The 66,147-nt window shown below is 41.2% G+C and overlaps 3 protein-coding genes across 6 annotated transcripts; 2 read left to right on the top strand and 1 right to left on the bottom strand.

Annotated features, from left to right (window-relative positions):
• Positions 1 to 12,994: 12,994 nt before the first annotated feature.
• CHMP4C (charged multivesicular body protein 4C) lies at positions 12,995 to 27,295 on the bottom strand. 2 transcript variants are annotated; one of them, XM_075705870.1, is made up of 5 exons: positions 27,100 to 27,295; positions 19,999 to 20,176; positions 18,932 to 19,046; positions 15,368 to 15,521; positions 12,995 to 13,145 (listed from the first exon to the last, which is right to left on the bottom strand). In XM_075705870.1, the coding sequence occupies exons 1-5, from the start codon at positions 27,293 to 27,295 to the stop codon at positions 13,081 to 13,083; spliced, it is 708 nt and encodes a 235-aa protein (XP_075561985.1). In that variant the 3' UTR covers positions 12,995 to 13,080. The 2 variants fall into 2 exon arrangements, with proteins under 2 accessions (XP_075561985.1, XP_075561986.1); XM_075705871.1 differs by having other exon boundaries at positions 15,413 to 15,521.
• A 1,077-nt stretch (positions 27,296 to 28,372) lies between these two features.
• ZFAND1 (zinc finger AN1-type containing 1) lies at positions 28,373 to 37,932 on the top strand. 2 transcript variants are annotated; one of them, XM_075705624.1, is made up of 8 exons: positions 28,373 to 28,427; positions 29,537 to 29,579; positions 31,548 to 31,587; positions 31,949 to 32,076; positions 32,162 to 32,253; positions 33,071 to 33,195; positions 37,063 to 37,218; positions 37,353 to 37,932. In XM_075705624.1, exons 1-8 carry the CDS (start codon positions 28,373 to 28,375, stop codon positions 37,521 to 37,523), a joined length of 810 nt encoding a protein of 269 aa, XP_075561739.1. In that variant the 3' UTR covers positions 37,524 to 37,932. The 2 variants fall into 2 exon arrangements, with proteins under 2 accessions (XP_075561739.1, XP_075561740.1); XM_075705625.1 differs by having other exon boundaries at positions 33,071 to 33,199; positions 37,085 to 37,218.
• A 3,735-nt stretch (positions 37,933 to 41,667) lies between these two features.
• Positions 41,668 to 53,237, top strand: IMPA1 (inositol monophosphatase 1). Of its 2 annotated transcripts, none has more exons than XM_075704710.1 (10): positions 41,668 to 41,702; positions 42,339 to 42,447; positions 43,505 to 43,586; positions 44,783 to 44,916; positions 46,884 to 46,988; positions 48,320 to 48,365; positions 48,505 to 48,613; positions 49,744 to 49,852; positions 51,324 to 51,475; positions 51,907 to 53,237. In XM_075704710.1, exons 3-10 carry the CDS (start codon positions 43,524 to 43,526, stop codon positions 52,023 to 52,025), a joined length of 837 nt encoding a protein of 278 aa, XP_075560825.1. In that variant the 5' UTR covers positions 41,668 to 41,702; positions 42,339 to 42,447; positions 43,505 to 43,523; the 3' UTR covers positions 52,026 to 53,237. The 2 variants fall into 2 exon arrangements, with proteins under 2 accessions (XP_075560825.1, XP_075560824.1); XM_075704709.1 differs by lacking the exon at positions 41,668 to 41,702 and adding an exon at positions 41,905 to 41,937.
• Positions 53,238 to 66,147: the final 12,910 nt, after the last annotated feature.

Genomic DNA, 66,147 nt, shown 5'->3' with positions numbered 1-66,147 from the left:
ACCCACATCGTTGTTTAATGTTGTCAATATGCAGTGTCTTTGTGCTGGAGTTTTCAAAGGGAGCTTTGTACTTCAGGCTGTGCATACAATGACGTTCATGAAGAACTGTATAAACCTTCCTGGTGAAATAAAACTATGGACAAAACACCTGTCTGCTCTTTTCCATTGTAGAAAAAATGTTCCAATGCCTTGTCTAGTAAAAGAATAAAAATACTATTAGAGACATTTCTTACCTCAGTGATTTCCTACAGTTACTCAAATTTTGGCCTGAGTTCTGTTTGTACCAAAAATTGTCTGCATGAAGATGAACGAGAATTCTGTAATGAGATACCAGAAAACTTACTGTACTTCTGTTGAAGATTAAAATAAAAAAGGAACTAATTGGTTTTTACATATGCTACATGAATCCTCATAGATGTTGAGTGAACTCAATAAAGTTTTGACACCTTACTGAAAATTCATGTAATCATTTGTCAGATGTTACTTACAGGTTGAAATGTATATATTGAAATAGTGTTAGGTTTACGACTATAATTGTTTTAAAAATCTTGAAAGGTGCTTGGGTCGTACATGCTAGGAATTCCTAAAGTACTTCAGGTAATTCTGCAAATCTAGTCACTAAAGAAAGCATTAATATAACTTACAATTTAGTCATGAGAGGGCAAAGGAAAGGAAATTCTTGTGCTCTGTCTTTAAGGTTTATAAGATATTTTGCTAGCCCAAAATGTGTAGTATCACATGAACAGACAGTTTTGTTTAGGGGGACCTTGATTTTTAATTAGACTAAGCTGACAATTGTGAATTTGCTCAGCAGCCATGTGATATCACTTGGCCTGTGTTATTGGTTAATGAATGGTTTACCCCCCCTAAGGGATATGCAAAATTTGAGGTGTACAACCCATGGTGGTCTTGAACATCCTGATCGAGGTGGTTTCCAAGTCTGTCCCATACTGAATTTTTTCTAGTGTGCTTGCTTCCATTCTGGCACTGTTTTCCACCCATTTCCCTCTCATTTCACTCACTGCTGTAATTTTAGTACAGGAGAAGCCAACTTTGAATTATTTCATTCATGAGAATTTGAGAGTGGAATTCTGTGCTCCTCACAATGCGCAGAGGAGTGTTCAAACTGGAATTGTAGCGGAGTGCACTAATGATAAGAACTGCAACCAGTAACACTTTGTCCTTTCTTGTAGTTAAATCATTGCAAAGGTAATGGTCTTAATAGTTCAGCCACTGATTTACAGTGGGGTTTTTTTTCCCCCTTAGTTTTACATTTTAATATATTGTACCCAGCTTAATCTTACTGGCGTGTGGGGGTTTTTTCCCCCTTAGTTTTAGATTTTAATACATTGTACTCAACTTAAACTTACTGGGGTTTTGCGTTTGTTTGTTTGTTTGGTACTACATCTTAAATTTAATAATCCTGCAGCATTTTTTCTCCTCCAAAGCACTTGCAGTCTGCCCATGCCACTTCTCTGCTATTGATTTGTATACTCCTAAATCAATTAAAATGCTGACTAGTCTTGAATCAAGAATGAGTCCATATAAAACTCCCACTTCATACCTTTCCCACTGTGACAACCATTAATTACTGTGACTATAATAGTCCCATTGAACCAGCTCAAGGAAGGGAGCAAATTCACTAACTCATGAAACTGCACCTGATAGTTGTAGGAGTAGCCTATGCAGTGTGTTTTCCAGTAGGCTGCTGTCTGTTAAGTGTCTCTTCGTTGCTCTGGGGGGTCATAGCTGCAGAGAAAAGGGACATGGAAAGCTTTCATTTGAGGTGGTATGTCTGTCCCAAATTGTTTTCGCTCTCTGCATCTCATGAGACCACTAAGTAGCTCGATCTTTCTCTCTGTGGTTTCTATTTCTTCGTTGAAATGTAACTATGAAGCAGCGGGAATTATCCTGCCAGAAATTTGCATTTCTAGAGAACTGATAACAAATTCAACTTTCTATAGGAAGTTTTACGTGGGTTTGTGGAGTTTTTTTTCCCCATTCTACAGCAAGCTCTAATATGCATTGGGGGAGGAATTCTGAAGAGTTATGCTCTGAAGTTGCTGCTGCTGCAATCAGGTTTTTTTAAGAAATGTCAGATAACACAAATAAGATCGTGAATCACCAAGGAAGGGAATAATCCTGGAGGAAACACTCCCTTTATGGAATACCAGGTCTAGGGGTCTTTGTTCCTATCATTCCTTTCTATATTTCAATTAAATCTTTGTCCCAGAGATCAGTACATGCAGATTTCTAGACAGGTCCAACATTCAAATTTAGATATGTACTTTTCCTATGAAATACAGGGCTTCATTTAAGGGATGCTAGGGTAACTGAACTATATCCTCACATCCATGTTTCTTTGCTTGAACTTGGAGTACTGATAATGCAGCTGTCTCCAAAAGATGTCTCTTTTATTTGTATTCTGGGTGAGCAGTCAATGTACTGACCAGTGGAGTTTTTTGTTCTACATTTTGATTTTTTTATCTTCATCACATTTTTAATGCATAGGATCTTAACTTCCTAACTGAAGGAAAAGATGAGAGAGTAAGTGGAAAAGGCAGAGGAGGTAAGAGGGGATTGCCTTGTCCATAGTTTACACTTGAGGATTTTTCCCCTTTGAAAGTAAAAAGTGGTTCAGTCATTTGCTAACCAGAATCACTTTACTAAATGTTAGTTTCTGTGTTGTGAGTGGTTTAGGTTCTGTGTTAACCCCTTCAGGAACTTCCTTCTAGTGTGTCTTCTTCCATAGTGCTGGCGTTTCTTTGCAATCCCCTGTTGTGCTAACCTTTATCCTAGTCTTGTTTCAAAGGACAACCTTTTGTATTCGGTCTTTCTCAGGTTGTGCGTTGTCAGGAAAACAAACTGAGCTAGAGCTGTTGTTAAAAGTTTTCAATCTTCTTCCAAAGTTTGATGTATCTTTTGTTATCTGATGCAGCTGTACAGGTTTGGAAGAGTGGAAAGGTGGGAGAATGCAGTCCTTTATTCTAAACACAAAAAGATTTAACATTCTTATCTTGTAATAGATAGAAATTACAAACTTACGTCATCCCCACTTAAGAGTAATAGTGTCTGTTGGCCATATCTATCCTGCTGTTGCTTCATAGATTATTCTCCACTTGGATAGCTTGAATGTTATACTGGAATAGGAAATGTTTCTCTCTCAATTTCTCCTTGGGTTGATGAATTGAGAACCATTCTGATGGTTGTTCCAGAGTCAGGAGAAGGCTGTCATGAGATGTGTCTAAGCATAACCCCATATGTCACATACAAAGCATCGTTTTTCTTCTGGTGGGCACATTCTAAAGCTCCAAACTGCAGTTTTATCCAGCATCATCAAAATAAACTGATACTAGCATTGAAGGATGCTGTTTAACAAGGGTCAGTCTGAGTTACATTTAGGCTGCCCAGAGCACAGGCTGTGCACAGCCAGGATGTTTCTGAAAGACAGGCATTTTTCACTGTCACTTAGAGGTAACAGGAGCTATGCAAACGGCCAAAGTTACTGAGTCCTCAAATGTAAATCTGTGCAGCTGGATAAATCAGAAAGCCTGCTATATAGACCATTTTGACTTAACAGAGAGTGAAAATTTTTAGCATGAAGTCTTCCTTCAATGGAACAGCACCTGATGCTAAAATTACAATTCAGGAAAGCTAATGATGTTCTAGCTGAACTGGCAAAGGTTCTCTTTCTCTTTTTATACCTTCAACCTCCAACCAACCGGCAGAAAAGTAGTCTGCAGTGCATGTCTCGTGTGTAATCCAGATCCTTACCCTCTGCCTGTCCCTGTTTGTGTGACTTGGCCTTTTCTGTCTCATCAAGGATATCACAGGGGACCAGCCGGGAACCAGCCCAGGCTGGAGTTCTGGTATTGCTTGTCAAGATCCCAAACTGCAAGGAGGTCAGCATGGCTCTGGACAAAGAGGAGACTTGGAAGTGGGAGTGGTAAACTTGAGTAATAATTTCAGTCCAGTCCTCAAAAGTGCTGTCACTGCTAGCCAGAGCTGAACCCTTCGGCTTCGGGAGAGAGGAACACGCATCATCAGAGAAAAGCTCACCCCCCACAGTGCAGAAACCATCAGCATGGGTCTTGCCTGCCAGTGGGCGTTGTGGCTCATCTGATTAAAGCACTGGCCTAATAAATGGGATTCTGGGCTCAACTCCCAGCGCTGGCTGAGTCTCATCTGTCTTAAGGGAAGTTAGCAGATTCTGCACAACCCTTTGGTAAGTCTTCAGGAGTAGTACTCTAACTTCTGTTTTCATGGTTTTCAACACAATCTTCACGGAAACCTTTGCCCCTTTCACCCCTTCTAAGCTATTCATGGAGATCTTAAATGCTCACTGTTTCATACTCAGCACTCCTGTGACTCGAGGATCATCAAGGTGCTCTGCAAATAATGAATTTGTCCCCACTTTGTATCTGAGAGATAAGTATTGTATTTCCTTCTGCTTTGCAAATAGGGAAAATGAGGAGGAAAGCAATTACGTGATTCACCCTAATTGCACAGTAAGTCAGTTGCTATAGTACTAGTGTTACTGCTGAGCCCATAGACTTGTCAGCAGGTTAAAATTAGATGATTTGCTGATCCGGTTAGACTCCTGTCTGTATAATACAGGAACTGTGTCTTGGGATATCTTGACTGGGTTTCAAGTAGGTCTAAATATCCTTTGCTCATTAATTATTAGCTGCTTCTCGATTTTATAATATTCTTTTCTTCTACCAGTTCAAACTGAAAATGCTAGCACATTTGTATTAATGTGGTGGAGAAACAAGCCTCTGCTCTCTGAACTCCCTGTGGATTAATGCTTTTCATCTAGAAGAAACCACAGCTGCCACAGCTGTTTTATGGACATGTTGAGGATGACTATGAAATGCTGCTCATAAGTTTGTTTGGCAGTTAATGTGGGTTTGTCAAGCACTGCTCATCTGGCAAGTGCCTAACAGGAGAAGGTTGCGCATTGACCTTTCAAGATCTCATTACTGCTTTGCATGTTTGAAAAACAGATAGATAGATGGATGATAGATAGATGTAGTTTAGGAAGCAGTTGTAATATGTGGCAAACCTCCTACAGGAACTCTCCTCCTAAATTTCCTGTGGCTCTTTCCTAGATGTTCTCGGCATTTCTGATAACTGGGTTATGGGGTGGGTAGTTTGTGATGTGAAGGAGTCTCCCTTTCCCCCTCATTCTGTAGTATAAATATGCCTGTTACAGGGATAAGCACAGGCATCGGGCAAGAGATCTACCCTATTATGGCAGCTGCTTTGTACATTTAGAGAAAGTCTTGCCCCGAGTAGTTTATTTTTGTGAGTGTTGATGTGCAGTGTTAATTTAGAAATCTTAGAGCATAGCTTGTAGGATAATGTAAACCTAACAAAAACATCATGTGATTCCTCTTAGATGTGAGTTGGGCAAGGGGATAACAACTTGTGTGGGAAGAAGCAGATGAGAAAACTGTCTCATTCTATGTAATCTTTTGAAAAACAATAAATTCAGCCATTCAGTAAGATCCTGATGTGCCTATAGAGGTGTTACTTCTGCTTATGTGTACAAGAAGAGCCCAGATCAGCCAGCTTATTGTGGCAATCACTGCTTTTTCATCTCACACCAGTCAGATCTGACTCAATCATCCCTACTTAAAGAGGCAATTAAAAAAATAAGTTGAGAGTGTTCCAAAATTAATGTGCAGAGTAATGTGTTACGAAGGAGTAATAAACAATGAAAAATTAAGCTCAACCTTGCTGTGAGTTAACCTGAGCAAGAGAACATGTGCAAATAATTACTTTTATCTATCTTTGCTGTCGGCATGCTGTAGTCAACTATTGGCATCCTCTGTGAGACGTGTTTCAGTTATGAATCTAGAAAACCACGGAAAGACCAACATCTTTCACTTCTCAAATGACGCGAGTTACACAAGATTCACAATCATCTAAAGGTCAGAGCACAAGATCTCTTCTCTCAACAAAGAGGCTGCTCTGTTCTGCTCTGGTGAAGCAGCTGTTGGCTTAGATTTCCATTTATTCAGACACAATACGTGCTCTAGACAGATTCTTAGGCTACATAAATTAATGTCTCAACTACTTATCATTTTCCCCCATCATTTTTTTCCTCCTATTGTCTTCTTTGTGAAATAAAACCCTTTGTGTTCAACCACAAGTATCTGATACAACATATAGATAAGATCTGTTGTCAGGTTAATGCTATTACAAACCTTTTCCAGAATTTCTTGGTTCATGAAGGAGGATTTGTTTTCCTAACTCAGGAAACTAAATCGATTAGACACATTTTGCTGACAGAGCTTGCAAAGCATTGGGAGCTGAAGGTTTTAACCTGAAAAGTGTGAGGTGGTCTCTGCTACCTACGTTCAGCTATTAACTTCTGAAACTTTGCATTACAGCAATAGGAAGGTCACTAGTAACATAATCCATTTTACTTGTGCATTTATATGCAGTTTCCACTATATTTGGGTTTTTTTGTTTTTAGCAGAAATTACCTGAGCCAAAGGCAGCATTTTTTTTTTACCTGCTCTTGCAACCAAATTTGGTATTTGCCACTGCCACCATTTCTAGCTTAGCGAAGACACTCTAGCAGCCTCTTGTTGCAGAAGATCTGCAGGGCTTTTTCTCTCAGGCTTTTGCTTGTGCAGTGTAAAAAGTACATTTGCAAAGCACAGTGAAAGAATCAAAGCATTATCTATATGATTTATTCTTCTTGTTCTTGATATTCTCCATGGCTTCCTCTTTCCAGCCTTTTATCTTCCCTGAGGAGGAACATTTTGTAGGGCCTTACTTCAGGTACTCTTACAGTGCCTGAAGGAGGATGGATACACGAGATGCTCCAGAGTATAGCAATACTTCAAGTATGGTAACGCTTTTTCTGGAGAGTTCAGTAAATGACCCTAGTTACACATAGATATTGCACTAGAACAACTAATGGGGCTGCAGAGTTGTTTGTTCTTTAGTGGTCAAAGAGCCCAAACCTAATTCAGGTCTACTGTGTAGCCAGTCCTGAAAATGGGGCCAATCTGCTGATTGTGGCAGTTCAGACTGAACTTCCTTTGACAAATAAGACCTCTCCTTCTTGGTAAAATTACCTCCAAGATCCTCAATAAATCAAAGCAATTAATTCTATACTTGAATGTTCTCAACAGCCTCAAAACCAACAGCTGCAATTTCTATAGGCATGTCCCACGTGTTCCCACCTAACCCAGCATAGCACCGACATTACCACACAGCTGCAGACATGCTCTGAACCCTGTTGCTGGGGCAAGGGCTGAGACACACACACTTGACCGAGAAATCCCTCTTCACAGTTCAGTGTCCTCAATGTGTTGTAATGACACCCAGCGTGCAGCTGGTCACTGCAAAGCACAATAATTCGCTGAACCAGTATTAACGAGGTTAAGTAAGTCCCTTCATCACGCCGGGCTGAACTTCTCTTCAAAAAATGGGTACTTTTAAGTGATTTAATCTTTAAGTCATAGCTCTAGTTTGTCATGGTGTGGGTATTTAAGGAGCGGGCTGGCAAACTTCTGCACAAAGGTCTGCTCCTGAGGTCCTGCTGTCCTGCATGTTTGCACGTCCAGAGCAGGGAACCAAGCTGGGTGCCAAGGTGGCCGCGGACAGGGGAAGAGAAGAGACAGAGGCCAGAAAAGCAGCTGAGAAGGTGGATTAGTATTTAAAAGAGCATTTTAGCTTTGAAAAAGTGGGGATTTGTGGGGAGAGGGAAGGGTGGGAGGGATTTCCCCTGCTCCTTTTTGAGCAGCACTTCCATCCAGCAGGAGCAGTAAGAAAGACTGAAACTGGGATCTGCGTGAAAATCGCAGCCTTCTGAGCCTGCTGGAGTTTCTTACTGTACGCTGAATCCAGAGCTCCTCCTGGAGGCCTGCGGAGTCCAAGCCCTGCTGCTGACGGAGCTCATCGCTGCTGCGTGACACGCAGCAGTGCACCAGCCACTTCAACAACCCTGTATACATATAGGGTATATACAATAGGTAGGTATAAGGTAACATTGTTAACCTACATATGCCTATACATAGGCATGTGCTAGGCAGTCCTAGCTGACTTCAGTTAGTTCAGCAGCTGCACCAAGGTCCCTTTGGTAAGTTGAATCCAATCACAAAAGTAAATATAATGCATCCAAATATCTTTACATATTAAATACATATGAAGACTTACCTTCCTCCTATTGTGCATTTTATTTTTTGTGGAAAGGGTGCTAAACTTGAGGTGGAGGGGGGTCCACATAAATCCTGTTTGAACTCACAAAATACTCCTTGCCCGCTAAGGCAGTACGTCTTTGAAAGCCAATGATGTCATACCAATGAGAGGTATCGAGACTCGGTGCCTACATGGGATAAGACCGCTAGCTCAGACCAATTAGCTTTACACCTACTTTATTAAATTTAGCTCACTTACAAACTGCAGATCCTCAATTTAGACACGCGTTGTCACCGAAGTCTAGGAGAATCAGGTGCCTACTCTTTGAGAATGCCAGCTGAGTGAGTACCTACACAGCCCTGCTGCCTTCATAACAGCCTGGGTAACACCGGCTGGTAAGACAGCACAGGGGGTGTCGGGGTGTTGCGTGAGGGATGCCCAAACTGCCCGAGAGGTCATTTGCCCAAAGCTCATCTTGGTAAAGAGGAAGGCAATGATCAACTGTATTAAACAACAACCGGGGAATTACCAGGAGACTTTTAGTTGAGGGGAGGAAGTCAGCAAAGCAGACATATAACCAAAACATGAAAACACAAGGATGTGTAGTGTGCAGGAGAAGAGGGGAGCAGGGCAGCAGAGGGGCCGGCGTGACCCTGCCAGACACAGCCACCCTAGCTATACAAGGACGTTTAGAAATTTCCAGGCACATATTAACATTTCATAGCTATCTTGTCTAGCTTTATCTGTTGCACTGCAGATATTGATCCCAAGTGTACAGTTCAGCAACGGCCAGTTAATTATGCGTTGATAACAAAACAATAAACCACTTAAACCGTGATTAGTCACATGAACCGGGCAGGCTCTCCCTACACTATACATCTGACTGAACAGTGCTGCATTGGTGGGTCTTGTAACAGTCCCTGCAATGGGGACAGATGTAAGAAAATATGACAGCTGCGTAAGATTAGACTTAGGATATTTGCCATTTCTTAAGCTAGTCCCTGCTGTTAAGTCATTTTTGAGACTAGACCTTGCTCCTTATGTTTCTAAAAAAATGACATCATTAAAATAATTTAGGCTCTACATCATGAAAAACTGAGATTTTTCTCATTGGAAATATCCCCCGTACATGCCCATCCTGTTCTTCCACCCCCCACAGCTGTATACACAGGAGGCATACATACTTACTGGAACAGTTCCTTGCCATTTTGTGATGAAGCCTTTAGGCTTTACAAAGAGGCAAAGACGAGCTGCCCAAGCAATTGAACCCTTTACACACCAGATAATGAATAACAGTCTTAAATCACTGCTCCAACACATTTTACATATGTGTAAATATACGTGTGTGTGTACATAAAATGTGAGATACTATGTAAACACACACTCTTACTTTAAGGAGATTCTAATGAGATGCACAAACAAATACATTATTTTACCTGTTTCAATTCATCCTTACCTATAGTAATTTTTCTTTTTCATGTTTAAAAAACCTGACTATTCTTCCTTTCAGCTAAGTACTGGAAAGTGAAATACACACATTTCTGATACAATGAAGAGATCTTGGGGAGGAAAGGAGGGGAAGGTAGATATTTTGGACACATTAAAATAGAAGAATCTCTTCCAACACAACTGTTAAGTGTGAAGGAATGCAGCCCAAACACCATAGCATACACTGGGGTTTTTGGTTGGTTGGTTAGTTCATTTTTTTTAAACCAAATCACCTTTGAAGAATTCTTGAATTCTAACCTGACGCTGAAAGATTAATACACCAAAAAATGTTTCAAAATATCCTCACATCCTCTAAAAAGCACTGTATCCTAATGACAGTGTAAGGAGAGTACTTGCAGTTTTGCCTGATAGGAAAATAAATTTAATACAACCAGATAACACGAATACGACACCAAAATATTTATTTACAGCATATATATTATTTTTACTTTTTATTAATATATTTTCCCCCTTTTAAAGCTATCCAGATTAAAAATGTCCAAGCCTGTTAAGAGAACAAAACATTCTCAGAATAAATAAGAAACAAGAAAGTCAGTCAGCTACAGTACACCATCTGCTGCCACAGTCCTCTTGTAAAATATGTTCCAGTTAATAGAGAGTACATTTACAACACCACGTTGACACTATGCACTCTCGTCTGCTTACATACCAAACAAATACCATCTTGGCATGAAGAGAGACATATGTTCAAAAAAGGAAGAGCCATTTGTCACAGTGTCATCTGAATTTACACAGGAAAGAGCCACCTCCTCAGCTGAATTAAATCCCTAGAACCCCTTTGCTTTTGAAGAAAACCAGTCATCTACTGTCTCCCAAACAAATATGGCAACAAGCCCTCCAGTTCTGGAGGTCCATACTATATTTTGGTTTGTGTACATGACTACAGTATCTCTGAGTATAGCTTCACCAACCACACATGTCCCAGCCTGTGAACTGGTATGTGACTGTCCTCCAGAGTCACCAGCCACTACACACAAGCTTTTAGAGACGCTCACCCAAATGACCACAGTTTCTTTTCTTCACCCTTCATAAATTTTGCTCCTAAAGTGCCTGGTCTGGTATCAATAAACTGAAGACACCTGAGGCTTCCCAGGACCCACACTTGGCCAAAACATCGCTGGAGGTCAGCAGTCAGATGCTAGCTTGCAAAGGAGAAGACATTCCCTACGATTTCTTCTCCCCTGCAGGGTGTTCACATGGAAAGTTCTTGCACAAAAACAGCAGGTCCACATTTTCCAAAGCAGACTGAAAATCACTTTAGCTTCAAACTGGAAGCTTAGAGACCTAAATATACTAAGTGCTGTGTAAGTGCCAAGTATTGGAAAACTACTAATTCGACCAAGAACAGATGCTAGAAGCCAGCTTTTCCAAGCTAAGCACGGGACTATGTTGGCATGGCCTCGCATTTAGAAATACCAGATGTGTCCACAAGCACATGGCCAGCCTCACACGGCGATGCAATTAGCATATGCTAATACTTTCTGTATCCCATTCAGAGGCTTGCATAGACTGCATACCTTGAAAACAGGATTCCATCCAAAAGGATTTGCAAATGGATTCTAAATAACTCAGAATATTTGTTATTTTATTAAATATGCCTGATTTCAGCTGGCATCTCATCCTGAATTTCAGCAAGCATTAAAACCGAGTAACATTTTGTTAGTGTTTGGTTTCCTACTGAGAGTTCAAAATGTATTTTTAAATTTAAGGCAGTTGGGTTTGGGGTTTTTTTTGGCTTTTAAAACAAAAATTGAATAGTTCCAGGTTTTCTCTACTCTCAACAGAAAGGGACAATTTTCCTGGTACCTCCAAACTTTAGGACAGAATTAACACACTTCATTTTTTCCAGTAGGAAATTTATCCAAAGTAAAGTGGCAAGGCTTGATTCTCCTTTCATATGGATGCAAACCAAAAGTAATTCCTCTACAGAGAATGAAAAAAGTCCTGAAAAACTTAAATTCTCCATAAGGTTTGTAAATGTTGGGTTTCATCCACGGAACTCAACTTGAAAGGTTCCGAGCATGCCAGCATGCCACGCCCAGAAACATACATTAGCTTACGCTTAACCTAAAATCCAATGGGCTGAGGCCTATTGTAGCCTACCGAAGCTAAACACCCAGCAAATCACAAGCTGAAGCCCACAGGAGAAGGGGTCAGTCTTCTGTTGCTATAGATCTACAGAAACCAAGTCTCCCACTGTTCCCCAAGTGGTTCAATCATCAGTAAATTTACATTAATTTGAAAACAAGAAACCTAGATCAACGTGACACTGCTTCCCGCATCCCTAGGGACTCCAGTGTTTCACTGTTTCCTTGTGATTGACAGCAGGCTACTAGCATAGAGCTGAAGTCGTATTTAATAAAATTGGTTAGTACAAAGCAGCCTATTTAATTTTTGTTTTGTATTTGAACAGCGATTTCTCTACATATGTAGTAGTTTAGCACTGAGAGTGGCATTTGTTCCTTAAGCTAAAAAGCTGTCAGTTGGACAATAACACATCAACTTTACAAGTAATTCAGAATCAGCTTTTAACTGGGGTTAAAACTGTATAATTAAAAAAAGGTGTTACTAATTCCTTTGAGGATGGGTATTACCATACAAAGTAAAGACTCACCCTAGAAAGACACGGTAGAGAAGAACACAGGAAGGTCATATCTCTTCTGGATTTTTGACAGGGTTAGTGGAAATCAGTTTTGTTTGGCAGGGATCTGTAAGAACTTGGACATTTTGTTTTCCTCAATCAGTGTAACACTGTTCTTGAACCGAGTTGGAAATAGTTCAAAATACGATTCAAGCTGACCTACAGACATGCATGGGATATTCTGGCCAAAATTTAAAACAAAACAAAAAAATGTATCCCACTTCAAAAAACCTACAGAATAGTCTCCTCTTAATATCTAGGACACCAGAAGTTGCTCCAGGCAGACTGTTTGAATCTCCATGCCCAAATGAATGGCTCTCAGCTCTTGGGCTCAAAGGAACTTGCAAGTCAGGACATGTATAAAACTGTTTTGCTAATATTCAAATAGTCTGCACCAAATAACCCTCTAGGATAGGGCCTTGATGACTTACTGAACTTCTTCATTTCAACAATGAATCCAGCTGTGTGCGTGAGGCACACAGGTTTTACAAATCAGCAAGATATAGCAAGACATTACCTAATAAAAACTGATACTAATAACAAAACAGATCTCTGGCCAAGGCTGAAAATAACTTTGATGCTTGGAGGTTTTGGCAACTATTGCATTTTTTTGTTTTTAAAGTAGTTTTGTAATATGGCAGTAACACCATTCTCTGCAAGATTGGCCATAAAAAAAACCCAGCCTGTATGAAATGCAACCACACTAAATCGGTACAGTTATAAAAGAGCATTACAGCTCTAATGTTCAGTGTTATAAAAAGACCATGTTCTTATGAAGCCCAGGCAGCCAGCTGCTTCATTTCATCTTCATCCTCCGCTCTCTTCCTGGTCGATGCTGCAGAGAAAGAGAGATTAACAATAACTATCAACTAATGTAACAGTCAGAACCATTTTATTTGTTAGCATGAGGACTTGCATAGTGCTTTTCAGTCTGAAGATCTCAGATCATTTTACTGAGTAGCAAGCTAAACATAGGTAATGCAGTAATGAAGCTGATGAGAGATGCGACTATTTTGCCCTACCATTATCTCACATATAACCTGAGGTTAACAATATAGGTCTGATGTAAGTCCTACTGAAAGACTCCCACAGAAAATACATTTAATCTCTAAAAGCTGCCACAGAGAGTTAGCGTCCATAAGAATGCTGCCGGTTCTTTCACTGCCACTCGAGCAGGCACGAGTGACCTACCCCTGGCCAGCTGAGCGTCCCACTGCCTTTCCAAAGAGTGCTGAAGGGTTCTGCATGTGCAGGTCCAGTCTCCAAATGGACTCACCCCACTTTAATAAGAGGTATCATTTATTAAAAGGGAGAAAGAAATTCCTGAACTTACTTTGTTCAGGTGACATCAGTTAACTGCTGTGTTCACCGCAACAGCAATCCCCAACTCCGTACCATGTCCCACGCACACACTTTCTCTCTCTCTCTTTTTTTTTTTTTACCCAATCTCCTATCACACATCTTTCGCATCCGCTGAACTAAAACCTCACCTAAATAGTCTTCATTCACTGACCTACAAACTGGATGTCCTACAGCCCAGGTTCAACCTCAGGCTGTCTCCATCTGTGGGCTGTACACGTCAGGATTTGCATTCTTCCAAATATCAGTGGAACACTGTTACTGGGTGCAATACCCTTCTGTGTGTGTTTACAGCAGCCAGTTGGCTCCCGCCTGTGGCAGCCGTACAGCCGGGAGCCACCATTTTGAGAGGGGCTGCAACTACCACCTTCGGGGACTAAAGGTGGGAGAAGGACATGGGAGACCAGGGGTCCAGTCCCTGCTCTGCAAGTGCCACTGGCTTACTGTGCGACTGGGGAAGGTCACTACGCCTTGCTCCACCTCAGCTTCCTCATCTCTAAAATCAGGAGGGAAACATGCATCTCCAATTAGAAGCATTATAGAACCATCAACTGTTCTTATTTTGCTACTGCTGTGTAACAGTAAGCATCGAGTTTCAGAAAAGATAAGCCGGTTTTGCAAAGCCTTAAACTATATAATTGTAACCAGCTAATTTTGCCTGAAGCAGCCGTACAGACAGATGAAGTAGCAAATTAAGACAGCAAGAAGCACATGGAGATGGCCTGGGTTTAATAAAAATGTCAACTGGCACAGCTGGATCTGGAAAAGGATGTATGAACACACCATAAATGCCGATACTGCAATTTGCACTGGATTTTCCTAAATCCTTTTTTTTTTTTTTTTTAACTAGCTGTTCTGCAACTGACTTCAGTAGATGAGGCCACAATCCCAGTTTGAACATTTTAAACTGCTTCTCAGGATTTAAGTGTCATCTGCCAAAACACACATAAGAGTCTCTGAGCTGAGCTCGTCTAGGTAACCTGTGCTGCAGCAGAATGCACCATAAACAACCTGTGTCATGTTGTGTGCTGTCCTTACCATCAAGTATTTATACTCTTTTACTAGCATCAGTACACAGGAAGTCTTTCAGCTGATGGAGGACAACAGGGACACAGTGAAAGGTGTAGTAAAAGTTGACTGTTCCTGGCTTAATTCAAAATGAACAGGGCAGAACTACAGAAAAATAAAGACTACTGCTTAATACCAGGAATAAGTCTGTTCTGTAGAAAGAAAGCAAAGGAATGACAATATTTCTTTAAATGTGTACTTCCGGCTGCCTCCTTCATTTCTAATTAAAATACCAGTGGTAAATATCAAACCACTACCCTACAAAGCTGGACCTTTGTGACGCAAACATTTTGAATCTAGGTCAGACTCTAATTAAAAAAGACTAAGGATTTAATTGCCAAAAAGGAAGAAAAAAAAAAAAAAAAAGTCTTCCTATTCCTCAGTGATCTCACTACATTTCAGTAGGAGATGCAACAGTATATGTGCAAGGTCAAGTTCCCTGAGTTTGTCTCCCCAAATTTATAGAGAATTTGGTCCTAAATGCTTTCATACAGCAAAAACCAGAATTCCATTCTGCTTTTTCTGATAAACAGATAAAAAAATATAAAAAGGAATCTATAATACTTTAAAAGTTAAAACAGAGTTAAATATGTATCTGGAACTCTCTCTTCCTCTCCTCCTTCTCACAGCATGGGTTAATCATGAGAAATGTAAAATGCCAAGCAGGCAGTTTACCAGGGCGAGAAGGCAGCGATGTGGACGGAACACTCGGCAACCTGACATCTCTCATTCCCTTGTTCAATTCTTCTTGCTCCAGTTCTTCTAATTCTGCCATCAACTCATCCTAAATTCAAGGAGAACATTATTTACAAATTCATTGTCCTGACAGTGATCTCAGGCAAGAGCACATTTAACTACCATGAAGCAAAGCACTACTGAAAAAACAGTTTACACCTGAAAGCAAATATCAAAAACCAGCATATCACAAGTATAATTTCTACTAAATGTAGGCAATAACAATAAACCTCAATTGAAAGTTCAAAGAAGGACAACGGAAGTTAGAAACAGGACAAGGAATAAAATTAGAAAACTGATGGCAGTGTAATACTCATAAAAAAAGGCAAACATAGGGGAAAAAAAAAAAAGGTCCCTCTGCCATCCTCAGGTTTGTTCCAAACCTAGAGCCTGTACTCTTTAACAGATTCTAATTTTAATGTGCAATTTTTCCCATTTTAAAAAGCAAACAGCTTCCACTGGTTATAAGGTAGATTGTCACTAAATATTATGCTTCAGCCCCATCACACAAGTCTAGGATTATACGTGATTTCAAAGCAGCACTGGAATCAGAGCTATCCTCCTGGGTCTGGTTATCCACTCTTGAAGCACGTAACACTCTTGGGCTTTTAGATGCAGAAGATAATTTGGATAGATGATCTAATCCACTTGTAGAATACTAAAAATAAAAAGGCTATACGCCTTTAATAAAGCCACAGACTTATTCCTTGGTTGGAGTTTCCCAAAGAAAGGAAGCTAAATATTACATATTTGTAGAGAAATGGACCTTTGCCACGATGATAAAAAGGTTTAAAAAGAAACAATGGGCAAAAGTGGCTGGGGAAAAAGTGGCTGCAGCAAAGTGAGATCTACTAGGTATTGAAATGGGCTTTGCCTACCCATTTATACCTTCCTTATCACCAACATGGAAGTTAAAATGATAATTACATAGCCACCACAGGCCTTCCTAGACTTACTTTCTCATGTTTTTATATTTTAAGGCCAAAAAAAGGCTACAGTTTGCCTACCTGACCTAGTTCACAGTGCAAATCCTAGGACATCATCTAAAAATTTCAGCATCAGGTCCACACCTGATGATGTTCAATTCACAGCTGATCTCCCAAGGAATGTGCAAGTTGGGGCCCTATGTCTAACTTAGGCATTTAGCTGAGGTGCAAATGTATCTGTACTTTAGGTGCCTCAGCCAGTGCTGTGAATACAGGCTTCTTAAAAAGTTAGTGTCCAAGTTGTTGTAAAGTCAATGGAAACAGGTATTTCTGAAGACCTCTAGATGGTCATCTAACCCTCTCCCACACCAAATTAGCCCTTACCAACCTCTGCTGCACAAGTAAACAATTAAGAGGTAGTGTCAACCACAACAGGCTCTCTTTGAAAAAAGAAAAGAAAGAAAGAAAGAAAGAAGAAGAAAGAAAAAAGAGGTAAAGGAAACCGTGACCATGACCCCTACACATTTCACATAATAATGTAATGGCTAGAACATTTGCTCTTGAAGTGGGGGACTCAAATTTTAAGTTCTTCTCATCCTCAGACATGTATTTAACTTGTATTTCCCACAACTCAGGAATTACTTCACAGCTAGGCTGTGGAGTATTGCAATAGCTATAACAAATCCCCTTTCTCCTCTCGAACCTAGGCCAAAAAGAGAGCAGAGGGAAGATACCACATGAACTTTCAGGTTCCAGGTTTTGTCCACTGGAATGTGTGTATTTCGCATTTGATTATCAGAAACAGGCCTTCAGGCAAGGATCACCCCTCCCAGTGAGCATCCTACTCAGGCAGGACAGAGATTTTTTGCATTCTTCATGACACACACTGTGTCAACCCAAGGAGAAAGAACCCTTATGGTTTTGTGTCTATCTGGGGCAGTAGAAATTACATGCTTCCATGATCTCCTTACACCCATAGCACACAGGTGAAAAAGAAATCCAAGTGTGTGGTCAAAATGTCCTTCAAAAAATAAAATTAAGTATCCTCCTCCAACACAAATCGCCCAGCAATTAAGTCATTGATTCTAGCGCTCTTCAGCTGAAGTGGCCTGCAAACCAAGTTTCCCAGTTACTGGACAAGCACTGTAAGTATTAGGCTCCTATGCAAAGGCAGGTGCTGGTACAATGATGCCCCATGCGACAGTGGCTTATTTTCCAAAAACAGGAAATATGCCCATCAACTTAGACTAGTATCTCTTAGGAGCTTCCAGGTCAATCTACAACATGCTTACTAAGTCTAGACTTCTAAAAGTTAAGCACTGATGAAAAATAAGTGACACCGTATAACTGTTGAAGATGGCAGTATGTTTTTCAGTTGTTTGAAGCTCAGTTTATACAGGCCAAATCCCATTCCTTGTGCCAGTATTGATTAAATGTTTCTTGAAAAGTCTGTTTACCTTCACAGTGGAAAAATAGGAAAGCAGATAATGGGAACAAAATACAAAGCATCATTACTATTTTCAACAAATTATAACTACTGAATGAAGCCTCCCCTCCCTCCCAATCAAGCAAATATGATATAGCATATGATATAGCATTTCTATGTTGTCCATTTGGGCACGTAGGAATTAATTAGTTAGGGAGAGAGTGAATGGTTTGATTCTTTAGGATATTCTTCAAACGATCCCCAGTGCTTGGTCATTTTAAAACATAGTTAAAAACCAAAAACAAACTGGTGGTGATACTGAGCCTGATCCCCAGCTCTGCATTCCACAGATTGCAAGAATTTTGAGTATACTTGACCCTCGAGTCCTCAGCCATGGCTGGATAAGAAGTAAGTAATGCCCTGCTTAGATATACAAAATCAAGTCCAGGGACACTGGATGAAAGCTACTGCAACAAATTTTCAGAAGGTCCTAAGTGTCTTGTGGGGGTTTCAGAAGAAAAGAGCTGAAGGAAGAAACCCTATTGCTTCCAACAGGACTTACTTCTACCTAATGGAACTAATTCTGTAGAAAATCTCAAAAATGAGGAAAGAACCTGCATCTCCAAGCACCAAAAACAACCTTAAAAAATAGTACAAATATTCAGAATTGTGAACAGCAGCCTGTTCATGGCATAGGAACATGCACTTAGTCAAACGGATGTCTATTTGGGGCACAAAAAATTGTACGTTTCAGTGTCCACTTGGAGCAGTACAAATTACATGTTTTAGTGACCTCCTCCTTCCATGGTACAAATGAGAATAACAACTACAGGAGTGCAGTTAAAAATGCCTTTCTTAAAATTTATATATAAATAAAAAGTATTTTTAGATTTTACTTATATAGGTTTTTATTTATTATATATGTTAGTTGTATTTAATTTTTTTATATATATAAAAATTACAAAAATGTCCTATATAGGGTAAGCTAGAACAAAGGAATTTCATAGCCACACCTTTTGAGAAACAAACCACTGGAACAAGTCACCACACAACAAAATAACCATGGAGTCATTTAACAGCTAAAACTCACAGGCCTGAAGTACTAACCTCATCAAACTCATCACCAAAGGCAGCTCGGTTTGAGATAGCATCTGAAATTTCCTGGGCAATATCTTGCTGTTCAGTGATATCTTGCATCAAATCATCAATTTTGTTCAAATCCCTGGCAAGATAACATGGAAACATTTTTTAAAGATATATCATTCAAATCCTACAGAATAGACTCAGAAAAACTTGAACAGAACCTATTTTCTTTTTATGCCCATGGCTGTATAAACAGCAGAACTCACAGGGAATAACTTCCTTCACCTACCTACACCTTAACATTTCCTGGTAAGCTTCTGTGTGTTTTAGCCAGTGCAATTTCTTCCACTTTGGGATTATAACAGAAGTCAAACTGCAGCAGTCTGTGTGTGTCTCCCTCTCTGTGCTTCTCATACCTCTGCTAGCTGACAGTCACATCGCCTGGGCAGATCCCATCTCCTTCCCAAGGTCAGCATCTTTACAGATGGATCTCTTTTGATGTTAAGGTTTCACCAGAACTGGGGGGAACTTAACAGGACTATACACCATTTAAAAGCTTCCCCTTACTGTTAACTTCATAATTGTTTCAGTTCCTGTTTACTTCTCCCAGAACAACCTTTCTGATTTAACTCTGTTTATTCAGGCAGGAAAAGGCCTCATGAAACAATACAGGACATATAAAAACGCTACATGGACAAAAAAATTAATCCCCCTCTTTTATTTGGGTCTAATTAGTACTTTGAATCACAAAGTCCAGCTTATGGACTTTGAGGAAAACAGTCCACTTAATTTCTTTAACTAAGTTTTCTTCTGGAAAAACCAAGGGCAGAGGCCAGTCTCCACTGCCAAGGCAGACTTAAAAAAACAGGTACCACACGGATCTCTCAAGTGGACTTCCTTCTAGACTTGCTGTTAAGAAGAGGTATTTTTCTGCCACATATAACACGACACCGCCAACAGCATTCCTGACATTAAATGCCTGAACCAAATATGAAGTCAAAACTGGCTGACTTGATACAATAGGCTGTAGTGACAAAATAGTTTGAAAGCAGTTAGTAAGCTCAACTTGAAAGCTATTAGAAAGGACTTACATATTTTCATGTACTTTTTTCATAGCTTGTGCAGCATAACCCATATTCTTGAGTATTTCTGTGTTGGTGTGAGAATTTTCCAATGCCTCTCTCTGGAACTCAATGGTTGAAAGTGTCCCATCAATTTGAGTCAACTGTTTCTCATATCTCTTTTTTCTCTTCAGTGCTTGTAAGGCAGCTGGAATGGGAAGAGGCAAAGCACACTGTGTATTTTCATAGCAAAATGTAAGGCCAAGTAGTTCAGCAGCAAGCAGACCTGCAGAATTTATAATTATCACTCTCCTACCTTACTAGTAGGGAGACAAACTTTGACCACACCAGATCAGCAGCCTGTTTATCAGCAACATGCTGTTGCGTGAACATGCTGGGAAGCCTCTTTTAGATTAACTCCTTTTAGCACCACAGGGAAGAGCAGCTTCTTCCTCCACTGCGGGAGATCTTGACCTCCATCCTGTGCACCCAGGCAAAGCAGGGAAGATGGGGAGGAAAAAGAAGAACATCAGAGAGAAGTCAGAAAGGAGGAAACAGGCGAAAGAAAGAAAATAAGAGGTTGCAAAACATAAGTAAAACCCAAGGAAGGCAGCATAAGAAGATCTGTCATGATAACCACACCTCCACCAATGCTGCGTTCCAAACTTCATCTCAGCAGCAGAAAGTGTAAAGTACAATGGAAAGCCCAAATGGCCCAACCAAGCAGGTGGGTTACATCAGAGGAGGACTCACATTTCTCTGGCTTTCAGCTGCATCCATTTCTTACAATCACTTAGGACCATGATCTTTAAACCTTAGAACTTGAAAACATATAGAACTTTGTGGACACAGCCATAGTCAAATCCAGTTACTCCCCATTACCTTTGTAAATCATTGAGATTAGCCTTTTATATTTGCTAAGTTATAAGCAGCATACTTTGCCCACGGTAAATCATTACCAGAATAAATGCACATGACAAGCAGGAGGAAAAAAGGGCTTTCTCTCAGCCTCTGGGTGTGGAACACACACAATCTTGCCACAAAGCATTTGCTGACCACTGTCCTTTCCAAACTGCACATGTGCCAGGCAAAGAAAAAAAAAAAAGCAAAACAAAAAGAGACTGACGTAACCCATTGCTTTTTTAATGCTATTAATACCTATGTCCTTTCCCTTGTCTCTTACATTTAATTTTTAAATCAGGTTCAGAGCCAGAAAGCAACTGCAGCCCCCCAAACTCAAACAACTGATAGCAGCGATTACTGTCGCTGTCCTATTCAAATAATTGCCCACATGCAACAACACTGAACCTTGACATTGGGGTACGGAACTTCTCAAATGAAGTCAGGATCCCTCCAAGGAGGGGGCGTAGACCTACAGTGTGTAACAACACACTAAAAAATTTAGTGCTTTGTTGACAAATGCTTGAATCAACATGGTCAAAATTGCCCATCATTAGCTGCGCAAGGACAAGCATTTACACAGGGTAAGATACACAATGCCTTCTAGCACCTGCAGTAAAATGCTTCAGGACAGCAAACCACAATTGCAACAGCTTAATCACAGTATTCAAATTCAAAATTTTCCCAGGTTATTGGGGATGGTCCGAAGACCATGCATATTCTGGAAAAGATGCGTGAACCCCAGATGATGTCATGCAAATGTAAAATCCTCATTGGCAATTCCAAAATACATCAGTTTGACTTAATGGCAAATAATTTTTACCTGCTTATTATTTCCCTACTTATTTATGCTTATTATTGGTAGCATGAGGACACCAGCCACTCCCTTCCCCAGCTTTAGTTGAATCAAAATTTGATCCTGGATTCAAAGGTTAGGAAGCCAGAGATCCAGGTAAATGTAATGGTCTGAAACTGTGCATAACACTGGCTGTGCCAGAGAAGACTCTAAAGCCCTGTAGACTGAGGAGCACTAACTGGCTGATACAGAAAGGCTTCAGCTGGAGTAAGTAGCTACCACAGGGAAATGCTTCCAATCAGTGTTTTTCAGAAATGGGACTCTCTAATGCTGCTGCTGTTATTGGCTGCTCAGAGAAAAAATGGATTTCCTCAGCTACACACAAAGCAAGTTGTTTTCAAAATCCTGAAAGTTCCTGTATTAAGATTTAATTAAACCACACCCAAATTAAGAAACCACAGAAGAAGCTAGACTCTGTGTGACTTCACCTATTCATAAACAGCTTTTCCTAATTATTGTAGTGCAACATATCATCTTTACTAATTCTCTTTAGTTTTACCAGTGACTTATAGAACGAAGCACTTCACAGGAAATCAATTCATACTCCCTCCTTATCAACCAAGGCGTAATTCCCACATCACACTACATGATCTTTCTTGTTTAATTAAATGAATGCCCTTCATTGCACATTGTTTTGTAATAGCAGCTTCTATACCTAAGATATGAGAATTTCCTTGTTATTTGAAATCTTTTTCTGTTTTACAGATTATCATGAACTTTAAGTGCTTTTCTACTGCGCATACAAGCATTTTAAAACTTGTGTGCAACTCTTACAAGATTTAAATGCTTCACAGAAATGCTACTGCATTATAATAACCAAACTGAAGAAGAACATATCTATCAAAAAATAAAGAAATTGAGAAGAGAACATAAACTTACTTCACTGAAGGTCTATGAATGGCACTGAAAAAGGGCGTTGCCCATTCCAAAGATTTCAAAGAAGGAAGACAGCACAGGGAGGAAGACTCTAAGCAGGGATAAAGTCTGAGGAAGCAAGTGTAATCAATACCAATTCAACCAGGAAGAGGTGGAGGTCTTCTCCAGGAAAAAAAGCAATCTCATACACTGTCTCTTTTGTGCTCCAAGGAAGACGATTCAACTCCTGCATTTCATAATGAAGTGGTAAGCAGTTGGCTGGGCTTCAGCACATTCCCTGTGCTCTACTTCTGAGTCCACCAAGCAGGATACAGCTCATAGATTAGGAACCACTGCTTTTAATCTGAGTTTTTACTTTATTTTCAAGATAAGTGGCTAGAACAACAGCAGACTATTATGTCAATTTAAGTATACATATTAAAGAACTACTGTTATTAACATACAGAAGGACACCTTTCCAGTATCACTACTATGCTGATACTTTGTTAAAGAAGCAGAAATGGCCACCATGAAAATACTGGATCTCATTCTTGGATACAGTTCACAAACCTCCACTTCAGACCTGCAAGGGACTGATGGATTACAACTTCTGTTCTCCCTTACACCAGGGACAACCAAAAGAAATGCTGCTGAGGCCATAAAAATTATACCACCTTATGTAAACTCATTGTCAGCGTTCATAATCCTTAAAACCTTGTGGGGGAAGCCATATACAGTTACAACTGAGGCGCTAATTCAAGAACAATAATGCACTTGACTCATTATAATCACTCCAGTTCATGGCAAGACACTTGAAATGTGATCATGAAGATCAGAGAACAACAGCTCTAACTCACAGAACAAAGACGCACTAAGGGCTTGCTCATACATCCCCGCCAGAAACCCTCAGTCCCAACCTGTCACACACCCTGCCATAGGCATGACGGCCCTGGCCATGTTAACATGCAACTACTACATCATTGTTTGGTTTCAACAGCCTTATGGTTGCACCTAACTCATTGAAAAGGAATGCTACGTAGCTACGTAAGCCCTGCCCAAACGTACCACACAACATAGTTAGCAGCATCTACTTGTAAAAGCCTACCTGTTATTCCAGCTTCCTATATAGGTTTTGCCCTCAGTAGTACTATGTGGCTTTTTATGGTTAAGATTTAATCCTACTCTGGATGGCTTCTTTTAACTTTTTTTTTTTTTCATTTAGCCATTTTTTAGGAACTGTGAAAGATTCCAGGCTGAAACAACACTCATTCATGTGTATGTTATTTTCACAGGCACACTTCAGAAAACACATTTCCTTTTAAACAGAGTTCTCAAATATTCAGTATCATTTTCTGTCCTTTAAATTTTCCTGTATGACCTTCAAAATATTGAAGATGAAAGGCCAATTTGCCGATGGAGTTGGCAGTTGTCCACTGGCTGAAACCGAGATACCCAAAAAAGTACAGCAAGAGATATCGAAAAAAAATAATGAGTTTGTATCTGGAATGGGGAGAGATTAAAAGGCAGTACTAACTGTAAAAAGAAATATTGCTTATCATGACATAACCTCTGCAGGAGGAATTCCAACACACATTGCTGTTCCGAAAACCCTCAAGTGGTCTAGCTGCAGTAAGATATTCCTGGGGAATGCTGGAAATATATCACCCCAAAAGTGTAGCTAATTTCAGATTAGGTACAGGAACTGCAGGGATACTCACTTCATAAAGGAGAAGCCAAAAATATTTAAGTGATGTTTCACGTCTATTTGCATAGCTAACGTGTTACAGCTTTTAAATCAAATTAAGCCTACTGATGTCACATGAACCCATTCAAGAATCATCTGAACTCATGAAAAATTGCTGGTGCTTGAATCTGCTCTCTTGTGTCAGTGTAACTGACTCAAACTCACGCGCCTAAAATTCAAATGAGATCATGCTGATCTGGTACATTTTCCATACCTAGATACATCTTGCTCCAGTCTTGCACACTCCCATTTTAGTTTCCACAGGCTTCTCCACAGATGCAATTAAGAAAAAACAACATTAAAAATTACCTGCGAGGTCCCTTCGAAACATTCACTTTAACAAGCCAATGTAGATTAAAACTTTTATTCTCTCATGTGCGTGTACGTTTACATAATGCTACAATAGATGCTGGTTAGCACAGATTTCCTCTGAACTATATGGTACAGTATACCAGCTAATAAGCTGTTTTATGTAAATCAACAGCAATTAAACTGTAAAGCAATTGACATATCAAATGAAGGGGTATTCTTGGGGATTTAAGTTCACTCACTAGCCTGCTAAATTCAAGCACTTCAGCACAGCAACGTTAGTTTCTCTTGTTTCTCCTCTGACTGTAGTTACACTACCCTGTTTTGGCTTTAGAGACATTTTTGGCATGAAAAAAATCCCACTCTGTACTTCTTGCCCTACTCCTGTCTCTTTACTGTCCTTAACTGTAAGTTCCTGAGCAAACGACAAGATAAAAAGGACTTCTTTTTAATCACCATCAGCTCAACAATCCAGTTTGCAGCATGACTGCACAAACAATGGCACAGATAAAAATTGGGGAATTGCATACTGAGCACAGCAGTGGAAGCAAACACCTGGCAGAAAAGCTTCATATGTCAAATGCTACATGCCTGAAGCACAAGGCCATAGTTTGACGAACACCTGGAACCAACATCAACCAGCTGAGTTAAAGGAGACACAGATCCACCTTCTGCCAACAAGAAGTACTCATTCCTGCCCATGCACCACCCTCTCCTTCACAGGTGCCCAAGCACCTGTGCAGCTGCGAAGTCAACTGGGTAAGTGAAACTTAATGTACCCTGGGCAAAAAAATAACCCAGCCATAAAAAACCATGACATCTTCCAGCTGCATCCAGCTTTCTGAAACACACCCTTCAGGGAGCTCTGCGGAGGAAAGGAAGGGAGCAGCATGGGGGCAGGCATGAGGCAGGAAGCATTGTTTCTTCCTGCAACCATGCCAGCTTAAATTCCAGCCTTGGGATGCAGTTCCACAGCAGTGTGTCTGGATCTAAACAGAAACTGGTACAGTCACAGGAGCAGGCCTGTTTTCTTGCGTCAGACCTGTCACTCAAGCAATGGCACAGTGAAGCAGTCCCAGGAGCTATCTGGTCACTTTGTCCCACAGCAAATTAATTTTCAGCTGGATCACCTTCCTGAACTAGCTCAGCACCAGCACACAGGTGCCAGTGCCTGCACAAGGGGACAAGACTGACACCCCAGCTGAAGCCAGGGGAGCAGAAAAGTATGGGACTGGGACAAGCCTGACAGCTCCTGTACTGCAGAGCAGCAGGCTCAGTTGCTCTGCTGAACTGGCTTTACTCCCTCCAACTGTTTGTGCCTTCGAATCTGTCCAGTCTCGACCTTTCTAAATAACTGCTTTTTGCTAATGATTATTAAATGTTAAAGTATTACAAATACATTAAAGGGCCAACCAAAACACCTTTAACACACAACTCCTCACAGGTTCTAAGTTACGTGGCATTAACTTTCTAAATTATCCAGCAATAGAAAGAGCAGATGAAAGAGCTACTTTCTCATTACATCGCAAATCTTTAATTTGAAATGTTTTGCTTTGTTTTGAAGTATTTAAGGAAAAATAAAGCTCAGAGTAGACAAACAGGACTCCACGTGACTTTAGGAAGTAATTAACTTGTTTCTCAAAGGCCTGTATATCCCCAAGACACCACTGGCCACCATCATTTGCTTCCCAGAGATGACAACATCAGTATAAGCAGGATCCAGACCTTATTATCCTTTAGTATCCTCTCCTTTGCAGCTAACAGCAGCCCAGACCAGTAGTCACTAATGCTGTGAACTATCATTCATTTTTTAGTGATATCACGTACTTCTATGTGATTTGAGGCAAATCATTGAATCACTTTGTTCCTCAGTTGCCAGCAGTATATCCTCCAGCCCTCTGAGTGGGGATAATGCGAATTCATCCATGAATATACAGGAGATCCTCACATGCTTCAGCTCCTCTGCTATCTGCACAACCAATGCTCAACACCCAAGCTACGATCCCCTTCCCAGGCTGAGCAGTACTTCGCAGCACCGTTTATCCAGCTGAGACCTGCTTCGACCGCGGTGCAAAGCAGGAACGAAAGTATCGGATGGAGAACAACAGGCATTAAATTAACTAAGAACAAAGCAGCCTGTTATCAGCCCACCAGAACGAATCCACAGTGCACTGAAGGCTAACAGATGCCACAGACCCAAAGCCACCGCCGTGTCCCCGTGTGCACGCGCCGTGGTGACGCTTTGCTGGGAGCCCACGGCCAAATCACGGCACGCACCGCGTACCCAAGCCAGCCGACCCAGCCTGCGAGACCCCGAGTCCCCCCTCTTCTTAACAGAGGCGCCCGAGCCCCGGGATTTAAAGCCTCGCAAGCACCCGAGCTGCCGCCGGCCCGGCGAGGCGCGCCCAGGCTTCCCCGGCGGCGGGCGGAGGGCAGCGGGGCCCGGCCCCGGCCGCCGAGGACTCACCTCGCTTGTTCTTGGTGCCGTGCTGCCGGGCTACCGCCAGCTCCCGCTCGATCCTCGTCTCCAGGTACTCCTGCTTCTTGCTGAGCATCTCCTCCGTCTCCCGCAGCCGGGCCAGCGCCTCCTGCGGCGAGGGCCCCCCGCGGCCCTTGGAGGCGGCCGAGCCGCCCCCCTTGAAGAACTTGGAAATCTTGCTCATGGCGGCGGCCCCGGCTCGGTACCCGCCGACGGAAGGGTCTGCCCGGCCCGCAGGAGCCTCCCCGCCCGGCACAGGCCGTGACGGCACTTCCTAGGCCCGCGGGCGGCGGCACCGCACCTGGCGGCGGGGCGGGCGCGGACGGGCCCCGGCTGCCCGCCCAGGGGCGGCTCCGAACGGCTGCTGCCCGCCCGGGACCCAGGCGTGTCCCCCGCCGGCGCCGCGGGGAGCGGCGGGAGGTGCGAGGGAGCAGCGGGGGGCAGCCCGCAGCGGTCCCCGGGGCGGAGAGGGCAGAGCCCCGGGCGGGGCGGGGGGCGGCCGAGGCGGGGCAGGCAGGCGTCCCCCCGTTTTCTCTCGGTCTCTCGTACCGCAAGAAGCCGTATGTCGAGGGGGGTGCAGGCTGTGACAGCGCTGGCCGGGGCAGGGCACCCGGCGCCCGGCGGGTGAGGCGGGCGGAGCGGCCGCGGGTATCCGCGGCGTGCGGGGCCGCGGTGGGACAGGCCCGGCCCTTAGTCACGGCCTTTAACGCGCCGCCGGAGGACGCTCAGGCAGGGGGAACGCGCGCGGGTTAGGACTGAGAAAAACACTAAATTCTTAAGAAATGTGGCCTTTTAAAGTATAGGCGCATCGCTAAGGGAACCACAGCGGCGCTCGTAAATCACAAGAGCGCAAGAAGCACCTCGGAAAGCTGCGTTCCCCTTCCCCCCGCGGGGAGCAGGCTCTGTTCGGGGGGCTGACGCGACTAAGGACCAAAATAAGATTTTTTTCCCCCCGTTAACAGCAGCCTGACGCACGAACAGCACCAGCGCCGCGGCCCTGGGCGGAGTGGAAGTCTGGGGCGCTGCCTACGCCGACACGGGCTCGTCGGCGCCGGTTCCCCAGAGCCCGGCGGGGCAGCCAGCACTGCCGGCGGCCGCAGCCGCTCCAAAGGCGGCACAGCAGGGCGCGACCCCCGGGCTGCGCTCCCGCCCCAGCCCCCGAGCGCCGCCGCCCGCCAGGCCCCGCCCGCAGCGTGCAGCCCCGCCCCGCAGTGTCCCGGCAGCCTTTGCGCGCACTGGGCCTGCGGCTTCTCCGCGGAAAATGGCGGAGCTAGAGCTGGGGCAGCACTGCGGGGTGGCGGATTGCCGCCAGCTCGGTAAGGGAGGGCGCGGCGGCTCCCCGGGGAGGTTGGGCCCGGGGCGGTGAGGGGGCCGCGGTGAGGGGGCCGCGAGGTGGTGCCTCCCCCGCGGGGCCTCCTCCGCGCTGCCGCAGCCCTGCACGGCCCGTTGCCAGGGCCTGTCGCATCACTTGTGTCACTAGGCGTTTAATCCCCTGCTTTGCCCGCTCTTCTTAGCCTGTTCTCCCGTTCTTCACCCTTCCTTGCCTTCACTGATCTCAGGAATGATGCTAATGAAAATGTAAGCTTTCGGAAAGAGGCGGCAAAAACACTCGTACCGAAAGCTTTCTGATGGGAGCGCTCGGTCTTATAGATGAATTGACGGAGATGTTCATGACCTGAGCTGTGTAGTCCAGTTGCATGGTGGTCCATTAAGACCAAATCTGAAGGATGGAGAAATGGAGTAATTGCCTGGAGGTGGGTGGGCATTTGCTGCCATTGGTGATGCAGATGAGTTCAGCAGACAGTGAAGTGATACTATCTGTAAAAATCGATGCAGTACATGGGGGATATGTGCAGAGACTTAAGAAGTATGTGCGATTTAAATTACACAAGGACAGTATGTATGATATGAACGATACAGATGAAGGAGCAGGACCATCAGGACTGTCAAATGGAGGAGTTGCTGGCTTTTTGGAAGGGATATCCTCTCCTCCAGCTGGCAATCCGTATAATAAAAATTTAAATTGTCCAGTGCTCCAGCAGTCAGTAAATAGTATTCTGAGTGGTCTCGCAATAAATTCAATTTTTAGCATAACTGGTAAGTTTGATGGCTAGCCAAATATTCTAGTTTCAAAGTTTGATATTGAAAAAAATTGAAATTAAAGCATAATTCCAACTTCTGGAATGTATATAAATATAATTTACCTACTCATATGTTTTTCAGTAATACTAACTAGGGGAGCCAACAGTGTAACTGTGTTACAAAAGCCACTTCTAGGTACTGTGTAGATGCAGTTGCTAAGTGTCCTTGTAAAGATACCTACCCCATGATATAGGTAAGCAAAAGTTAATCATATAAAAAGCTAGAAACTATTAGCAAAGCAACGACTGTGTTGTCTAAATGAAAACCAATTTCTTTGTTTCAGATTTTCTTCCCTTTGTATGTGATGGCTGTTCAGGTGTCTTTTGGTAAGTTCATAGAATTGTAGACTGTCTCAAGTTGGAAGGAACCCATAAGGACCATCAAGTCCAACTCCCTGCTCCTTGCAGGACTACCTAATACTAAACCATATGACTAAGAGCATCATCCAGACACTCCTTGAACTCTTGACGGTGCTGTGACCGCTTCCCTGGGGAGCCTGTTCCGGTGTCTCAGTGAAGAACCTTTTCCTAATGTCCAGTCTGAACTTCCTGTGATGCAGCATCCTTCCATTTCCTGGTGTCCTATTGCTGGTCACCTGAGAGAGGAGATCAGCAGCTCTCCCTCTGCTGCCCTGCCTTGAGGAAGTTGTAGACTGTGATGAGATCACCCCTCAGCCTTCTCTTTTCCAGGCTAAACAAACCAAGTGACCTCAGCCACTCTTCACAAGCCTTCCCCTCCAGACCTTTCACCATCTTGGTCGCCCTCCTCTGGACACACTCTTAATAGTCTGATATCCTTCTTATATTGAGGTGCCCAAAACTGCACACAGTACTTGAGGTGGGGCCACACCAGTGCTGTGTAGGGTGGGACAGTCACCTCCCTCGACCAGCTAGCTGTGCTGTGTTTGATGCACCCCAGGACAGGGTTGGTCCTTTTGGCTGCCAGGGCACACTGTTGACTCGTTCAGCTTGCTATCAACCCAAACCCCCAGCTCTCCGTGGGGCTGCTCTCCAGCCTCTCGTCCCCCAATTTGTATGCATAACCAGGATTACCCAGTCCCAGGTGGAAAATCCAGCACTTGTTCTTGTTAAATTTCATACAGTTGGTGACTGCCCAGCTCTCTAGTCTATCCAGATCTCACTGTAAGGCTTCTCTGCCCTGGAGGGAGGCCACAGCTCCTCCTAGTTCAGTATCATCGGCAAACTTAATGTGCATTTCATTCCTGTGTCCAGATCATTTACAAAAACATTTAACGAGCACTGGCCCTTAAATTGAGCCCAGGGGAACCCTGCTGGTGACTGGCCGCCAGCCTGATATAACCCCATATACTATAACCCTCTGAGCCCGACTAGTCAGCTAATTGCTCACTCAACGTATTATGGGCTTGTCTAGCTGTGTGTTGGAAGTTTTATCCAGAAGGATACTGTGAGGGACAGTATCAAAAGCTTTGCTAAAATCCAAAACCACCACATCAACTCGTTTACCTAGGTCAACTAGGTGGGTGACCTTGTCGTGAAGGGAAATGTAAGTTGGTTTTCCTGTAAGATCTCAGTGTGGCAGTTGTGCTGACCTAAATGTTGTATAAAACATTCTGTGACTCAATTCAGATACATTTAGTTAAAAATAATTGTTTCATTGAACTTGCCACTTTTTTCCCAAGCAGCTGTTGTGGAGCTTTGAAATCAGTGGGATTATCTTTGGAATACAGGTAGATTACTTTGGAAGGCATCTAGTTTAGGCCCTGTTTTGTACTGATTTTTTTGGTGGGGAGCATGGGGGCAGGTATTTTTTCTTTAAGAAAAAGAATTGAAGTTTCTTCCAAAGTTCAAATTAGGGCCTGCACTTTGATTTACACTTCAGATTAGCAGAGGGCAGCTGAGTTGAACTCAGATAGACTGAGGGCAAATTGCACTTTTAACATGTTAGAAGCCTTCAAGGGATTTCTGCTGTTGTGGAAGGTGATTAAAAATCCATTAAAACAGACAAACTCCATTTGCTTTGAGCTGAATTCTTAAGCATGCTAATGTCCTTATTCTCTTGAAATGGTTTGTTATCTTGGGGTGTAGGTTCCAAGAGCTAAATGTTTTACATACTCGGGAAGAATATGATCAATCTATTCAAGGTATGAAATGCATAGGTTAGAACAAATTTTGGAGAAGATTAATTATTTAATTGAAGTGTTCCCATGATAAAACTTGTCAGATCACTGTTTAAACATTTAAATGTTTTCACATGGAGTTTTCTTTTCCTGAGATGTTGATAATAGTGTGATATTTTCTTTTTTTGCCACAAAGCCTTCAGCACAGGAGCCGGGATGCTCATGGGTGTTCTGAGGTAATCTAATAATATATGACTACCTTAAAATTAAAATTCCATGCAACTTAACTGTCTGTTTTCAGATTAGATATGTATATGTAGCGTGTAAGTATGAATTATTTAACTGAGAATGTGACAAGCTTAAAAAAATGAATCTACTCATTTTCTGCCTGTCAGAAGTAAATTGAGTTTGAGTAGGATGATGGTTCTTTTTTTAACTGTGAACTAAACTTAACCAGGACAAAAGTAGGAGAGAATCGCTGGACTAGTTTTGCCCATAGAATGGAGAGCTAGCACAGTTCTTTTGGAAAGCTGGGGTGGTGACTTGTAGCTGTAATATCTGGTTATTTAATGCAAAATATTTTGTACTAATGCCTAGGTGAATATAAGAAACAATTCTGTGAAACCAGATCAGCACAAATCTTACCCATGTTCATACAAGGACTGCAATGGAAAGGAGCTTTTGCCAGTTTTATGTCCCTACTGTGAAAAACATTTTTGTCTAAGGTGAGTGGAACAGAGCGTTTATACATCAGTGCTTGTCCATTAGTGTATGGAAAAGGTAATAAAAGTTTTACACTGTTGTTTACAGGCACCGGCATCAATCAGACCATGAATGTGAGAAAATGGACACACCAAAACCTCGAATGGCTGCCACCCAGCAGCTAGTTAAACATATTATAGGCAAGTACAGTGGGATATATATTCTACGGTTTTCTTCAGAAGGCTATTTGAGCTTGTGACCTGCTCTAAGGGTTCAGGTTTGACCAAATAAGAAGAAAGGATGGGGGTTCCTTGTTCAAATAGCCCTAAACTCACATGTCAGCATGTAATACTGTTCATCTAGACCGAGACAACAGTAGCATATGTCTATAAAGAGAATCTTTAAAAATTAAATAGGGCTCAGGTTTCCTTCAGAATTATTGTCTTGTTCTCATTCTACAAGTACTATAATGTAATTAATTGTACCTAGCCATTATTACTTGCATATTAATTCATGTGCAAATAATGCAGTTTTATTGTATTGGGTGCACATGCCAGTCTGCTGGGATTATGCCTACACAACCAAGATGGCAAAAAAATGTGAGTCTACAAGGTAATGTTTTGCAGCTTTTAAACAAGATCTAGGACAGCAAAGAGAGTGAACAGCACTGCCTAACTGGCCAGTGGGGTTATGTGTAGAAAGGAGGATCTGAAACTGTTGCCATATGAACACTGTGATGGCCACAGGTGTAGAAACTTAGGAATTTTTACCTGTTCAGATTTTGCAACCTGTGCTTACCTTGTGATAATGTTAATCTACTTTTCAATGTAAAGGAGTTCTGTTAGGACTGTAACAATTCCAAATATTCTTCAATAGGAGTACCTGATATCATGGCCTCAGGAGGACATGAAAGGAATGGGAACCTTGGAGATATAATGAGGCCCAATAGGCTAATTCCAAGATATGTTCAGGAGACAGTCTGAATCATCACACTAACAGGAATAATACTGTTCTCAGATTCTAAAAAAAATGAGGAAGCAAAAAGCAAAATACGTAAAGGAGCGAAAAACAATGAGACAGCAGCAAAAGTGGCGTTAATGAAACTGAAAATGCACGCGTGTGGGGACAAGTCCTTGCCTCAGGTCAGTCATGTTTGTTTTCAATAATTGAATTCTCAAAGGAAATGGGAAGTTTTCTAAATTTCATGTTCTTCATGTAGTTTCCTCAGTTTGGTTTTGGATTTAATTCTTCAAGCCCACAATCATTTACACATCTATTTCAGCCTGGTACCCAAAACCCATCTCACTAGTCTTATGTCTGTTATAAGGTGTCTGTGTAGAGTTCAGAGCAATCAGATCAAATTCCTTTATTTTATAGCAGAAATGTATTTGTCTGCCATACGGCTGTCACCCAACGTTGCAGGGACAGACAGGTTCTTCTGGGGATCCTTGGCAGAATGATGACAGCGCTAAGTTGTAGTTACAATGAAAGCTTTATTATAATTTGAACAGAATTTGATGATCAGCATAGCATAGAATTTTATGATCAGAGTAGCACAGGATTTTTGTAATCAGAATCAGTGTAGCACAATCTTGTTAAGTAGCGTGGCACAGAATTTTATAGTATGGCTTAGGATTATGCTTCCTAATCACCTGGACCCTCTGCAGATCGGGTCAAATCTTAATACTTGGCTTGCAGTATCAATATCACAGTCATCATCTAGACTCGAAACATGTAAAAGAATGAGTCACTCAGTCCTTGGAGGAAGCAGATGATGGTGGAGGCGTCCCTGGCCACCGGGGGATCATGGGGTTTGCATTCCAGCAGCAGTTCTGGTCCATGTCCCACTTAGGGCTTGTAGCTGCCTGATTTTATGGGCAGTGCTGTGTGTGCTGCTAGGCTGCCCTGTTATGTGACGGGGTCATCACCACCGGGCTGGCCGGGCGCCTGCGACCTTCAAGGCCAGTAAGGAGGGGAGTGGTCGGCCTGGCACCCAGGGGCCTTGGGGCAGATAGGAACAGGGAGAAGTCAGCACGGTGCGCAGGACCTTCAGGGCCATCAGGAGGAGGGCAGAGGGGACTGATACGTGACCAGCTCGGTCACAGAGAACAGCTGTTTGCCGTATGAAATGGTGTTAGTTATGCTAACATAACATCATATTACCAGGGATCAGGAGCAGGGGGTGCCGGTCACACATGGCAAACCCATCTCAAAGGGATGCTTTTCATGCTGGGTACTGAGGGGCTTCTGACACAGACAGGACACAGCTGGAACAACTCTATACCAGTCAGATTGAACCTGTCTCATACGAAACTGAGCTTTGTGTTCTGCAAAGCTTCATTCTTATTTCTGCTACTCAGACTTAATAGTTATTTTTTACATTTCTGGATGAGGTATGAAGGCCCTGAGGTCAGTTGTTCCTGCCTTTGGGTTGGAAAAGGCTATTGACAGTTGCTCTGTGTTTCTTTCAGCCTTTAATTTCTTTGATTCTTGAAGTATTTCACAGATTCCATATTGTTTTTCACTGCCATGGCGAGTCAAACCTGGTGTTCGTCTTTTCGACATAGCAGGATTATGTTGGGTTTAGAAACACCTTGATTCTTTCATCTAGAGTTTCACTTTAGATCTGTACTTATGCATCCTCTTAAAAGAACTGTATTTAAATTACTTTTCACTACATTGTTGTGCTGGAGCACACCAAGTTTAGGCCTGTTAGATTGATTTTATAATGCTGAAAACATTCTATGTGATAGTCTTATTGTTAGGTCTTATCTTAGTAGCATACATTTAATTATTGTTTTTAAAACAACTACAGCTATTCCATTACTGAGTCCTGTTTTTAATTTCTTTTTTTATACTTAATCATGCTTAGAAATTAGATAACTCTGCTTAGGCAGAAGTCATAATACAAAGACCTGCATGTAGCATTCTTCACAGATAGTACCACTTTAATAAATATGTGCTGGAGGGAAAGTGATTAATTTCAAATATTGTGGAACGTAAGTAAAAAAATCCACCCTCAATATATATAAGAAAATTTTAAAGGTTGCTTCCTAAGTCCAAAGCCAGTAAGCTCTAAAAAGCGTAGCACAAATTACCGTATGCTAATTTCTCTTACTATTCATTTTCTCATTTGGATATTAATTGTTTAATCATCTAGAATAGCAATAATTCTAACACTGCTAAATTAAGCCTGTTAACCTTCAGCACCTCTCTATTTAAATTGCTTCCTAGACTCCTTCTGGCTGCCTTCTGCCCAGCTTGTTCCAGTTTGACAGATTTTTTTAATATGAAGTTTCTGGAATGCCTCTTAGGCACATTAGTTCTCTCATCACTATATAGAGAAGCTCAACACATTTTTCTTGGTGGTGCACAGCAAAAGGACAGGGGACAAGGGGCACAAGCTGCAACATGTGAAATTCCAATTAGATAATAGGAAGAAAAATCACAGTGAGCATGGTCAGACTTTGGAACAAGCTGCTCTGAAAATTTGTGGAATCTACATCTTTGGGATGTTCAAAACTTGATTGAATCTGACTTGGAACAACCTGATCTACCTTTATAGTTAGGTCCAGCTTTAAAGTTCCCCCTGCTTTGAGCGTGGTTTTGGACCACATGACACCAGAGGTCCTTCCTGACCTTTCTTATTCTATGATCAGGAAAATCAGGCTGTCTTAGAAATACCTTTTCTCTGGCCTCTTTGTTCAAATTAGCTTTCTGCAGATGATTGCTTCATTTGGTGTCAGACCTGATAACGAGTAACCCCTCTTGAGACTGACAAGCTCAAAACAGGAGGACCATGCTGCAAAATAGTGTTAGTTATTGCGTCCCTGACTGACTGGTATTTTCTTGGATATGGCACAGAAATTCCAGGAGGCATATCCCATAGTAAGGGATGCAACAGTAGAATGAGCTGTTTTGTGAACTGTGGGAGACTGTCTCATCATCCTTAGAACTGGAGGAGCAACTGTAAGAACGTGCTGCAGTACTGACAGCAGTTGAGTGATGTTAACATGTGTCCATAATAGGATGGCAGTTGTGTTAGCTGTTTTACAGGTTGTGGTCATTTACAGTTTAGCAAGATTCAGGCCCTGGTTCTCTTGCCCCTTTGTAATATTCCTGGATCTTAAAGATTTTCTTGTGTGTGGAGAGCACTCAAGTTTTGAGGAAAATGCACAGATTGAAATTCAGATTTAGTTTTATGAACATAGCTGGGGGGGAGGGTAGTTCCATATTTTTCTAGGGAAGGCAATAAAAAAATCCTTTAAAAAGAAGACTTCTGTCTTGTTTGATAGTGTCTGGCTTGGGCTCAGCAAGGGCCATCTTAACTGATGAATGTACCAGTCATGCTTGCTCTGTGTCTTCTGTTGAATGTCAAGAAGAAATAAACCTGAAGAAGGGATTTTCTCAATCCCGTTCAAAATCTTTTGCTCATAGGTTACTCTTGAAATTTCTTAAACAAATGTTTCAGTCTAGTAGATATTGAAAGAGAGTTTAATACATAAAAGGAGGAGCTGGCCATGACCGGAATGTTGGTTTGCGAAGCAGGCATTTTTAGTGCGGTGAATTGTTCTGTTTTAACCGCCTTTGCGTTCCAATTTGAGACATTCTACTGCTGCCAAAGGCCAGTGCTGCTTACTTAAGCTCACCTTTTTCTCCCCCGAGCAGTCATTATTGTCTAGTAAACCCAGGGCAGACACCTTTTCATGTCTGTCTGTATATAACAGTCTAACTGTAGGGGTCTGGCGAAAGACGTTTTCTCCACCTTTCTCAACTTTCTGTCCATCATATATGTGCCTGGAGCTGGAGGGGATTGGACTTGATGATCTCAGTCATTTATATTCTGCAGTAAAATGGGGTCTTGGTCCTGATGGAACAGAACAAGTTTCATTTGGTAGTTTCTGGGTGGAAGTTTAAGTTTTTTTACTGAAAAACTGTTAGAAGTGTATGACTGGAATTACGTGCTGCTTCTGTGAGTAATTTTTTGTTTATTTTTCATGTTTTTCTAGACAGAAAGAATTTACTTTCAAGTATTTTTACCAAAGGGGAACAAAGAGAAAAGCAAGCCTATGTTCTTTTGCAGTAAGTGGAGTATTGGCAAAGTAGTAGATTTTGCGGCTTCCTTAGCAAGCCTTAAAAATGACAACAACAAATCAACATCCCAGGTAAATCGGTAATAATAACAAACATTTTCCAGCTTGTTGGGGTTTGAGTTTGGTTTTTTTACCTCCCCCACCGCACTTCTTGCATCTCAGATAGGCAAATCTTGATGTTAATTTCTGTGCTATTTGTCTTACAGAAATTGAGATTATGCCATACTGCCTCTGGCAAAGCCTTGCCATTTGAACACACATTGGAAACATGGCTATCTGATAAAGACTATCCATTGTACAATGGTGGAAATGTAATTTTGGAGTATCTTGATAATGATGTTCTATTTATAGAAGATACAGAGTCGTACTTCAGTTAATCAGTAAATTACCACAAATGAAAAAAATCAAAGATTTATTTAGAAGCATGGTATTCAAACCAAGTCCAGTTTTCTTTTAAAATCACTGGTATGCCAGAATCTCTCCTCAGTTGTAAAGACACGGTTCCCATCGATTTCTCAGTTGCTTGACTGACAGAACAACTATGTCCTGAAAGGAAAATTAGTTATTATAATAAGTAATATTACAGATACTCACTTTCTAGAATAAATTCTTGCTTTGTTTAGCTGTATAGTGTCAATAATGTTTTCTTAAATTTTGTATTTATTTTTGTGTAAATGGTGGGAAAAGTATGTATTAAAATCAATAAATAACAAAAACGTAAACTTGCAGTGTATCAGTTTTCTGAAGGGGAGAAACACATTACACTATAGCAACATCTTTTCTACATCTACAAGAACAGATTTCATTGAGTTGAGAATCCAGCACTGTCCATGCTCCAGGTCCACGTTTTCTTCTGTCCTCATAATAGCATAACGATGTTTAGAAGGAAAGCTTTCTGAAGCAAAAGTGAATTCACACAGTTGTGTCTCTTGTGTATGTAAATCTTAGCATCATTGGGTGATTAGGTGGGGGATAAAAAGAGAACTTGAAATTAACCTTTTCTAATTCTTGTGTAAAAGAGGAAGAAATACGGTAAGAAAGGAAGAAATACAACACAACTAGAAGCGTAGCATTCAACAGCTTGGAGTTTCATCCTGGCATTTCTGACCGTAGGTAAATCTCTTCTTATTGCTTCCCCTTCAGCAGTCTGCAAGATGAAGTTACTAAGTTTTAAAGCAGTTGTTTACAGTGATTGTACATAAAGAAGTTACACCTCTGGGTGTAAGCCTAAGTATGACCTATGGAATTAATGGCTTTCTCAATTATCAGTGTCTTGAAATTGTTTGGTGCTCATTAGGCAGATTGTTCAGAATATCAGTAGTTGATGTACTTCCAGTTTTTGGATCTCTTTTGGTGGATTTCACAGCTGGATTGTAAATTCAAAGTGAACATAGCAAGGACGAACCACAAGATTATTTTTATTACACTTACAGCTGTCCTGAATTACTGAAAAATAAAAACATGTGATGTTGCACACAAATATCAGGGCCAGCACTTTCCTAACTGTAAGTTCTGATGTGTAACCAAGGAGCCTTGCTTCATCTTTCTTGAACAGGCCTGTTACAACCTAAACTCATTCTGCAGTGGCCTTGAGCCTGTCTCTGTTTAAGCTGGAGTAGAACCCTTTCAAGACTAATCCCTCCAATTTGCTTTCATCTGTCTACAATTTAGCCAAAGTTCTCCAATTGGAAGGAGCTGTAAAGGGAGTCCTACAGTGACAGAAAGGACAACGTATGAATGGGTGTAAGCAGGGCGGCGGGAAGCACAAGCCTAAGCTGCATTTGCAAAGCTGTAGTGTGTTTCTATCACTCTGTGGTGCTGTGCAATGTGAACGAACTACTGAGGCAAGCCTATTCATCTGATACCAAACAGGCTAGCAACATTTTCAGCTGCAATTGGCTGCAGCATTGTGAGGTGTGATCCATTGCTACTGAAATGACCTAGTGGCTTGTGATTAGGGCGCAATGTTCAGACACGGGGGAGACATCTCTGTCCCCCATAGCCTGACTCACTGCTAGGTCTGTGACTCGCCTTTCAACGAGTTTGAAAAGAGAAGAGCTACCTTTCTTTCTCAGACACGGGGCATTTTCTTTCAGGCAGCTATCTTCGTGTGCTGTTCTCATGTTCGCAAGGATGTTCCAGCTTGTATGCGCACCGTGACTGAACATACTCGGTAATGCCCGGAGGTGTAACTGGGCCACAGGGAGACTGAATGACTACATTGTTCAAAAATGTCAGTGTGATGCATTTCAGGAACATTGTCCTGCCATTGCAGGACATATATAGAAGTGGGGAGAAACTCTATGGGGAGGGTGGAGGACAAGGCTCAGGAATGTTGCTAGTCCTGTCAGAAACGGAGTTTTGGTTCAGAGCTGACATGAGGCAGAGAGGGGTACTCAAACCTGCAAGTGGTCACCTGGGCATTCAAAAATCTGGATTTGGTGTTTCGGCTCATTCAGTTACTGTGTTCCCTAACTGAACGTGCTTGCCTAAAGGGAACCATTGTCCACTGGCTATAATGCTAGATTCTGGTTCATTTGTACCCATTGGAAAACAAAGAGATAGCCATGCATGGCACATCCATTCTAGGCACAGCTGCAATTAAAAAAAAAAAAAATCACAACGTAAGAGTCGTCTGCCTAGCATCTTTTTCAAAGGTACTCTCCATTGGCAGAACAGTAATGTGGTCTTGTTCAAGTGGCTGTAAAGTATCATGTATCATGGGTTTTGGTACTACCAGGTAGTATACCTTTATAACAACTTAGGAATATCTGTAGGATTATCATATACTGATTGGACTTGCATAAAAACCAAAACCATCTCAGTAAGCATGTCACTGTTAATTGTTCTTATTTTGCTTACAGTACTCTTTACTGTAGTTTTAACATGACTTAGGTATTGATAAATTATTTTACTGGATGTGGTGTGGATGCCACAAAAAGGAGGGTGCTTCTGGTTTCCGTGAAGGAAAGGGTCTTCAGTGGCTGAATATTTTGGAAATCTTTGTTTCCTGGCAGCGGGAAGTATACATGGATTTCTCCATTTTCTCCCACCTATGTCTCCAGCTGTTTGTCATCTCCCTTTCCAGCGCAAGAGGAACAGTTCCCTTTTCCCTTGTTCTTTCTTTTCCTTTCTTTCCTCCACAGTTCTTTATTCACCTTTCTTTCCATCTTAGGCTGCTGTGGTAAGGACTATGCAGTAAGAGGCAAACAAACCATCGCTGCTGGACAAGTGAGTCTGGGCAGAGACCCAAACTGAACTCGCTCCCCCTGCTGTCGTTACCGAAGCAAGTGGAATATGCTGCTACAGAACAGAAATCCCCTTATAGAGCCTGTAAAACAGTTGCTGTAATGAGAGGTATACTATTAACAATGTTAATGAAGCCATTTTCCATAATAATGGTGCAGTCCAATATAGCTTATACTGAGGCATGTTTGGCAGCTTGCCTCAACAAAAACTGAATCAGAGCCAAAGTGCCTCTTTCTGGCTGTATGATTTTATTATAACCTTGTAAAGAATGACTTGCAAAATAATTAGTAAAAACACACCTTATCATCTCTGCAGTTCTTTAATGACTGTGAATACTTTAAAAAACAGGCTTTTGTGACTCTTCCCGTTGACAAAATGGGAAGGAGGAAACATGAAAAGGCACAGTGACTTGTCCCACCGCAACAGCACCGCTGGGAATGGAAACCATATCTCCACTGATGTGGAAAGGACAAAACTACGCCTGTTTGGCCTTGAACAAGTGCCCGGTTGTGGGTTGGACTGGCACTGGGGAAAGGGGGTAAGGCTGCTAATTTTGGTGGTGCAGACGTTTCATGATCATTTTAAGTCATAAAGCAAACTACAACCCCTGACCTGTTTACAGTAGATCATCATTTAATGTACGACAGGAAATCACATTAGCTGCAGTTTGTGAACGCAAGACAACACCTCAGTGTTTTACCTTTACTTGATGAAAGGCAATAGGGCCAAAAGACCACAGAGAAACAGTGACACTGGTATCAGTCAGTCTTGGAAAGCTTTTTTCCCCTCTGTATAACTTTGATTATGGTGATCTTGAAAATGCATCATTTGAACGGCAGATTGTTTTCAAAAATCTCCAAAAGCTAGGGAGCTTTCTGGAAAATGTGTTTGATGTGTGTTTTAAAAATACCGGTTGTCTCTGGCTACTGATTTGGTTTTATTCTAATTAGCAGAACTCTCAGCAGGACGGGCTAGTGAGGGGGCAAAGGAAGCTGTTTTCACGGGTGTTGGCAGTTTTTGAGGAAAAAAATCAAGATACCACGGAGAAGAATCATAGAATTGTTTAGATTGGGAAAGACCTTTAAGATCATCCAGCCCAACCATAAGAGCAACATCTCTAAGAAACTTGCTCGGTTTCCTCTTTTCAAGCACTGTAACCTGACTTGGTGAAACGCTGTTTTACTTCGAGGGGACTGTTACACATATATTCGCTTTCTTTTTCACGGGCCTTCATACTTTTTTTTTCCACATGTCGAGTAAGGCAAGCTCGCTTTCAGCAGTGCCGCCGCCAGCAGCTGAAAGCCCAGGTAAACGCCAATCGCCTCCTCCATTTAGGGTACCTTCATCCTGCCACCTCCACTTATTAAAAAGAAGTACGACATTAAAGGCTAATTTCAACACCTGAACTCTTAATTTTCACGGCGCAGGCGCAGCGCCGGCCAGGGCAAGGCGGGAGGAGGAAGCGGAGTTAATGGCTCCGCCTCTGGCGCCTGCGCACTGGCGCGGCTACGCGCCTCAGGGAGAGCGGGGACAGCGGTGGAGGTGAGGTGCTTCTTCCTTTTTCAGCCGCCATTTCGGGGTGTTGTGAGGGGAATGCGGTGTTGCCCTGGGGGCTGTGTGGCCCTGCCGTCGCTCGGGCCGGGCACAGCCCGGCCCGAGCGACGGCAGGGCCACACAGCCGCAGAACGGGGCTTCCTCCCGGGCAATGGGCTGCCCTTCCAGCCCGAGATCCAAACCTCTCCTTCAGGATCCAAACCTCTCCTTCAGGATCCAAACCCCTACTCTGAATGCGCGCCCTGAGTTTGTGGGGCAAACTCGTCCCCGGGCGGCCCTGTACTTCAGTTGGTTGAGTTTCAGTCTTTTATGGGTTGCAGGGTAACTTATTCAGGGGTGTTGTACCCAGTTCTGTGTCCTGACAAATTATTTCTCTGTTTCTGTGACAGAAGCTATACTTCCAAGGCTATGAGAAGAGCGTTATCAACGTAATTGAAGCATCGTACCCTTTGCATTTTACCTAGCTTTTTTAGCTATCTCAGACCAAGGCTGAAAGAGGTAAGGACCATTAGATCAGGATGATTGGACTGGGGACTCGTGGATCATGTTAATTGCCCAGGTTTTTTTTTTTATATACTGCCTTAGTGCTGGGTTTTGTCTGAGCATTTATCTCATCTTTGTGAATCTGCAAGTGTTACAAAACTGTTAGCCGGGTCATCGCTTCAAGACTGAATCACTGAAGTAGGAAGGCTTCTGAAAGGGTTAGGGCTCAAAAATTAAATAGACTTCCAAAATTCATCATACCGTTTTGTCATCGAGTTAAGTTGTGGTCTGCTGGGGGTGTATCAGAAATAGTGTTTGATACGTGGATTAATATTTCACATTGCTGATGAAAGTGGAGATGCATAGAAGAGAACGTATCTTGTATTCCTTCATAATACTTAAGAATATAGAAGACGCTTTTAAATGACTCTGCAATCTTATAACTTTCTCGTGTAGAATCAAAACCATTTCATATTTGTGTTTGGAATAAACCCCTAGAACAAAGCATGCAGGACTAAAATACAGAAAGGATAGATTTTGGGTTTAAGATTCTAATCTTATAATTTAAGATAGACAAAGTAATTTAAACCATACTTAAAAATAGACTAAGCTGTATGTCAGCAGTGTTCTGCAATAAGTTTAGAGTGAAGATTCTAGTATTTTTAAGCAAAAAGGCCCTGAGCTGTACACTGTATTTGAGAATGTGCTTGTGTGTAACCACACTATTGCTTTTCAGAGCCTTTATGTACATTGAGGTCAGTGTCTAAATGTGGAATCTTGTGTATGCATGTATCTTTCAAGACTGAGGCTCTGTACTTGTTAACGTTCTTACGCCTTTTTGATAATCACACAATGTGGGGAAAAAATCTGGTAGCTTAGAGTAAGCTTTTAATACTTCTAAAGGTTTTTCAGAGTAAAGGGTAGGACAAACTTCCGTATTCTAGCAAGGAGAGAACAGTGTGGTCCAGAACAGGGGGGGCAGAAAATTCGAATTTGTAAAAAAAAAAAAAAAAAAAAAGGCAAAAAAAAAGCGCAGCATAATAATTTTTGTGTTAATCTATCCTTTTGGTAGGCTATATATCTAAGAAAAGATGGCAGATCCTTGGCAAGAATGTATGGATTATGCAGTTGCTTTAGCAAGGAAAGCTGGGGATGTAAGTATAAACTATTTATAAATAATAACGTTATTTCGTTATTTTTTGAGTCTAGTATGTATGTAGCTTTTGAAGGAATTTGATGTTGGATATTCTTCTGAGTATTTTGTCAAAAATATAAGTTAGCAGAATCATCAGTGATGTTCAAGACTGGAGTGTCTTTTATGTTTACAGCTTGGTTAATTTAAGAAAACAACTTTGCACTTCTCTTTGGACCAGAGTCCAATTAAAGACTAAGGAGTATCTTTTGTTCATTAAATTTGATCTTAAAAAAAAGTAAAAAATTCTGAATTGTGATAATCAAAGAGCATCTCTGTTTTTCCCCTTGAACTGCACCTGTCTGCCTTATTATTTTACCGCCTGAAAGCTGTTGACAGTTTTTCTTGCAAACACCACAGTCAGCTTTGTACAATGGCTTGTTGTTGGCACAAGATACCACATCATGTTCTCTTTATGAAGACTGCTTTACTTCTATAAATAAGAAGCATCACTTGCAGTGGTAGTACTTTGCCCATTTGTGATCTAAGATGGCTTAGAACAAGAATGAGTTTGCACGTCTTGGCAGAGCCTCAGTGTAAGTGTGGTTACCAAATGTTCAGTTCTTGGTAGCTCTGCTTGGTACATTTGAATGCTATTGCAGCCAGACAAGATGGCACAGGTAGTAATTCTGTTCCCTGAAGCTGCAGAATCTGCAGAACATTGTCCCTGCAATGACCTCATTAAAGTCTTCCCTCAGAAAATCTAAGTTATAGTAAAATAATTTTGTGGCCTGTGAGGCATGGATTCTTGCTTAAGCTGATTCTGATAGTTTTAAGATCATAAATGCAGGGTCTAGCTAAAAATGGCTGACTTAAGCTCAGTCTTGAGTGTTTCATTTAACTCTGGTATTTAAATTTATAAATCTAAAACTTGTCTGAACAAAATAGAGCTTAGTTTCATGTACCAGTGGATCTTCTTGCAGTACTTAGATTTAAGGTCATGTAAAAGTTTGTGCTGAGTAGGAACTGGAGATAGATGCAAGGGTAAGTCCCAGCTCCTGCAGTTAAATCCAGGTTTTGTCACTGCTTGTGTTTGTGTTTTGTATGTGCAGTATAGAAATTACAGTAAAAATGATGCTCACATTTTTTGGACAACTAGTATTTTCCATAGAGTTAATGGAGAAAGCTTTTTTCTTTTTTTATTTCTTCTGTTAACAGATAATCCGTGGAGCACTCAAAGAAGAAGTATCTGTTATGACTAAAAGTTCACCAGTAGATCTAGTGACAGAAACTGATCAAAAAGTAGAAAACTTCATTATTTCTTTGATTAAAGAAAAGTATCCTTCTCACAGGTACGGCTTCTTATCAGTACACTTTTGATAGAAGAAGGGGGGACGTGACGGGAAGAAGGAAATGGAAAGTTTATGATTTTGCTTGGTAAAATTTCATTACGATTGGCATGCTGGAAAGTTACAGAAGTCTCCCTCACCCTCGGTATATTAAGTATTTTAGAGTAGTAGTGGGTTGAAGTTCTGCCCAAATGCTTCTAAATTAATTGCTAGCTAATTTTGTCATTAGCTTAAAGGGCTGTAGTATCAAAACAAGGTGTCACGAGGGTCTACTGACATGAGTTTAGCCTTGCTCAAGACTTATGCTGAATGTCAGTTCCAGCTGAGCCAGCTGTAAGTAACGTCTTAGTTATTTGTGTTGGAGAATCAAAGGTGGCCTCAAGATACCGGGAACCCAAATTTCTTGTCTGCTGTTGAAACTAGTATGCCTTTGCTGTCTATGCTGGATGGGTCCCATGGTACTGAGTGTGCCTTTGGCAAATCTCATACAGTTTAAGAACGTCAAACGTCCTTAAAAGAAGACAGGATCTTCTGATTCTGCATAACTGAAAGTCTGTCATACAAGATACTGATTTTTTTTTTCTTTTATTGCTTCCCACCCCCCCCCCCCCCGCCCCCCGAAATGTATTCTTGAAGGGTGAATTGTATGTATTTTACTTACTTTTACTTACATGGGACTTTCTTTCCCATTTTGATGTAATGGCTCGAGTTTAATAGAGTTTCCTTAAAATGAGTTTGCTCATTTTTCTTGCATTTTCTCAGAGGTTTTCTTATTGTAGCTGTATACATGAAACGTAGTAAATATGCATGGAATTGGAACAACTAAGATGATGCAAAATGTCAGTAACCTAACCAAGTTAGTGTAAGCATACAGACTTGTGGAATGACCTTAAAATAACAGTTTCTGTGACATTGATAAACATTTTCGAATATTTTTAGCTTCTTTTTATATTAGATAATTGATATCTCATTAGACGTACCAGTTCTAATGAATTACTCATACACCTAAATAACTATTCAGTTTCTCTCTTCTCTTTGTGAAGATTTGCTGCTTTTTGGAGTCATGCTGTTTCTGAGCAATCATCTTCACTTCCATAGTTAATCATAAAACTCCTAATCAATATTAAAGGGACCTTATTTGTTTACCCTCAGCAGTTCTCCTCATTTTACATATTTGTGGCGGAAAGCATGTGTTTCATGCATACTTTTCATAGGTTGAGTAATATGTGATAAATTTAACAACATGCAAAAGGCATAGAAGAGAATTCCACCCGCTTACACTCATCCAGATAATTTTGCAGTTCAAAACAAATACTTTCATGAGCAGCAAAAATTGTGACATTTGAGTTCCTGTGGCACTGTGCCTTGTGTGTCCCTTGGGTTTAGTGTCTGCCGTCTTCTTCAGGAGGAGCTCTGGTTTGCTTTTCATCCCTTTACCATGTTACCATTTTGTAATGCTTGTAAGACTAACCAGTTTTAAGACTAACAACTTTCTGTCATGTTTGGGTTGAAATCAGACTACAAATTTAACAGTACTGCAGTGGTCTAACCAGATGCATATGACCACAAAGGCTTTCTTCAGTTAAAACACAAGCTAAAAAGTAGTGGTTTATAGCACAAATAAACTGAAATATGTAAATAGCTACAAGTATTCTGACCAAAATTTGATGATGCTGTTACTAGAAAAAATGATGAAAACTTCAATTTTTTTAATGCTAAATTCCAGTAAAATATTAAAACGTAAAGTTCTTTTCCCCACATATTGTGCCCATCTCTGACATCATAAATATTGACGCAAGCTTGGTCAGATGTGGTTGGTGCTTTCCAGATAAATTGTGTATTTCTCATATGATCACTGGTGGTAAAAAACCCTGCATCTCACTTTAAGAATTTTAATTTCAAGTACAGTGTTGTAATTCAGACGTTTTAAACAATTTCTTTGTGTCTTTTAAATGTGTTTGCTACTCTAGCTTCATCGGAGAAGAATCTGTTGCAGCTGGAGAGGGCAGCATTTTGACAGATAACCCCACATGGATTATAGACCCTATTGACGGAACTACCAACTTCGTACACAGGTCCACCTTTCATTTTTCTAATGTTAGCAACTTCACCTGATTACCTTCTTTATTTCTCCAGTTTCATGAAAGTAAGGTTTTTTCATTTTTAAATTGCTTTAAAAGAGATACTATGAACTTGTCAATAGTTAGAAATTGCTACTTTCATTTACTGAGAGCCATTGGGCAGGTTTTGTAATCATTTTGGTATTTCTGTAAGTATTACAGTAGTCTCACTGTAACCAACAGCAGTTGTTCCGTGAGAGGCTATATAGCAGGAGCCAGTAGCCTTTGGCATGGGTGCCAAAGATAGGTGGGCAGATTTTAACAGTGAAGCAACAGGACTCAGAATTAGGAGTTCCAGCATCTTCAGAGAGGCAATAATAGCTCCAAGTGCTGATTTGTAAGAAATTTCAAGTTCATTGAGATCTAGGAGCCACTACCATGAAAGAAAGCAGAATATCACCAGTAATAGTCTAGTGTTATTTTGCACCAGGATGAGGAGGGGACTTTCAGTGGAATGCTGACTGCCTGTTCCTTCTGTCTTTGAAACATGATACATTTTGGCCCTGATGACCTTTTCTGAGCGTACTTGATTCCAATTTTGAAATGACTGCCACTATGTACACCATGGCTTTAAAACAGCTGCTGCATCCTGCTAAATAACATGTTAAAAAAGCTGTAAGAGAAGAACTCATTCTGCTGGACTTACAGACATAAAATTCTGTATTTTTTGCAGGTAATAATTAAAGCAAATGTTCTGGAACAGTAAATTTTGAAGAGTAAAAAATGGTAATTTAAAAAGAAATTAATTGGTTGATCATTAAAAACTTAGACTGGGATGCAGCCCACGATGTCCTATATACTCCCACTGCCTTCACGCTTCCCCCTGCATTCTTCCTTCTCACTTCAATATCTGTCTTTCTTGTGGCTTTGGTGGAGAAAGTGGAGTTGGGGGGAGAGGTGACTTGCTGCTTCTGATGAGACCATTTTGGCCAGCTTGTTCCTTCTGAGAAAGGTTAGTAGTATAGAGGCTTGCTTGTATTCTTTGGCTATAAAAAGACAGTCCCTGAGCTAGGAACAGCTGTAACAGGGATGACAGTCCCTAAGCTGTAACAGGCTTAGTTTCAGTGGGTTGAAAAGTTTGTATTTTAAATGGTAGTTGGTGGTGTTGGGTCTGTTTTCATAGTAAATTGTGCAAGTTCCAGAAAACTAATATTTCCTATATAGTCCAAGTTTCTTTTTGAAATATACATTACATTTAACTGAACATTGTTTTTATTGAGAGTAAGCGTGGTAATGAAAGAAGCATAGTATCTCACTATAAATTAGTGAAATGTTTTGTTTTGTAGGTTTCCATTTGTGGCAGTTTCAATTGGCTTTGTTGTAAACAAAAAGGTATACTTTTTATTACTTGATATTTAGTCAATCAAAACCAAATTAATTCCTGTTGCTAGTTATAACTACGATCTGTATTTTCACAGTAAATAGGAAGAAAGGGAAAAAAACCTCAAGGCATCTCGACTTTCTCTTGCAGATAGAGTTTGGAATTGTGTATAGTTGTGTAGAAGACAAGATGTATACTGCCAGAAAAGGAAAAGGTGCATTTTGCAATGGTCAAAAACTTCAAGTATCAGGCCAAGAAGGTAAGCTGAACTGAGTAGCTTATTTCTAGCGATTACATTTATTTTGCAAATGAAGCATCAACAGTTTTAGACCTGGATATATTCCTGTTTCTTAGCTCATAGTTTTGTTTTGCAAAGACGGGGTTTTTTTGGCTGTGGCTTGTTCAGTTTTGAGAAACAGCTTTTATGTTCTCTTTCATGCATGTAACGTGTTTGTGATATTTGCAAAATCAGGACTCGGCAATTGAAGATTTTATTCCTATGTGTCTGTGTGTTGTGGTTTTTTGTTTGGTTGGTTTTAATTCCCTTCCTGTCTGTAATCCGTCTGTGATTGTTCTTTAGAGTCTGTAACACATCTACCAAACAATTCAACTTCTTCCAGGTGTGAACTAGTGGCTTAAACCAGTATCACTCTTGTATACTTACTACCCTATGTAAAGTAAAATCCATACTTAAAGTGGGACCTTTAAAGATCTGAGGACTGTTCTAATTTGTATAGCAATAGAATTTTATTTGCTAATGACATCAATTAATGGATATGCACAATTGAACCTGATCATGCTTTGTTCACTGTATTTATTTTTTCCTGCCATTTTCCATGTAAGGACAGATTTTTCTACATTCAATATATGTAATATTTATATTAAAAATCATAGAATCATAGAATGCTTTGGGTTGGAAGGGACCTTTAGAGGTCATCTAGCCCAGTCCCCCTGCAGTGAGCAGCGACAGCTTTAACTAGAGCAGGTTGCTCACAGCCCCAGCCAACCTCACCTTGAATGTTGCCGGGGATGGGGCCTCCACTGCCTCTCTGGGGCAACCTGTTCCAGTGCTTCACCACCCTCATCGTAAAAAATTTCTTCCTTCTATCCAGTCTAAATCTACCCTCCTTTAGTTTAAATCCATTATTCCTTGTCCTGTCACAACAGGCCTTGCTAAAAAGATTCTCCTCATCTTTCCTTGTAGGCCCCCTTTAAGTACTGGAAGATTGCAATAAGGTCTCCTTGCAGCCTTCTCTTCTCCAGGCTGAACAACCCCAACTCTCCTTACTTTTATTCGGTCTTGTAAGAAAGCAATGAAGTAAACTCTGCTAATTAGTGTTATTATATAAATTGTACTGTTGGAAAAGTGAGGTTTTGTTTCTTTTCCAGACATTACAAAATCCCTTTTAGTAACAGAATTGGGATCAAATCGTGATCCAGAGACTATAAAAATAGTTCTTTCTAACATGGAAAGACTTCTCAGTATTCCTATTCACGGGTAAGATACTTATTTTTTATATTTACTGATAGTGTTAATACTGTAAATATGCAAATATGACCATTTTTAGGAAGGATTGATTGCATTACATTTGACAAATGTGAAATACGATTTCTGCAGAGAAACTCTGTGTGTGTTAACTTTTTCAAGCTAGGGCATATATAAGAGAACCCTAACAATCAGTATTGGGAAGCAAAACATATTTAGTTTTGTAGGACTAAAAAGTATTGTATTTACTCGTTAAAAAAAGGAAAAACAATTTTGTGCCTTTTTTTTATTTTTCTGGAAACACAGAAGGAGTAAAACTGGATAAACAGAAGCTATATTACATTTCTTAGTTTCCTTTCCCCATAGTAATGACAATAGTTGTTGGGGTTTTTTTATATATATCGGAAGACAAAAGTAGATCTCCCTTTCCTCTTTCAACACTGTACAGTTTTTCTGACTTTGTCCAAGTAGTTGAAATTGTCTATAAACTGCTCTTATTTTGGTTACATTCCCTGCTTCCTCTCATCCAGATAAGCCAAAGCCTACATATCCGCAAACCATTGTCTACTGAAACCACCTTCAGATGTAAAGTTTTTTGTCACTCAAACCGTACTCATGTTTCTGAGCTGCAAGGGGTTGTAGTTTTATGCTGAGATTCTCAGGATTCTTGTTTTGACACTTAACATGTAGATTTTTTCCTACTTTCAAAAAGTCTTCTGATGTCATTAAAGAATATATGCTAAATTGTAAGTAGGGAATACATTTTAGGTATGCTGTCAGTTTAACTTTGGTATTTATTTGTAAACAATAAATTGGGATTGGATTTGATTTAAGTTGCTTCTTGCAGTAACTTAGCTGCTATCGGTTACAATTTAAGGTACATTTTACTTATAATTGAAATAACTTTGTACAAGTCACACTTACTAAGTGCATCAAAAGAAACTGGAATTTGTAACACAAGGGTTTTGATGAAGTTATCCAGACCAAATTTATGCTGTGTAATTTATTTTTTGTGATTACTGCTGTTAGGGTTTTTTTTTTGCAAGTCAAAGATGCTTCCTGAGCATCACCAGAGAAACTGAAGTAACTGTTTTTTCAACGCTAAGAACAGTGTACACTCTGCTTGAATTCTTGTGTTCAAAAAGCAAAGTAGAATATCTGTTACTGTTTCATGGGTAGATATCTTCCATAATATGTTTTAGGTTAAGAAGTTGTTTAAGATGTGTTTTCACTCTAAAACAAAGTTGTTTAACAGAATTCACAAATGTAATTTTTGGAAATTTGCTATATTTGGAGAGCTCTTCAAGCTACTTAAGCAAAAATTCATTCCCAATTTTTTGTTTCACTGCAGCATTCTATCACATTTTCTCTAGCTCAGTTCACCTTGTGTATGATGCTTCTGTGTTCTCCGTGCAGTGTACACAGACATTGTGACTGACTTACAAACTGTTCTCAATTAAAAAAACAACTGTGTCTCCTTTAGGATTAGAGCCGTTGGTACAGCAGCTGTGAATATGTGCCTTGTGGCAACGGGTGGAGCTGATGCCTATTATGAAATGGGGATTCACTGCTGGGATATGGCAGGGGCTGGAATCATTATTACTGAAGCAGGCGGAGTACTGCTAGATGTATCAGGTAAATACACGGGCATGCACGAGATACTCTTTTGTCCTTTTAAATAGCTAACTGGGAGCAAAACATAGCTGAAATGAGAAGGCAAAGAGGTTTTTCAGTCCTCTTTCCAAGTTGCCACTACTGAACAGAGTTCCCATCCAGTTAATAGACTGAGAGAGAGTCAATTGTATGTTCTTAGCTACAAGACAACCTTTACTCCCTTGGCTGAGCATCTGGAAAAGTGAAAAAAGACAGTAAACATACACTGAAGAGAATTTAAATGTAGCTCATATGAGATACCTGTTGTATTAAATGCATTTTTATCCAGGGGCAAAACTTGGTCCTAAATAGTAATGTATCATTTACACTTGATTTTTTCAGTTATCATTTTCTTACCAGCTTTTTGTTTTCTCCAGATACAAGCTAGTTACTTTGCTTGCTTTGATTTCTAGGTGGACCATTCGATTTGATGTCTCGAAGAATAATTGCAGCAAGTAGTCGAGCTATAGGAGAGAGAATAGCCAAAGCACTTCAGATAATTCCTCTGAAAAGGGATGATGCAACTAACTGAATACCAAAACTACACCTTAAATGTAATTATATAATGTTGTCTCATACTCCCATGTGGTGGTTGTTCTACACCTTGAACCTGATAAAAAGATAGATAAATAGATGGTAGTCTTTCAATGCTGGTGTGACTGCTAAGTAGTGTTTTGAGATTGGACCAACATTCTAAGTAAGCTTTTATTGCCAGGTATTTTATTTAACATCACAGTTACATAAAGATCTGTAAAAAGAAGCAAATACATACAACTAGTATTTTCAAGTTTTATACTGCACTGGAAGGCATAGCAAGAGACTCTCTGATGTGTAGATAAATAAAAAGCTCTAGTTCTGTAAGTGACAAAGCAAAATTTGCTGTCTTAACACCATGTCATCACATCTGATCCTGAACCCAAAAAGATGAAGGCATTACTGTTTATTCAGTCTTTTCCTATCTTGTCTGTTTTCTTCAATGTCATTAGCCTATCCATTTCCTTACCTTGTTACAGTTTTTGCAGAGGTAGTTCACACATTTCCAAACTTTTTTTAGTTGCTTGTAGCTTGGGCTGTAATGTAAAGCCTTTATTACTTAGCTGTCGTCATTTTTGTAGTCGTTGTTCTACCTTTCTTACGGTAGATAAATGTGGTCTCTTCTTCAGCCTTTTATGTGGCCATTATGCATGCAAATTCATTGCAGTTGCAAAAATAAATGTTACTGTGCCAGAAGATACATGTGTCCCCCAGAAGTAAGTTCTGAGCACACCTTCTATCACCAAATGGATTTACTCTAAATTAAGATGAAGTATGATTTGCATTTGACCATTGGAATCAGCTGATGCTACGTCCTCTATCTTATTCTTGGCAGTTATAATTCCTGTTAATTTTGCTTGGGTTTCTCCATGGATGAGTGTGTTTCAAAGTCTAAGGGATCATTAAAATCCAAGAGAGTTTTCAGTAACGCAGCTGTCAAAAAAATAAACCCATAGTCCAGATTTTTTACATCATTTTCTCTAAGTTGTGAAAGCAGTGACCAACCAGGATCAGGTTTCCATTGTGTTATGGAGTGTACAGGCACAAAAGAAGATATGTATCGAAATAGTTTATAAATCTAAGAAATAGTAGTAATTTCATTCTTGGTGTCAGTTGTTCTAAACTTCAAAAACTATACTGGTTCTTTGAATTTTTGTATTTAAGATTGTTAAAGTATCAGTGTACTGTTCAAATAATTAATGCACTTTAAAAAAAAAAGATTTAACTTAGATCAGTTTTTAGACTGATTTTTCCGTGTCTAAAGTTTCCTAAAGAAAGTTGTCTCATTGGTGGTCCAGTCAAGACAGCAATGCTTTGGAAAACCTGACTTTTTGTACTGCTGTCCCACTATTTTTATTTTGGAAAATGGTGTTCTCTGTCTTGAAGTTTCAACAGATCTCTTATCATAATTTCAGTCTGTTATATCAGTTGGGTTTTTGCAGATTTTGCAGAAATATTTAATTTGAAGTTGTATCTAATGCCAGATGATTAATGAGATCAGCCTGCTATTTAAAGGCCTTGTCAAAAACCCAGGCTTACATTAGTTTTATTTTTAAATTCCCATTGACAAAGGATAGAAGCTTTTTGAGCATTTCACTGTAACTTTATTGCTGTAAATTATATGGGATCATCATTATTTCTTGAGAAGTATGTGTCCTGTACCATTTCTGTGGCTTTTGTATAACAAATTCTGCATAACTTTTAAAAACTGATTTATTTGTGAAATGGAGACATGTCTAAAAATCACTTGAGATGGGAGAACACGTGAAATAAACATGCTTTAGCAGCAGCAGCTTCAGATGTGCTTCCTTTCTTAACATTCACAGGAGTACAGTGGTGGGTCCCAACAAGTTGGATTTGTGGGCTTCAAACTTTCTCCCGAGTTGAACGCTTTCTCTTCTTGGTGTCTGATGTACATAGATCATAAACTGTTGTGCCTTTAAATAAGTGGGATTATGTATACACCTGTGATAGGTTTTTAAGAGTGAATATTCCAACACCTTCCAGTGAGATCATGGTGCATTAATCATCTCCAACCTCGGAGCTCAAACTTTACGGATTATCTTGCCTGTAATTTGTGTTGGAGGTCCATCAGCTGGTTGAAGCATGTAGCTTTCTCACGGTAAGCTTTCCTAATAATGCTCTTCAAGGAAAAAATTACATGCATTTAGCATCTTGGCCCTCTTACTCTATTTGCATTGGAGACCAGCCTAATTTTTTTGACTCTATAAATGGCAGCTTTTATCAACTGTCTGCTTTCTTTTTAATTTCAGTCTCCCTTTCAGGGGGATCAAAAATCCTTGTTGTTTGCTACTTTGCTGAGCATGATCTTCTCAGATAACTCTTCATCTAATATGTGGCGACTTCTTTCGTCATGTGAAAGGACATTGAAATTTAATTATTAAGTTTAAAGGCATTTTCTTTTTGGTTCTGTGCTAGCCTGCAATTTGGCAAATTTTTGTAGTGAGTGTTTTTTGTAGTAAAACAGAGGAGTCGTGATTGCTGTGTAATCAAAATGCTTTTGAGAGATTATTTATGAGAGGTAGTCCCTGAATGTTCAAAACAATAAAATACCTGGTTTTGTTGCTTTGAAAGAAGGAGTGACAGAGATGATCATACAGATTTTTTTGTAATTTAAGATAAAGTTACATATTTACAAGATAGCTTTTGCTGGGGAATGACAAAGTCGGAAAGGAAAAAACAGTTATCACAGATTGAACAGATAGACTGTCAAATTAAGATCAAAAATATTCCTCATGAAGACAACAGTCTACAGGAAGCTTTTTCACATAGCTTTTCAATAAACAGCTCATGACTTCAGCTGGCAAATTCTGCTATGGTTTGAATCTCAACTCTGAAGAACACTCAAAACGTGCAAGTGCAAGAAGGAGGACATCAGGCAGACAGATTCAGCAACTGGCGCAAGTAAAAAAATTGCAATAAATACTACTGGAAATTATGGGCAAATTTAACCAGCCCCTTCACCTTTACTTTGAGAATTTGACTGAACAGTCAACATCATCACTACACTTGCTACAGAGCCTAATGCTATTCTTAACAAAGGTCTTCAGACTACAGGTACAGGTTTTTAGCCCGAGACTAAAACAATCAGTACTACAAAATAGGCAATGCTGATTTTTAGCACTGATATGTATGAAGAAGGGGAGGTACCCTTAGCCAGGATGGCAGGCTATCATCCCTGTTCACTAGCCCTCTCCATTTATTGATTTGCTGGTAGTCTGTGATTGTTTTCTACGACAACCTGCAAAGCTTTGCTGCTTCTTCAAAGCAGGGTATTCCAGTAGATTCAATCCTTCAGAGCTTTTCCCAGCATGAAATATTGCCAAAGACAAAGTCATAAAAGGCTTAGGGCTCTCATCCAGCCCTGTTAAGCAGCCCTGCAGAAAATCCCTCTCCTGCCCGCCCCCCAGTCAAATATGGACTACTCCTCATAATATTTGTGACCCAAAGCTATAGTTCTAATTCTGCATAGTCTAATGCCTAGGTGTGAACTGGACATTCTGACCAGGTGTAAAACATCAACCTGTGACCTCAGTATGAAGCAATTTAAATAAGGGAGACTCCTTTTCCTGAGCTTCTTCCCATCCTCTCAAAGCCAGCTGCTAATTCAGCTCTATTCATTACCTGTGAGTGAAGTAACTGCTTCACAAGTCTGATCCTGTTGCTAAAGTGCTGACAGGCAACTTTCCAGCAGCACATTATTTTTGGATCTACAGCCGTTGGCATGGCTTCCTTTGTTTGCACAAGCTCCAGGCATCAGAAGGATATTGTCAGTGATGTGACATCTCAAGAGTCTCTGCCAGAGCCAGATGTCCCAGACAACATAATCCATTTGATCTCTGGGTTACTGCTTGTCCTGTGCCAAAAGTGACAGTGAATGTAGTCTGTCACATCACTCTTCAGTTTGTAGAATCTTCGCACAAAGATCCACGGCTTCCCAAAGATCAGGAGTTTCTGAAATGTCCTCTGTGCCCACTATGCGCTGTCTGCCTGCTGTAACAACAGGGCAAACAAAATGTGTCACGCTTCGAAGCCACGTGCAACATCTGGAGCAAACAAAGTGGAGGAGTGCGCTGAGTGTGCTGAGAGCACATTGTGCCACTGTATTAAAGAGCTACGAACTCTTGCCAGTTTGAGGAGGATGGATTAGGTCTCTCACAGCAGGGCAGAAATGATTTCCTAGCACAATTCAAGCTAGTAAGATGCTAAAAATAATGGTGTATGTGCATCCTATTCCAGAAGCTTATAGCATATGCCGATGACTGCTACATTAGTTTGAGTTTATATATTGCGTGTAACACTTACACTTGGTTTGCACAGTTGCAGTGATGAGTTTTACACTGAGATGATTCTCCCTACACCAGTGCTGCTTTAGTTAGGAATCAGGCCTTCTGTACACCCACTTAAATGGAAGGAAAAGCAGCCCAACATACAACAGCCACTACCGCAGCAGTAGTGAAGAACAGAAGCCTGCCCCCTTTTTATGCAGTGGAAGATCAAAGTTTATGTTTTGCTATGTCTGTCCTTGGCTCAGTAGGGACCACGCTTAAAACCACGTCAAGCAGTTAATTCAGTGGAAGTGATGCTACCTCAAATACTTGAGAACTAATTTCATCGGAACTCTTCGTCAGCTTGCTGCGTTAAATCTTCCTCTGCTGTCCCTTGGAGGGGTGGTTCTGTGCTATGTATCCTGCCTGTGTACGCAGCCGGAGTTCAGTCTCAGAAAAGATTCACGTGGGCTCAAAATAAGCCGTGTACCTCATGGTGCCTGACAAAACAGTAGATGGCAGCCGGAGCCAGGAAAACACCAGAAGGCCCAGGATTCCCTTCTTATAGCTAAGATGCCCTTTTCCACTCCTCCCTCCAGCCCTTCTTCTGCTCTCTGTAATTATTGCTGGATACAACTAGAAGTATATCTGAGAAGTATTCAGAAGAATTATACCACAAATTTTTGAGGATTTGGGCTCTGTGTTTCGTCACTTGACAAGAAATTTGAAACAGGGCCCGTGTCAGCAGAATTAATGTGCCTTCCTTTTCAATGTAAGTATATTGAAGATTGTGGTATCTATAACAAGAACATGAATCTGAATTCTAAAATAAGATAAAAACTGTACAAATGATCAGATTCTACTGCATTTAAGGCTGTAGTCATTTCCCCTAGATTTTTTTCTGTCATAACTTAGGACATGGCTTTTAGAAGCCTTTTTTTAAACCTACCTGATAATCTTCTGGGCAAGCATGCATCAATCTGCATGCAGATACAACAGCCCTGTGACCATAAACCCAGACACAAATGAGCAGCTCTTTACAATCTTTGAGATGCAACTGTTTTATTTTCCAGAGGGAACACAAACCCAGTGGCAACTATTTTACCTCCAAATGTGTCGTGATGATGTAAAGGAGCTTTACCAGCTGCGTCTGCATTGTCACTATACAGTGTATCGAGACTACATTTTTCAGAACCCATTCAAGTGTGGATAGGTAACTCATCCCCTTATTTCATTATTTCACAAGTCTGTGTGCTGCATCCTATAAAAACTTTCTCTGTATTTGTGTCCTTGCCAAGGAAGGTAGTGGCCTAGAGATAAGAGCCAATGCACTACTGACTAAAGGTTTACTATTTATGTCAACGTGGATGGTTGCGGATTGCCTCAACAGTGTTGTCAGGAAAAGACTTTCCTGCCCTCCCTGTAATACATCTGGAGATGCCCTGCTAGAGCACGCCATCCAGAGCATGCCCGGCATTAGCACCCTGCCACGCACATCTGCACAGGCAGGCCCCAAGGTAGTCTGCATCCTAAAAGCAAGTAGCAAAGGGAGAGATGTCGCGGTTTAGCCCCTGTCAGCAACCAAGCAGCACACAGCTGCTCGCTCACCCTCCCCCCCGATGGGATGGGGGAGAGAATCGGCAGGGCAAAAGTAAGAAAACTCGTGGGTTGAGATAAGAACAGTTTAATAATTGAAATAATAATAATAGTAGTAGTAGTAATGAAAAGGAGAACAATGAGAGAGAGGAACAAAACCCAGGGAAAAAAAAACAAGTGATGCAACCACTCACCACCCGCTGACCGATGCCCAGCCAGTCCCTGAGCAGCAATCGCTGTCCCCCAGCCATCTCCCCCCAGTTTCTATACTGAGCATGACATCATATGGTATGGAATACCCTTTTGGTCAGTTTGGATCAATTATCTTGGCTGTGCCCCCTCCCAGCTTCTTGTGCACCTGGCAGAGCATGGGAAGCTGAAAAGTCCTTGACTAGCATAAGCAGTACTTAGCAACTACTAAAACATCAGTGTGTTATCAGCATTATTCTCATGCTAAATCCAAAACACAGCACTATGCCTGCTACTAGGAAGAAAGTTAACTCTATCCCAGCCAAGACCAGGACAGAGATACGTCTTGGAGTGTCTGCAATGCGCTTTCAGTACAGGTCAGGGTGACTTAAAATGAGCAAGTTACTCTGGTGTGGATCAGCATGATATAACTCTCTTGTACTATGACTTCTCTATGGTGTTGCAAGACAGCTACACTCTCCTTCCTCCAGCTATCCTCAGTTGCAAATTCCCCTTTGGACAAGAGAAAAGCTCCGAATGCTGTTTCTGGCAGTGGGACCTTGGCAGATGTCACGAATGCAGGTTTGTGAGTCCTGCTGATTATGTCAATTTATTGTGAATGACTGACTTCACACAGTTTGATTTAGCAGCAGTTTAGAATTTACTTGTAGCAAATCACAGTATTTGACTGTAATATTTTAATAGCACTCAGTCATCAGTGATTAACAAAGTGATTAGACAAAATTGATCAAAACAGTGACTTAGGTACAAATTCAAAGATGGCAAGGTTCACTCTATTACTACATGGAAGTGCATAAAGGAAAATTAAATTACACCGAATTGGAATGATTCACAAAGGGATTGCGTATGTAGGGGATAAGGAGGACCCTCCCGTTGAGTCACAAGGTTCAGAATAGACCTCCTTGCTTTCTAAACTCCTTCTCAGAGAGGAGTCTAGGTGCGGCTGTGTCCACTCTTAGTCTCAGACTTGGTCAACAGTTTAATAGGAATAAGGATAATGCAGCAGTATAAGACTCATTTTGAAATTAAATTGTACATCTACAGACTACTTAAACTGATTGACACATGCATACACACAAACATGAATGCATATATAAAAATGGTATACCTGTTAAAAATTCCCCTCGAGTTCAATGAAATAATCACGTCTAATGTCTTGGCATTTCTCAGCGGGTGAGGGTTGAGCCTCGAGGAGTGAAGGATTTCAGCCGAGGCTCCACTGTCGGTCTTTGGCAATGGATTTCTGGTTGTAGCAAACTTTCAGAGTTTGCTGGCTCTGAGACGCGTCTCGCACAGAGGGAGATGCTGGTGCAGCCCACGGCAGTCCAGGAGAGCTCAAAGGGCCTCACTTAGGACTGCTGTTTATAGGATTGGGAGATGATTGACTTTAATCACCAGTAAATTTCCATCCGAGCCACAGTTCAGATCGGTAGCTGCTGGAATTCCAGTAACGATGATACCACTCTGTTTCAAGGCTGTCAGGGGTAGCTGTTTGTTCTTGCTCCCCTTGTTAGCCATAATATGAAGATTTTGATAAGGACAGGGCCGCTCTCTGCTTCAGCCATGTAGGAGTTTCTGGTACAATTAAGGGGCGCTTAACTGACTAACTCGCTACACAAAAGCGGCAGCCTGGAATTCCTGAGATCGTAAAGCCATTGAAGAGAAAGAGGAATGGGGGGGGTGGAGATGCACCACCACAGCGGAGGACAAATAGCTGCAGAACAAGTCACAGCTGAGGAGATGGGTTGGCCTGGGGAATGCATGGGGGGTGTGATTCTGGGGAAGGTAGGAGAGGGGCTGGCCAGAAAAGGCCAAGAGCAGCAGGTAGGTGCAAAAGAGACAAGAGGTCCTAGTTTGGGAACAGCTTCTATTAGTGCCTACAGGGAATTTTTCTACTTTTAGAAAGGTCATTCTTTTCCAGCTCTCATGATGAACAGGCAGGGTGACACCTATATAGTTTTTCTATATAGCCATATAGAAAGCCTCTGTAGAGATTTGCAATTTTCTATAGCTTTTCAAGAATAAAAAAAAGTTAATTCAGGTCTATGAGGCCATCAGGATGACTTTATTTATTATTAATGGCAGAAACCTCCACATTACTGGATGTTTGCATTGGCCTCTTGTAGGCAAACAGCTAAAAAATACTTATTATTTTCACCTCACTACTGAAAGCTAAAAATAATCAAAAGTCCCTTTATTTCTGCTTCATTATACTTGAAATTGTGGTTAAAGTTCTGAACAGTCCTCCAGCAAAACACATTTAAAACAGAGTAATGGATAATGTTATTAGAAATTCCTGTTTCAATATTTATTCAGGTGTAATTAGCAATGTACTAGCTGTGTAAAAATAAATTGTATCCCACTTCATCTGTGCACCTTATTCAGCTCACTCTGTTGAAATGGAATTCATAACGATAAACTGTCATAGCAGGGAGAGGTTAAAAGCTTTACTTCTGTAGGCACTTAGGTCTTAATAGCAGTTTCCACTGAAAGGAATTGCAAACCCAGACATAATGATTCCCGTCAACAGTCATTTGTGTATCTGACACTGAAAAACACTGCTATTCAGTCAGCAGAATCAATTAAGAAAGAAAATACATTTTCCACTAGTTCACATTCCTGTTCTGTTAATTTCTCCTATGTTTTATCTAAATATCATGGAAAATGAATAACTAGTAGTGTCTATCAGAAGTATGTATTTCTGCCCCTTGTGTACCTGCCAACTACTAAGCCTAATACTTGACATTTTAGGAAATGCCAGCCCAACTCTATACTCAAGTTTGTTCCTCCAGTTCAGCAGGCTCTGTTACTAGTATTTCTTTCTTCTTCTTCCTGAAGTTTTCATTGCAATCTCCAGTGCACCTGAACTGAAATCATGTTGATTATGTCTCCTTGGGAACCCAGAACAGAGAATTGATTGCCTAGTTTCCCCATGTGATAAACATGGAGAACTAGGGACTCCTCAAAAGAGAGTAGTCTTCAGCCAGAAGTTCTTAAAATTAATCAGTAGGCAAAGCTGAAGAATGGCATTATATCTTGAATCCTATTCCTAGCAGAAATTTAAAACCAGACCTCAAAAAAGGATGTAGGGGAGACTGAAGTTGCCAGTGAAGTGAAATTCACCAAGAGCTGTTAAATATAAATCACATCTGTCTCAGGAAGTTCTTGAGCTGACAGTGGCTGATAGCTAGGAGTGTACAGGGAGGGAGGTTTTTTTGTGGTTCTGTTCTTGTTGTGGTACTGGAGCAGAAACCATGTTTTTTGCATGGCCAGAGACAAAGACACCTATCTAGTGCAGGAGACAAAGCATGCTCACAGCTCACAGGAGTCCACATTTATAGAATCATAGAATTGTTTAGGTTGGAAAAGACCTTTAAGATCATCAAGTCCAACTGTTAACCTAACACTGCCAAGTCCACCACTAAACCATGTCCCTAAGCACCACATCTACACGTCTTTTAAATACCTCTAGGGATGGGGACTCAACCACTTCCCTGGTCAGCGTGTTCCAATGCTTGACTACCCTTTCCATGAAGAAATTTTTCCTAATATCCAATCTAAACCTCCCCTGGTGCAACTTGAGGGTGTTTCCTCTCGTCCTATCGCTTGTTACTTGGGAGAAGAGACCAACACCCACCTTGCTGCAAACTCCTTTCAGGTAGTTGTAGAGAGTGCTAAGGTCACCCCTCAGCCTCCTCTTCTCCAGGCTAAACAATCCCAGTTCCCTCAGCCGCTCCTCGTAAGACTTGTGCTCCAGACCCTTCACCAGGTTCATTGCCCTTCTCTGGACACGTTCCAGCACCTCAATGTCTTTCTTGCAGTGAGGGGCCAGAAACTGAACACAGTATTCCAGGTGCGGCCTCACCAGTGCCAAGTACAGGGGCACAATCACTTCCCTAGTCCTGCTGGCCAGGATGCTGTTGGCCTTCTTGGCCAGCTAGGCACACTGCTAGCTCGTATTCAGCCAGCTGTTGACCAACACCCCCAGGTCCTTTTCTGACGGGCAGCTTTCCAGCCACTCTTCCCCAAGCCTGTAGCGTTGCATGGGGTTGTTGTGACCCAAGTGCAGGACCCGGCACTTGGCCTTGCTGGACCTCATACAATTGGCCTCGGCCCATTGGTCCAGCCTATCTAGGTCCCTCTGCAGGACCTTCCTACCCTTGAGCAGATCGACACTCCCACCCAACTTGGTGTCATCTGCAAACTTACGGAGGGTGCACTCAAATCCCCTCCTCCAGAACACTGATAAAGGTATTAAACAGAACTGGCCCTGATACTGAGCCCTGGGGAACACCACTTGTGACCGGCCGCCAACTGGACTTAACTCCATTCACCACCACTCTTTGGGCCTGGCCGGCCAGCCAGTTTTTTATCCAGCCCATCCAAGCCATGAGCAGCCAGTTTCTCTGGGAGAATGCTATGGGAGACGGTGTCAAAGGCTTTACTAAAATCTAGGTAGACAATATCAACAGCTTCTCCCTCATCCACTAAGCAGGTCACCTTGACATAGAAGCTGATCAGATTAGTCAAGCAGGACCTGCCTTTCATAAACCCATGCTAACTGGGCCTCATAACCTGGTTGTCCTTCTCTGCTTGAGGAGACTCAGACCTCCATTCTTGGAGAGTCTCCTAATTACCAAAGAAGAATTTGATGTTCATTGGACTAGACAGCAAGCAAGAAAGACTTTAGGGGTGTAGTTTGCTGGGTAGGTTGCACACCTGGACATGAAATGGAGAGTCTTTGGTTCCAGTTCCTGCTCCAAGAACTGCTATGTGTTTTAAATGAAGGAATTACAGACAAAATGTACAAACAATGGGAAGCAGTGAGAGAAATTACAGCCTCCTTCCCTCTCTCAGGTAAGTGGAGCTTCCACTTCCCTGGAGTGTTGATTTCTTTAGGCTAGGATACCCTCCTCTCTTCCCCTTCAGAGAGACACAACTTCAAAAAGTGCAAAAAAAAGACCATAAAAGTACATCCCGGTCTTTAAACTTCAAAAGAAGGCGGTGGCCACAACTGCATTATCTGTAGAGTCTGGTCCTGGTGCTGCCAGGCAAGTACACTGGGAGAATTTCTGGACAGAGTACCTCAAGAGGCTTAGTCTGATTTTTTGTGTCAAATAAATAAAATATTTGTCAAATTAGGGTGTCCAAGATGCTGAGCACTGACAGTACTAGGCCATTCTGGGCATTTGCAGAGTTGCACCCTCTGGGCACCTGGGGAATTCTCAAGACAAACAATGCAGTAAGAAGAGAGATTAGGTGCCTCCAGTGGGAACTAGGTCTGTGGCATAATGAATGTGGAGACCTATGCACCTACATTGTACCATGCTGCAGGTGCTTCAGCACCTTCTCTGTCCACGGTCATCACTGCTGGGTGTCTGGTACCAGCAGAGGGGCTTTGATCCCTGCGTTTGAACAGGACACAGCCAACCGCACCCAGTCAGTATCTCCTTGGTGTCATGTTGTCATCTTCACTCCTAGAAAACAATCTGCTATGGGAAAGTTCAGTAATTATACGGTTCCTGAAAACTGGAAAGCCATGACAGACTTCTTTCCTTTCTTTTCCCTTACTTACAGGGAAAAGAAAATGCAATATACAGAACAAACATACAGGACAGAAGGCAACATTTCCCAGTCACTGGCATGCAAGTAATGCAAGATACAGACTTGTTATAGAGGGTTCAGTATAACCTTGGTGGTTGTGTGGAGGTGTTTGAGGGTTTTTTTTTTCTCCTATTTCTCCATTCCGCTGTGCTTAGCTGTTCACTGAGAATTAGAATGAAAACATGTCTGGAATAATCCTGACTTAATAGCAGATTTGGCATTCACTTCAGCAGCACAGGATCAGGTCCACAGTCTGATCCAGCAAAGACATTTGTACATATTTAACTGAAGTATGTACTCCCTAATTACAGTGAGATGGTTCAACCACTTGACCATGCGCACATGCATTTAACAAACTGTCTATATCAATTCTCTCAGATATTTTTTATTTAGCTTGTATTCTGTGGTAACAAGTCTGAGTGAATATCTGGAAAATGAAATGAATGCTAAAACCAGTTACTTCTAATTCCACATGCAGCTCTGCTCCAGAAGGGTCTGTACACACACAGAGCCCTGCAGCTCTGTTGTAATCCAGAACAAAGCTTTTAGAGAGTGCTCTCTGGAAAAGAGATATTTGCATATATTAAAAGAATAACTTTATTTTAGCAGAACAGCTAGAAAAAAAAGTCATCTGTCAGTTTTTCCACAAATATTTAAAACTATTATATTGACTTAACCTTCACAAGAAAAGGCACCATCTGCATAGAAGATGGAACAGAAAATAAGAAAGCAGGAGAGACTCAGTTGTGCTTTTAGCTTATAAATAGCCTAATGATTTTCTAAAGGTAGCAGCAGTTACAATAAAAAACTCCCAAATCAGAATACAGCTGTTGAGATAATGTAAGCACCAAATAAAATAAAAGAAGTGAGATTTGCAGATACATTAATAATATTATTTGGATTATGGAGGCAAGACCCAAAGACTTGATAATACTGTGGGCAGATTAATAATAGTCATTCTTGCAGCCTAAGTTGTCTTGGAGAGGAAGTTTTACTATATCAATCACATATCAAATTTTCTGCTGTATTCATCTTTACCTGAGCATACTCATTAAAGATTTGCTTCATTTGAAGGCTTTTTTTCCCCCCACTCTCTTCATATCTTCCAAGATATGCAAGATGACATGTGGAGGTGGTGTCTTGGATATGTGACTCTTCCATTACAGTCTGTGAAGATTTGTCCCTAGCATTTCCAAACACAGTACAGTAACTGTAAATCCCCTCCCACCCTCCCTGTTGCAATGTCTTCTGTCAACAACTTCAGAGGCAACATGAACTTAATGAACTCAGACAGAAATACCAGACAGGATGCATTTATTTTTGAAAAGGGCATGTAAAGGAGGGCTGTCTTATGGTGGCAGAGATCTTGCAAGCTAATGGTAGAGAGGACATTTTGCAATAGCTTTCCACTAGAGGGAAGATGTTTGGGTAAACTGAAGCTTCATGCAACAGAGTATGCTTGAGTTGGTTTCATTTTGGCTCTTAGTTCATTGGCTTTTTAAAGCAGACACATTCACAGCAGGTACATAGGTGGGCCTGAAGAGATATAGAGCAGGTACTTTGTCATATTAAACCAGATTGTAGTTGATGCAGTTTGAGCTAATGAGGTGACTGAAAGTAGGGGAGGAAACCTAGAAGGGAAGGTAGTTCTATGTGTAACTCCATGGATTTCCTGCTGGAACTGTAAGTCATGTATTCATGAGCCACAGAAACGATTCCCTGGTAGCATCATGAGAAAATGTTATGTTACTCCATGAAAATCCATATACATCTATATTATTTATTACCTAGCCAATGTCCACATACATCAAAACAAAACTTGTTTGGAGAAGCTAAAATTCATGTATAAATTCATGTATGATGAAGTTTAAATTTTTAAACTGCAACTTGGTAAATACTAATTTAATTTGTACCCACTAATGTGCTTTTTTCATAGCTAGGCTAGGAGACCTGGTGCCAAATATTTTTTGCTCATCGCCACCTAAATTCTTTATATCACTGAGCCTCCATTTTTAGCAGTGACAAACCAACACCGTGTCGGAGAGGAGCAGGCGGCACTGGTTAACAGTCCCTTTTTCCCCAGCTTCTGGATCTGTTCAGATCACCGGCTGCTTCTTCAGCTGCAGCTGGCCTTGGGAGTAGCTGCGTGCTCAGCAGCCTGACCCTGCAACACCACAGAGCTGAATGAAGAGAGCAGTCTATTCTCAAACATCTTTAGTGGATGACAAGCAGTTTGATTAATGCAGGTGTATTTTCCCTTCCTTGAACCTCCCACATGATCCTGTCGGTGGGATGTTATTGATTTTTACAGCTTCATGTATATCCAGCAAAACATTTTGTTACATGCTTACCTTCAGGTTCACATGTATTCCCAATGGCATCATGGAGTACACTTAGGGAAACTAAGCATGTGCCTGGGAA

This window comes from Pelecanus crispus, chromosome 2, assembly GCF_030463565.1.
Source record: "Pelecanus crispus isolate bPelCri1 chromosome 2, bPelCri1.pri, whole genome shotgun sequence".
NCBI classification, from domain to species: Eukaryota; Metazoa; Chordata; class Aves; order Pelecaniformes; family Pelecanidae; genus Pelecanus; species Pelecanus crispus.
Note: the sequence above shows the minus strand (reverse complement) of the source record. Positions and strands in the feature narration are given on the sequence as shown.

Coding starts and splice junctions, on each gene's coding strand:
- CHMP4C (XM_075705870.1), bottom strand. CDS start 27,295: ATGAGCAAGATTTCCAAGTTCTTCAAGGGGGGCGGCTCGGCCGCCTCC. Junction 15,522..18,931: donor TTGGTGATGAGTTTGATGAG/GTTAGTACTTCA, acceptor CCTTGAATTTAG/GATGAGTTGATGGCAGAATT. Junction 13,146..15,367: donor ATTTCTCATGATTAACCCAT/GCTGTGAGAAGG, acceptor CTTTCTCTGCAG/CATCGACCAGGAAGAGAGCG.
- ZFAND1 (XM_075705624.1), top strand. CDS start 28,373: ATGGCGGAGCTAGAGCTGGGGCAGCACTGCGGGGTGGCGGATTGCCGC. Junction 28,428..29,536: donor GGCGGATTGCCGCCAGCTCG/GTAAGGGAGGGC, acceptor TCTTTGTTTCAG/ATTTTCTTCCCTTTGTATGT. Junction 32,077..32,161: donor GAAAAACATTTTTGTCTAAG/GTGAGTGGAACA, acceptor TGTTGTTTACAG/GCACCGGCATCAATCAGACC.
- IMPA1 (XM_075704710.1), top strand. CDS start 43,524: ATGGCAGATCCTTGGCAAGAATGTATGGATTATGCAGTTGCTTTAGCA. Junction 49,853..51,323: donor CTCAGTATTCCTATTCACGG/GTAAGATACTTA, acceptor TGTCTCCTTTAG/GATTAGAGCCGTTGGTACAG. Junction 51,476..51,906: donor AGTACTGCTAGATGTATCAG/GTAAATACACGG, acceptor TTTGATTTCTAG/GTGGACCATTCGATTTGATG.